At 46.2% G+C, this 72,089-nt stretch overlaps 1 long non-coding RNA gene across 11 annotated transcripts; it reads right to left on the reverse strand.

Moving 5' to 3' along the window:
• Positions 1 to 12,747: 12,747 nt before the first annotated feature.
• LOC141027646 (uncharacterized) lies at positions 12,748 to 47,068 on the reverse strand. 11 transcript variants are annotated; one of them, XR_012189312.1, is made up of 6 exons: positions 46,647 to 47,057; positions 44,166 to 44,333; positions 43,825 to 44,084; positions 42,630 to 43,755; positions 23,656 to 23,715; positions 22,322 to 22,668 (listed from the first exon to the last, which is right to left on the reverse strand). It is a non-coding gene; the product is annotated as an uncharacterized lncRNA (long non-coding RNA). The 11 variants fall into 11 exon arrangements; XR_012189311.1 differs by having other exon boundaries at positions 42,630 to 42,803; positions 43,691 to 43,755; positions 43,825 to 44,333; XR_012189305.1 differs by having other exon boundaries at positions 42,630 to 44,084; positions 46,647 to 47,068.
• Between the last annotated feature and the right edge of the window lie 25,021 nt (positions 47,069 to 72,089).

The following is a 72,089-nucleotide window of genomic DNA, read 5'->3' on the forward strand; positions in this document are numbered from 1 at the left end:
GTGGTTTTATTGTTTTAGTTAGTGTTTGTGCCAAGTAGAACCTTTGGGAAGACTTGGGTGAAGTCTTCGCGATCTTGCTGTAAAAAATAGAAACTTTGCGCTCACGAGATTAGCTGTCATTTTTTACAGAAGAGTGCTTTTAAGTTGATTCTTTTTGCATAAGATTAATAGACAAATTCCTCACGTCCACCAATTTATTTCAGAATTTTTGTAGCTACATAAGTATTAGAGAGTTACAGATTACTACAGACTGTTCTGTTTTTGACAGATTCTGTTTTCTATGTGTTGTTTGCTTATTTTGATGAATCTATGAGTAGTATCGGAGGATATGAACCATAAAGAAGTTGGAATACAGTAGATATTACACCAATATGAATTTATAATGAGTTCACAACAGTACCAAAAGTGGTGTTTTATTTTCTTATACTAACGGAGCTTACGAGTTTTCTGTTGAGTTTTGTGTTGTGAAGTTTTCAAGTTTTGGGCAAAGACTCGATGGACTATGGAATAAGGAGTGGCAAGAGCCTAAACTTGGGGATTTCCAAGGAACCCCAAGGTAATATTCAAGTACAAACAAGAGCCTAAGCTTGGGGATGCCCCGGATGGCATCCCCTCTTTCGTCTTCGTTCATCGGTAACTTTACTTGGAGCTATATTTTTATTCACCACATGATATGTGTTTTGCTTGGAGCGTCATTTTGTTTTATATTGGTTTGCTTGCTGTTTGAATAATATCCCAAGATCTGAAACTCTTAAATGTTAGAGAGTCTTCACATAGTTGCATAATTATTCGACTACTCATTGATCTTCACTTATATCTTTTGGAGTAGTTTGTCATTTGCTCTAGTGCTTCACTTATATCTTTTAGAGAACGGTAGTGGTTTTATTTTATAGAAATTATTGATCTCTCATGCTTCGCTTATATTATTTTGAGATTCTTTTAGAACAGCATGGTGATTTTCTTTTGTTATGAAACTAGTCCTAATATGATAGGCATCCAAGATGGGTATAATAAAAACTTTCATATAGAGTGCATTAAAAACTATGAGAAGTTTGATACTTGATAATTGTTTTGAGATACAAAGATGGTGATATTAGAGTCGTGCTAGTTGAGTAATTTTTAAATTGAGAAATACTTGTGTTGAGGTTTGCAAGTCCCGTAGCATGCACGTATGGTTACCGTTGTGTGACAAATTTGAAGCATGTGGTGTTCTTTGATTGCTTTCCTTATGAGTGGCGGTCGGGGACGAGCGATGGTCTTTTCCTACCAATCTATCCCCCTAGGAGCATGCGCGTAGTGCTTGGTTTTGATGACTTGTAGATTTTTTCAATAAGTATGTGAGTTCTTTATGACTAATGTTGAGTCCATGGATTATATGCACTCTCACCCTTCCATTATTGCTAGCCTCTTCGGTACCGTGCATTGCCCTTTCTCACCTCGAGAGTTGGTGCAAACTCCGCCGGTGCATCCAAACCCCGTGATATGATACGCTCTAACACACATATGCCTCCCTATATCTTCCTCAAAACAGCCACCATACCTACCTATTATGGCATTTACATAGCCATTCCGAGATATATTGCCATGCAACTTTCCACTGTTCCGTTTATTATGACGCGCTTCTTCATTGTCATATTGCCTTGCATGATCATGTAGTTGACATCGTATTTGTGGCAAAGCCACCTCCATAATTATTTCATACATGTCACTTTTGATTCATTGCACATCCCGGTACACCGCCGGAGGCATTCACATAGAGTCATATTTTTGTTCTAAGTATCGAGTTGTAATTCTTGAGTTCTAAGTAAATAAAAGTGTGATGATTTTCATTATTAGAGCATTGTCCCGTGTGAGGAAATAAAAAAAGAGAGAAGGGCCAAATAAAAAAAGGAAAGGCCAAAAAAAGAAAGGCCAAAAAAAGAGAAGGCCAAAAAGAATGAGAGAAAAAGAGAGAAGGGACAATGCTACTATCCTTTTTCAACACGTGTGCTTCAAAGTAGCACTATGATCTTCATGATAGAGAGTCTCTTATTTTACCACTTTCATATACTAGTAGGAATTTTCATTATAGAACTTGGGTTGTATATTCCAACAATGGGCTTCCTCAAATGCCCTAGGTCTTCATGAGCAAGCAAGTTGGATGCACACCCACTTTGTTTCTTTTGTTGAGCTTTCATACATTTATAGCTCTAGTGCATCTATTGCATGCAATCCCTACTCCTCGCATTGACATCAATTGATGGGCATCTCCATAGCTCGTTGATTAGCCGCGTCGATGTTAGACTTTCTCCCTTTTGTCTTCTCCACACAACCTCCATCATCATATTCTATTCCACTTATAGTGCTAAGTCCATCACTCGCGCTCATATATTGCGTGAAAGTTGAAAAAGTTTGAGAATACTAAAGTATGAAATAATTGCTTGGCTTGTCATCGGGGTTATGCATGATGGGAGCATTTTGTGTGACGAAAATGAAGCATGGCCAAACTATATGATTTTGTAGGGATGAGCTTTCTTTGGCTATGTTATTTTGAGAAGATATAGTTGCTTGGTTAGTATGTTTGAAGTATTATTATTTTTATGTCAATATTAAACTTTTGTCTTGAATCTTTCGGATCTGAACATTCATGCCACAATAAAGAGAATTACATTGAAAATTATGTTAGGTAGCATTTCACATCAAAAATTCTGTTTTTATCATTTACCTACTCGAGGACGAGCAGGAATTAAGCTTGGGGATGCTTGATACGTCTCCAACGTATCTATAATTTTTGATTGTTCCATGCTATTATATTATCCATCTAGGATGTTTTATATGCATTTATATGCTATTTTATATGATTTTTTGGGACTAATCTATTAACCTACAGCCCAGTGCAGTTTCTGTTTTTTCCTTGTTTTTGAGTATTGCAGAAAAGGAAAACCAAACGGAGTCCAATTGACCTGAAATTTCACGGAGATTATTTTTGGACTAGAAGAAGCCCATGGAGTATCAGAGAAGGGCCAGAAGAGTCCCGAGGCACCCACGAGGGTGGGGGCGCGCCCTACCCCCCTGGGCGCTTCCCCTACCTCGTGGCTGCCTTGGAGACCCCCCCTGACTTGTTCTCGAGGCCAACACCTCTTATATATACCCAAACTTCCAGAACATAACCTAGATCGGGGGTTCCGCCGCCGCAAGCCTCTGTAGCCACCAAAAACCAATCGGGGCCCTGTTCCGGCACCCTGCCGGAGGGGGGATCCCTCACGGTGGCCATTTTCATCATCCCGGCGCTCTCCATGACGAGGAGGGAGTAGTTCACCCTCGGGGCTGAGGGTATGTACCAGTAGCTATGTGTTTGATCTCTCTCTCTCGTGTTCTTGATTTGGCACGATTTTGATGTATCGCGAGCTTTGCTACTATAGTTGGATCTTATGATGTTTCTCCCCCTCTTCTCTCTTGTAATGGATTGAGTTTTCCCTTTGAAGTTATCTTATCAGATTGAGTCTTTAAGGATTTGAGAACACTTGATGTATGTCTTGCGTGAGATACCCGTGGTGACAATGGGGTATTCTATTGATCCACTTGATGTATATTTTGGTGATCAACTTGCGGGTTCCGTGACCTTGGGAATCTATGCATAGGGGTTGACACACGTTTTCGTCTTGACTCTCCGGTAGAAACTTTGGGGCACTCTTTGAAGTTCTTTGTGTTGGTTGAATAGATGAATCTGAGATTGTGTGATGCATATCGTATAATCATACCCACGGATACTTGAGGTGACATTGGAGTATCTAGGTGACATTAGGGTTTTGGTTGATTTGTGTCTTAAGGTGTTATTCTAGTACGAACTCTAGGATAGATCGAACGGAAAGAATAGCTTCGTGTTATTTTACTACGGACTCTTGAATAGATCGATCAGAAAGGATAACTTTGAGGTGGTTTCGTACCCAACAATAATCTCTTCGTTTGTTCTCCGCTATTAGTGACTTTGGAGTTACTCTTTGTTGCATGTTGAGGGATAGTTATATGATCCAATTATGTTATTATTGTTGAGAGAATTTGCTCTAGTGAAAGTATGAACCCTAGGCCTTGTTTCAACGCATTGCAATACGGTTTGTGCTCAATTTTATCATTAGTTACCTTGTTGTTTTTATATTTTCAGATTACAAAAACCTATATCTACCATCCATATTGCACTTGTATCACCATCTCTTCGCCGAACTAGTGCACCTATACAATTTACCATTGTATTGGGTGTGTTGGGGACAGAAGAGACTCTTTGTTATTTGGTTGCAGGGTTGTTTGAGAGAGACCATCTTCATCCTACGCCTTTGTAACGCCCACGATGCGGCTATATCTCCCACGTGTCGAGGCACGACTTAGAGGCATAACCGCATTATGGTTTTGTCGCAAGAAGGGTCATCTTCACACAATCCCATGTAATGAACAAGAAAGGGATAAAGAGTTGGCTTACAATCGCCACTTCACACAATACATAATTAAATCATACATCATTCAAGATACACACATAGGTCCGACTACGGAACCAAAAGAAAAGAAGACAACCCAATTGCCAGATCCCCGATCGTCCCAACTGGGCACCACTACTGATCAATATGAAAAGAAACAACACAACGAACAAGATCTTCATCGAGCTCCCACTTGAGCTTAGTTGCGACACCTGCACTGGTCTCATCGGCACCTGCAACTGTTTGGGAAGTATCTGTGAGTCACGAGGACTCAGCAATCTCACACCCGCGAGATCAAGACTATTTAAGCTTATAGGAAAGGATGGGGTAATGAGGTGGAGCTGCAGCAAGCACTAAGCATATAAGGTGGCTAACATACGCAAATGAGAGCGAGAAGAGAAGCAACGGAACGGTCGTCAACTAGTAATGATCAAGAAGTGATCCTGAACTCCTACTTACATCAGACATAACCCAAAAACCATGTTCACTTCCCGGACTCCGCCGAGAAGAGACCATCACGGCTACACACGCGGTTGATGCGTTTTAATTACGGTCAAGTGTCAAGTTCTCTACAACCGGATATTAACAAATTCCCATCTGCCACATAACCGCGGGCACGGCTTTCGAAAGATAAAACCCTGCAGGGGTGTCCCAACTTAGCCCATTATAAGCTTTCACGGTCAACGAAGAATATTCCTTCTCCCGGGAAGACCCGATCAGTCTCGGAATCCCGGTTACAAGACATTTCGACAATGGTAAAACAAGTCCAGCAAAGCCGCCCGATGTGTCGACAATCCCGATAGGAGTCGCACGTATCTCGTTCTCAGGACACACCGGATAAGCGAAGCGTACAGGTACCGACGTAACACAAGTTGCCAAGGGATGGTCCCGCACGGTGCTCTAGTTTGGACCAACACTCCGAGGAGCACTGGCCCGGGGGGTAAAATAAGATGACCCTCGAGAGCGCGACTCCCAAGGGAAAAAGGCTAGGTGAGGCAAATGTAAAACCAAGGTTGGGCCTTGCTGGAAGAGTTTTATTCAAAGCGAACTGTCAAGGGGGTCCCATAAATCACCCAACCGCGTTAGGAACGCAAAATCAAGGAACATAACACTGGTATGACGGAAACTAGGGCGGCAAGAGTGGAACAAAACACCAGGCATAAGGCCGAGCCTTCCACCCTTTACCAAATATATAGATGCATTAATAATATAAGAGATATTGTGATATCCCAACATAAACATAATCCAACATGGAGCAATCTTCCTCTTCACCTGCATCTAGCAACGCTATAAGAGGGGCTGAGCAAAAGCGGTAACATAGCCAAACAACGGTTTGCTAGGAAGGGTGCCAAAGGTTAGAGGTTCATGGGAATTTAGGAGGCTTGAAGAGCAAGTGAATAGGTAGCGCAGCATAGCAATAGAGCGAACAACTAGCAAGCAAAGATAGAAGTGATTTCGAGGGTATGGTCATCTTGCCTGAGATCCCGCAAGTAAGAAGAACGAGTCCATGAAGAAGACAAACGGGTGTAGTCGAACGAATCCTCACAACTCCGAAACGAAACCGAAGCTAACGAGAGAAGCAACCCGGAAAGAAACAAACAACATAGTAAACAACCACCACATACCCATGGCATGATGCACAGTCAAGTATGATGCATGTCTGGTTTAAATATGCATGGCATGGCAAAGTGCAACAAACAATACTACAAATTAAATGGAGCTCAATATGCAACGAGTTGCATATTGACGAAACACCAAATCAATTATTTAGTTCTCTCTCATTATGTACTCGACCATATTAAATGTTGATTACCATGGCAAGAGGTGAAGCATAAATAAACTAACTATCTAGGCAATTTTAAATGAGGCCGGAACAACGAACAACAATTCCGGAAAATCCCCATATGTCATTTCGCAATTTACGGCAAACAACAATTTTAAACATTTAAATGTTGTTATCATGATGCGAATGACATATGCAAGTTTTTAAGCAATTTTATGAAAACGTGGACATGAGCATGATACGAGGCATTTGTCGCCATGGCGGAAGGAAAAGGGTGCCACGGCAACGAATCCGAAAATGATGCCACGGCAACATATCGGTACTGATAGCTCACGGAGATACCGGTGCAAAAGAAGTGGGCGTGAGAGTGTCATGCAAGGATGGTGGGGTGCTCCCGGATTCCGGGTTCCCACGATACGCGGCATGGCAAACTAGGAGAAACGTGCAATGTCAACTAGGAAACGGTGCAAACACGAGCATCTCATACAACACATGCATTCGGTCCACGGACGTCGTCTCGGGGTTACACCTTCGAAGCGTGCATACGGGGCGGAACGCGTTCGAAGTGGAAGTAGTTGTTCACGTGTCGTAGGGGAAGTAGTCGTTCTCGCGACGGTAGTGGAAGTAGTGGTACATATTCCGTAGATGCTCGGGGTCACGACAAAGAACTTGACGTCCACGGGGTCTTCGCGGGTCGATGGTAGTGGTACACGTTTCGTAGTCGTTAGAGTCATCGGTAGAGGAACTTGGTGGTCCATGTAGTCGAAGTTGGCGCATCCGAGGGGTACTTGGTGAAATCACGTAGTCGTACACGGGTCGTAGAGGAACTTGATGCATCTGAGGTCTTCGAGTTCATAGTTGTACTTGGCGTTCGGTGCGGTAGTCGTTCGGGCGCCGTGTGTCGTGGTACTTGGCGGTCTCGACGGTGTCGTGGTACTTGTCAGTCCGCGAAGTCGATCTCGGGGTCTTGGCGTATTCATCGTGGTCAAAGTTGCGTCCAGCAACAACAGGATCTGGAGGTGCAGAGGCAAGGAGGAGGCCAACGGCGAGGCTCTCGGCAGCGAGGTCTAGCAGCAGAGCCACGGATGCGGAGTGAGTGAGAAAAGCGGTGGCAGCGAGAACTTGGCACGCAGGCGAGGGGCTTAGCGTACAGAGGAGGCCAGCGGGAGGAAGAACATCTCAGCCGCGCTCGGCGTCGAACTTGCTGAAACCGGTCGCGGGAGGTCGCCGGGGTCCCGTTCCTGCCAGTCCACAGCGGAGGCAGGCCGACGGACTTGGGGCTCGGGCAGCAGCAAGGAGGCGATGGAGCAGAGGCGTCCACGGGGTCTTCGAGGTCGAGGCCGCTGGCAGCAGAGGCTACGACGCGGCCGGGCTTCGGCCGTCAACAGCCCTGGTGGCCGGGACGGTCGATGGAGGAGGCGAACGGCGGGTTGGTGGCGACGAGGAGAAGCAGGAGGAGAGGCGGCGCTGAGGAAGCTTGGTCGTCGGCGGCGGCGGCGAGCTGGGCGGCCTAGACTCGCCGGCCGGAGGGCGACGGGGCATGGCTTCGGGCGCCATGGGAGGCAAGGCATGGGCGCAGGAGGAGGACGATGGGGAGAGGGGATCGGGCGAGGCGATGAGGGGCGCTGGGGCTCGCTCGCCAGGGCGGCGATGGCGAGGAGAGGAAGAGGCGCTCGGGCCATGTAGCGCAGGGAGCTCCTCTCTCTAGCGATGTGTGGCGGCGCGAGGGAAGGAGACAAGGGAGAGTGGGGGATCGAGCAGGGGGTCGGGCTAGGGTTAGAGCAGGTGTGGGAGGCTGGGCCTAGCAGATGGGCCTTAGGGAAAAATAGGATGGGCCGGCCTGGAGCAGCTCCATCTCTCTCTCTACCTCTTTTAAACATTCTAGCAGGAAAGAAATAGAGAGAAGAAAAGAAAGAGAGGGTTAGGGAAAAATGTTGGACCCGCGGATAATTTCTCCGGACTCACAAAAATGCGCTTGTTCCGAGAAAATAGAAAAGGCCAGATTGGACGATATAAATCCAAATGCATTTGAATTTAATTCAAATGATTTGAATAGGAAGTGAGGGTTGGGACGGTCCAAAAATGTTCGGATTTTTGGTGGAGCTCCGGAATATGATGAAAAATATATATGACGAGGTTGGAGACCAAGAATTAAAATAACAAAGGCATTGGGCTATTTGCAGGTGTGTTATGGTGAACTCCAATTAATGGAAAATTTTAATATAGCTCCCTAATAATATTGGGAGGATATATGTTATAAAGAGAAATCACCATGTGCAATTCCCTCGATTTAAATGGATCGAAGATCCATGCAATTTACTTAGTTGAGTTTAAAAAAATTAATGACATGATGGCATGATGACATGATGCAATGAAAGAATAAAAGAGCAAGCACAAAAGAAACACACGGTGATCACAAAAATATGGAAGTCTTCTGAAGCGTCAGTCTCAGGGCGTTACAACACTCCACCACTACAAGAGGATCTCGTCCCGAGATCTAGGATGGCACCGGAGAGAAACGGAAGAGGAAGAGGTAAAACAAATTGCTTCTTTGACAAACGAGTGAAACCAAAGAACCTTGAGAGGTCGCAAAGCTTGAAGAAATGACACGACGGAGGTGAACAAAATTTACAACACTCCGTTCAGCAAGAGGAACAAGGACCATTACAAGAACCTTGTAGGTTGAAAAACAAACAAAAATGGTTAAGATGGACAAGAAGTACATGCAAGCACTCCGGTTGAAACGAGATGTATAAGGAACGATAAAGATCAATTACGACAACACTCCGGTTAAAACAAGATAGAGAAGGAATAAGAGTGATATAATTTGGGCAGCACTCCGACTGTAAATGGAAGGAATTGAACATGATCTTGACAAGAAGAGAGGATACTCGATGAAATTAACAACACATTTCCTCCGGAACTAATGAAAGAATGGCACAAGGGGTAGGAAAGATTTCAGATAGCACTCCGTTTGAAAAGGAGACAAAACTTGACAGAATGGGAAGAACTTGAAAAGAGCGCACGACACTCCGGTTGGAAATGGATAAGCACGAAAAAAACACGGTCCTCACAAACCAAGAAGATGAGTGAAGAGAGCAACATCACAATGCCTCCGGAAGAAATAAATAATAAAAGATAGATCCTTGGAATAAAGAATGTAGAAGAAAATGACAACTTCTGCCACAAATGAGCTTGGAAAGCATCCTTCCAAGAAGGTAATAACGGAGTTGTTGGGAAATCAACAACGAAAAGAACAAGCTTGTAGTGGGCTTATGGAACACATCTCAAAATTATGAGGTGACAAACGGCCACTAAAGGAAACCATTGGTTTGAGTGAGAGCACCAAGGCGATGAAAAAAACTTCTTTCACCAAGAGGATAGGAGAAAACTTGGATCATTGATAAGCACCATAATAGCAACATTCCTTAGGGAAGGCTTTAGGTGAAACATGACACAAGATAAATCCAACGAAGAGATTGGTGGATTTAAAATATCTCATTCTTGACAACATGTGAATCATGAAACGCGAACTCAAATTGTCAAGAATGACATAACACCACCTCAAAAGATAAGAGAGAAAGAATTGCACTTCGGAATGCAAGATGAAGAATGCTTGAACTTCTCAAAACAAACATGTGTTGAGCACCATGTTTATTTTAGAGTATAGCTTGACGGATCTTGACTCCAAGAGAAATCTTGAAGAACAATTGAAGAATGAAAAGAATCCTTGACGAACCACCCTGTAGAGCCTCCATGAAGAACTCCGGTAATAAAAGAATGATCAGACGAAAGGGAAAGTTGAAAAGAACTCCGGGAGAAGCCTTGCAATGATTAGATGAAGCTTCGAGATGATATAATCTATAAAACTTGGAACTCCGGAAAGAAAAGATGAACAACTTGGAACCGAGAATTTGATATCATGAACGAACTCCGGAAGAAGGAATTACTCACTTGGAGGAGACAAGAATAAGAATTACATTACGTGTATCCTTCACCAATTTAGATTGATGACAAACAACGGATTTGGCATACTACTTATTCTCGTAGAAAGGATTAAGATAGATATATCGCAAACTTGGGAAGGTCTTCATCGAACCACCGGTAGGATTGAAACAACGAATAAATTGATATGATAACGAAGGAAGAGAAAAATCTTGAGCGAACCACCGCGAGAATTGAAAACAATTAAAGAAAAGAGGACGAAACACCGTAAGAATTAAAGAACGCGCGAAAATACTCGAGGGAATTTAGATACATGAGAACGAATAGATCACGAGCTGACTAGAGGATACTTGAACGATGCACCGGGAGAATATGGAGATGAACGAAGAGACAACAATTTAGAATAATTGGAGAACGAATCCGAAAACTTAGAACGAAGAAATCTTCTGAAATGATGGCCTTTGGATGATCAAGAAATGAAAACAACTCATGAAATGCTCCGGATGGGTAAGAAAAGAATTCTCACAATCGAAAAACAATTATGAGAGGATGGCATAAGCTAGAACTATGAATCTTCAAGAGAACGGACCAAGATTTAGGAGAAATTCTTCTTCGGTCTTCAGATGTTGAGAATGACGATGAGAAACACCATCATGAATTGTTGAGATACCTCGGGATGAAAATTGGAAAGGTTGAACCAACGATGAAAAGAATTTGAAAGATCTTGGAGAAAGACATTTGACTGATGATAATTCATTCTTACGTCAAACTTTGCAATGAATTTGAGAGTAACTCCGGAAAAATTAGAAGAGTCAGGTAAGATCCTGGAAAAAGACCCGTGGGTTAGGGCCCACTTAAAAGAAACACCGTTGAAATGATTACTTGAAAAGGAGATTGCACCGGTTGAATTAAATGGCCCAAAAGAGATAACAACCTCGAGATAGCTTGAACGGATTGAGAATGGAAATGCGAGTCTCCTGAGATATCTTCAACACTCCGGAACACATGGAAAGCGAGAGGTGAATGATTAAGAGATACACCGGCATGAGAAAACATTTGAAACACGGAAAGGAATGTGACCAACATTGAAGGCTTGAATTTAGTCCACCGCAGAAGAAAAGAACGAAGAATGAAAAACTTGAAGAACATCTTCCTGATAACCACCGGGTAAGAACATTGATTGAAAAGAATGAAGGGACTTCACATGAATAAAATGGATACTTGGTTAAGACATCTGCTTCCTTGAAGGAAAAGGGTGGGAGGGCGGGAAAACAAAGACAATTTGGGACGGATGAAACAAACAACGTTGGGAAAAACTGAGAGGTGATCTTGTGAATGTTGAAAATGATCGGATCCACTTGAAGAGAAACACGCCGGTTGGAAAAGAATTAACATGATGACCTCGATGATCAAGAAGGATTAGTATTCACCTAGCAATATGAGAACACCGTTTAGGGAAGGTATGGATTCGACACTTGACATTGAAGCAACTCGAATACCACAACTTAAAACAAAACAAAGGATTGGCTTAGGAACTAAGCCGGAACAAACATATGATAGAGATTTCGTCCGAAGTTTTCGTGGTGGGGCCCACATGGGCTCGATCGTACAGCACCATCATGTACAAGGCAGTGCACATGACATACGAAGCGTCCCCGGGTCGGCATAGCCAAGGACTCTTTAAGACACTACGAGACCACTGTAAAACCAACCGTGGAAAGGCGGACCACTAGACGTCGAACCCCAATCTCATATCATGCATCTGTCGGAAAGATATCCTAAGAGATACTTGAATTCCCACTTATAAACTCCCGAGACTTTCTGGTTATGCAATCAGGTGTTGGGGATACAGGGGACACAAAATATATCACCCAAACTAACAATACCTAGATCCAGTTGTATCCATCCGTCAACACATAACCAAGAAATCTTCGGAAATCGTTTACCTCAACCTTCGAAAAGCATCCGTTATACGAGTTATGGCAATACTCCCGAACTCCCGCCCCAGTACTGGGTGGCGTCGAGGTGATCTCACCAACAACTGCATAAAAGAGATTTCGATGTCGGCGAAACTCAGGTATTCCAGAACTGCAACGATAAAATTGTGACGACAACACCTCGGAGCTCAACTCCCCGGGACACTGCCACAACCCCTAAATGTCAGGAGGCACCAAGAACAATGTTCTCGTCACAAAACCATCGGAACGATTCCAAGATACCCGCGTGATCCTAAAATTTTTTTAGTGAAATTTGAGGAGAGAAAAGTCAAAACTTCTACGTCAGGAGGCCTCGCCAGAGCGGCGAAGGGACTGAGGAGTAAAAAGAATCCTACTCTCCGATATATATAATCCTAAGACTCAAAACATTTTCGTTCTAGACTCAACAACGTCAACGATTCAATCAAGCAGGGGGCTCCTAAGTCGGGGATGGCTCTGATTACCAACTTGTAACGCCCACGATGCGGCTATATCTCCCACGTGTCGAGGCACGACTTAGAGGCATAACCGCATTGTGGTTTTGTCGCAAGAAGGATCATCTTCACACAATCCCATGTAATGAACAAGAAAGGGATAAAGAGTTGGCTTACAATCGCCACTTCACACAATACATAATTAAATCATACATCATTCAAGATACACACATAGGTCCGACTACGGAACCAAAAGAAAAGAAGACAACCCAACTGCCAGATCCCCGATCGTCCCAACTGGGCACCACTACTGATCAATATGAAAAGAAACAACACAACGAACAAGATCTTCATCGAGCTCCCACTTGAGCTCAGTTGCGACACCTGCACTGGTCTCATCGGCACCTGCAACTGTTTGGGAAGTATCTGTGAGTCACGAGGACTCAGCAATCTCACACCCGCGAGATCAAGACTATTTAAGCTTATAGGAAAGGATGGGGTAATGAGGTGGAGCTGCAGCAAGCACTAAGCATATAAGGTGGCTAACATACGCAAATGAGAGCGAGAAGAGAAGCAACGGAACGGTTGTCAACTAGTAATGATCAAGAAGTGATCCTGAACTCCTACTTACATCAGACATAACCCAAAAACCGTGTTCACTTCCCGGACTCCGCCGAGAAGAGACCATCACGGCTACACACGCGGTTGATGCGTTTTAATTACGGTCAAGTGTCAAGTTCTCTACAACCGGATATTAACAAATTCCCATCTGCCACATAACCGCGGGCACGGCTTTCGAAAGATAAAACCCTGCAGGGGTGTCCCAACTTAGCCAATTATAAGCTCTCACGGTCAACGAAGAAAATTCCTTCTCCCGGGAAGACCCGATCAGTCTCGGAATCCCGGTTACAAGACATTTCGACAATGGTAAAACAAGTCCAGCAAAGCCGCCCGATGTGTCGACAATCCCGATAGGAGTCGCACGTATCTCGTTCTCAGGACACACCGGATAAGCGAAGCGTACAGGTACCGACGTAACCCAAGTTGCCAAGGGATGGTCCCGCACGGTGCTCTAGTTTGGACCAACACTCCGAGGAGCACTGGCCCGGGGGGGTAAAATAAGATGACCCTCGAGAGCGCGACTCCCAAGGGAAAAAGGCTAGGTGAGGCAAATGTAAAACCAAGGTTGGGCCTTGCTGGAAGAGTTTTATTCAAAGCGAACTGTCAAGGGGGTCCCATAAATCACCCAACCGCGTTAGGAATGCAAAATCAAAGAACATAACACCGGTATGACAGAAACTAGGGCGGCAAGAGTGGAACAAAACACCAGGCATAAGGCCGAGCCTTCCACCCTTTACCAAATATATAGATGCATTAATAATATAAGAGATATTGTGATATCCCAACATAAACATAATCCAACATGGAGCAATCTTCATCTTCACCTGCATCTAGCAACGCTATAAGAGGGGCTGAGCAAAAGCGGTAACATAGCCAAACAACGGTTTGCTAGGAAGGGTGCCAAAGGTTAGAGGTTCATGGCAATTTAGGAGGCTTGAAGAGCAAGTGAATAGGTAGCGCAGCATAGCAATAGAGCGAACAACTAGCACGCAATGATAGAAGTGATTTCGAGGGTATGGTCATCTTGCCTGAGATCCCGCAAGGAAGAAGAACGAGTCCATGAAGAAGACAAACGGGTGTAGTCGAACGAATCCTCACAACTCCGGAACGAAACCGAAGCTAACGAGAGAAGCAACCCGGAAAGAAACAAACAACATAGTAAACAACCACCACATACCCATGGCATGATGCACAGTCAAGTATGATGCATGCCCGGTTTAAATATGCATGGCATGGCAAAGTGCAACAAACAATACTACAAATTAAATGGAGCTCAATATGCAACGAGTTGCATATTGACGAAACACCACATCAATTATTTAGTTCTCTCTCATTATGTACTCGACCATATTAAATGTTGATTACCATGGCAAGAGGTGAAGCATAAATAAACTAACTATCTAGGCAATTTTAAATGAGGCCGGAACAACGAACAACAATTCCGGAAAATCCCCATATGTCATTTCGCAATTTACGGCAAACAACAATTTTAAACATTTAAATGTTGTTATCATGATGCGAATGACATATGCAAGTTTTTAAGCAATTTTATGAAAACGTGGACATGAGCATGATACGAGGCATTTGTCGCCATGGACGAAGGAAAAGGGTGCCACGGCAACGAATCCGAAAATGATGCCACGGCAACATATCGGTATTGATAGCTCACGGAGATACCGGTGCAAAAGAAGTGGGCGTGAGCGTGTCATGCAAGGATGGTGGGGTGCTCCCGGATTCCGGGTTCCCACGGTACGCGGCATGGCAAACTAGGAGAAATGTGCAATGACAACTAGGAAACGGTGCAAACACGAGCATCTCATACAACACATGCATTCGGTCCACGGACGTCGTCTCGGGGTTATACCTTCGAAGCGTGCATACGGGGCGGAACGCGTTCGAAGTGGAAGTAGTTGTTCACGTGTCGTAGGGGAAGTAGTCGTTCTCGCGAAGGTAGTGGAAGTAGTGGTACATATTCCGTAGATGCTCGGGGTCACGACAAAGAACTTGACGTCCACGGGGTCTTCGCGGGTCAACGGTAGTGGTACACGTTTCGTAGTCGTTAGAGTCATCGGTAGAGGAACTTGGTGGTCCATGTAGTCAAACTTGGCGCATCCGAGGGGTACTTGGTGAAATCACGTAGTCGTACACGGGTCGTAGAGGAACTTGATGCATCTGAGGTCTTCGAGTTCATAGTTGTACTTGGCGTTCGGTGCGGTAGTCGTTCGGGCGCCGTGTCTCGTGGTACTTGGCGGTCTCGACGGTCGTCGTGGTACTTGTCAGTCCGCGAAGTCGATCTCGAGGTCTTGGCGTATTCATCGTGGTCAAAGTTGCGTCCAGCAACAACAGGATCCGGAGGTGCAGAGGCAAGGAGGAGGCCAACGACGAGGCTCTCGACAGCGAGGTCCAGCAGCAGAGCCACGGATGCGGAGTGAGTGAGAAAAGCGGTGGCAGCGAGAACTTGGCACGCAGGCGAGGGGCTTGGCGCACAGAGAAGGCCAGCGGGAGGAAGAACATCTCAGGCGCGCTCGGCGTCGAACTTGCTGAAACCGGTCGCGGGAGGTCGCCGGGGTCCCGTTCCTGCCCGTCCTCAGTGGAGGCAGGCCGACGGACTTGGGGCTCGGGCAGCAGCAAGGAGGCGATGGAGCAGAGGCGTCCATGGGGTCTTCGAGGTCGAGGCCGCCGGTAGCAGAGGCTACGACGCGGCCGGGCTTCGGCCGTCAACAGCCCTGGTGGCCGGGACGGTCGATGGAGGAGGCGAACGGCGGGTTGGTGGCAACGAGGAGAAGCAGGAGGAGAGGCGGCGCTGAGGAAGCTTGGTCATCGGCGGCGGCGGCGAGCTGGGCGGCCTAGACTCGCCGGTCGGAGGGCGACGGGGCATGGCTTCGGGCGCCATGGGAGGCAAGGCGTGGGCGCAGGAGGAGGACGATGGGGAGAGGGGATCGGGCGAGGCGATGAGGGGCGCTGGGGCTCGCTCGCCAGGGTGGCGATGGCGAGGAGAGGAAGAGGCGCTCGGACCTTGTAGCGCAGGGAGCTCCTCTCTCTGGCGATGTGTGGCGGCACGAGGGAAGGAGACGAGGGAGAGTGGGGGATCGAGCAGGGGGGTCGGGCTAGGGTTAGAGCAGGTGTGGGAGGCTGGGCCTAGCAGATGGGCCTTAGGGAAAAATAGGATGGGCCGGCCTAGAGCAGCTCCATCTCTCTCTCTACCTCTTTTAAACATTCTAGCAGGAAAGAAATAGAGAGAAGAAAAGAAAGAGAGGGTTAGGGAAAAATGTTGGACCCGCGGATAATTTCTCCGGACTCACAAAAATGCGCTTGTTCCGAGAAAATAGAAAAGGCCAGATTGGACGATATAAATCCAAATGCATTTGAATTTAATTCAAATGATTTGAATAGGAAGTGAGGGTTGGGACGGCCCAAAAATGTTCGCATTTTTGGTGGAGCCCCGGAATATGATGAAAAAAATATATGACGAGGTTGGAGACCAAGAATTAAAATAACAAAGGCATTGGGCTATTTGCAAGTGTGTTATGGTAAACTCCAATTAATGGAAAATTTTAATATAGCTCCCTAATAATATTGGGAGGATATATGTTATAAAGAGAAATCACCATGTGCAATTCCCTCGATTTAAATGGATCGAAGATCCATGCAATTTACTTAGTTGAGTTTAAAAAAATTAATGACATGATGGCATGATGGCATGATGACATGATGCAATGAAAAAATAAAAGAGCAAGCACAAAAGAAACACACGGTGATCATGCAAAATATGGAAGTCTTCTGAAGCGTCGGTCTCGGGGCGTTACAGCCTCCCACGGCTTGATAAACCTTAGGTCATCCACTTGAGGGAAATTTGCTACTGTCCTACAAACCTCTGCACTTGGAGGCCCAACAACGTCTATAAGAAGGTTGTGTGGTAGACATCAGTGGACACACTCTCCCCCTCTCGTTGCTATGCGTCTCCTAAATACATCTTGCGTGAGCGTGGGAAATTTTTGAAATTGCATGCTACGTTTCCCAACAGTGGCATCCGAGCCAGGTCTATGCGTAGATGATATGCACGACTAGAACACAAAGAGTTGTGGGTGGTGATCGTCATACTGCTTACCACCAAGGTCTTATTTTGATTAGGTGGTATTGTTGGATGAAGCGGCCTGGACCAACCTTACATGACCACGTTCATGAGACCGGTTCCACCGACAGACATGCAACTAGTTTTGCATAAAGGTGGCTGGTGGGTGTCTGTTTCTCCAACTTTAGTTGAATCGAATTTGACTGCGGCCGGTCCTTGTTGAAGGTTAAAACAGCAAACTTGATAAATCACCGTTGTGGCGTTGATGCATAGGTAAGAACGGTTCTTGCTAGAAGCCCGTAGCAGCCACGTAAAACTTGCAACAACAAAGTAGAGGACGTCTAACTTGTTTTTGCAGGGCATGTTGTGATGTGATATGGTCAAGACATGATGTGATATACGTTATTGTATGAGATGATCTTGTTTTGTAAAAGTTATCGGCAACTGGCAGGCGCCTTATGGTTGTCGCTTTATTGTATGAAATGCAAACGCCATGTAATTGCTTTACTTTATCACTATGCGTTAGCGATAGTTATAGAAGCAATAGTTGGTGAGACGACCACGACGCTACGATGGAGATCAAGGTGTCAAGCCAGTGACGGTGGAGATCATGACGGTGCTTTGGAGATGGAGATCAAAGGCACAAGATAATGATGTTCATATCATGTCACATATTTTGATCGCATGTGATGTTTACCTTTTATGCATCTTATTTTGCTTAGTACGGCAGTAGCATTACAAGATGATCCCTCACTAAAATTTCAAGGTATAAGTGTTCTCCCTGAGTATGCACCGTTGCGAAAGTTCTTCGTGCTGAGACACCTCGTGATGATCGGGTGTGATAGGCTCTAGGTTCACATACAATGGGTGCAAGATAGTTTTGCACATGCGGAATACTCAGGTTAAACTAGACGAGCCTAGCATGTATAGACATGGCCCCGGAACACTGGAGACCGAAAGGTCGAGCGTGAATCATATAGTAGATATGATCAACATAGAGACGTTCACCATTGAAGACTACTCCATCTCACGTGATGATCGGACATGGTTTAGTTGATTTGGATTACGTGATCATTTAGATGACTCGAGGGATGTCTATCTAAGTGGGAGTTCTTAAGTAATATGATTCATTGAACTTAATTTGTCATGAGCTTAGTCCTGATAGTATTTGCATATCTATGTTGTAGATCAATAGCTCGCGTATAGCTTCCCTGTTTTATTTTTGATATGTTCCTAGAGAAAACTAAGTTGAAAGATAATATTAGCAACGATGCGGACTGGGTCCGTGATCTGAGGATTATCCTTATTTCTGCACAGAAGAATTATGTCATTGATGCACCGCTAGGTGACAGACCTATTGCAGGAGCAGATGCAGACGTTATGACCGTTTGACAAGCTCGGTATGATGACTACTTGATAGTTTAGTGCGCCATGCTTTACGGCTTAGAACCGGGACTTCAAAAACGTTTTGAACGCCACAGAGCATATGAGATGTTCCAGGAGTTGAAATTAGTATTTCAGACTCATGCCCATGTCAAGAGGTATGAGACCTCTGACTAGTACTTTGCCTACAAGATGGAGGAGAATAGCTCAGCCAGTGAGCATGTGCTCAGAATGTCTCGGTACTACAATCGCTTGAATCAAGTGGGAGTTAATCTTTCAGATAAGATAGTGATAGACAGAGTTCTCTAGTCACTATCACCAAGTTACTAGAACTTCGTGATGAACTATAATATGCAAGGGATGACGAAAATGATTCCCAAGCTCTTCACGATACTGAAATCGACGAAGGTAGAAATCAAGAAATAGCATCAAGTGTTGATGGTTAACAGGACCACTTGTTTCAAGAAAAATGGCAAAGGGAAAGAAAGGGAACTTGAAGAAAGATGGCAACCAAGTTGCCGCTCCCGTGAAGATGCCCAAAGCTGGACCCAAGCCTGAAACTGAGTGCTTCTACTGCAAAGGGAATGGTAACTGGAAGCAGAACTGTCCCAGATACTTGGCGGATAAGAAGGATGTCAAAGTAAACAAAGGTATATTTGATATACATGTTATTGATGTGTACTTTACTAGTGTTCGTAGCAACCACTGGGTATTTGATACCAGTTCAGTTGCAGAATGAACAGAGACTAGTTAGGGACGAGGTGACGATGTGTGTTGGAAGTGATTCCAAGGTTGATACGATCACCATCGCACACTCCCTCTACATTCGGGATTAGTGTTGAACCTAAATAAATGTTATTTGGTGTTTGGGTTGAGCATGAATATGATTGAATCATGTTTATTTCAACGGTTATTCATTTAAGTTAGAGAATAATTGTTGTTCTGTTTAAATGAATAAAACCTTCTATGGTCATGCACTCAATGTGAATGGTTTGTTGAATCTCGATCGTAGTGATACACATATTCATAATATTAATGCCAAAAGATGCAAAGTTGATAATGATAGTGCAACATATTTGTGGCACTGCCGTTTAGGTCATATCGGTTTAAAGCGCATGAAGAAACTCCATGCAGATGGGATTATGGAATCACTTGATTATGAATCATTTGATACTTGCGAACCATGCCTCATGGGCAAGATGACTAAAACTCCGTTCTCCGGAACAATGGAGCGAGCCAATGACTTATTGAAAATAATACATACCGATGTATGCGGTCCAATGACTGTTGAGGCACGCGACGGGTATCGTTATTTCTTATCGTCACAGATGATTTGAGCAGATATGGGTATATCTACTTAATGAAACACAAGTCTGAAACATTTAAAAAGTTCAAAGAATTTCAGAGTGAAGTAAATAATCATCGTAACAAGAAAATAAAGTTCCTACGATCTGATCGCGAAGGCGAATATTTGAGTTACGCGTTTGACTTTCATTTAAAACAATGTGGAATAGTTTCACAACTGACGCCACCTGGAACACCACAGCGTAATGGTGTGTCCGAACGTCGTGACCGTACTTTATTAGATATGGTGCGATCTATGATGTCTCTTACCGATTTACCACTATCGTTTTGGGGTTATGCATTAGAGACAGCTGCATTCACGTTAAATAGGGCATTGTCTAAATCCGTTGAGACGACACCGTATGAACTATGGTTTGGCTAGAAACCTAAGCTGTCGTTTCTTAAAGTTTGGGGTTGTGACACTTATATAAAAAGGCTTCAGCCTGATAAGCTCGAACCCAAATAGGAGAAGTGCATCTTCATAGGATACCCTAAAGAAAACATTGGGTACACCTTGTACCACAGATCCGCAGGCAAGATCTTTGTTGCTAAGAATGGAACCTTTCTAGAGAAGGAGTTTCTCTCGAAAGAAGTGAGTGGGAGGAAAGTAGAACATGATGAGGTAATTGTACCTTCTCTCAAATTGGAAAGTAGCACATCAGTGAAATCCGTTCCCGTGATGCCTACACCAACTAGAGAGGAAGCTAATGATGATGATCATGAAACTTCAGATCAAGTTACTACCGAACTTCGTAGGTCAACAAGAGCACGTTCTGCACCAGAGTGGTACGGTAATCCTGTCCTGGAAGTCATGTTACTAGACCATGACGAACCTACAAACTATGAGGAAGCGATGATGAGCCCAGATTCCGATAAATGGCTTGAGGCCATGAAATCTGAGATATGATACATATATAAGAACAAAGTGTGGACTTTGGTGGACTTGCCCGATGATCAGAAAGCCATTGGGAATAAATGGATCTTCAAGAGGAAGACGAACGCTGATGGTAGTGTTACTATCTTCAAAGCTCGAATTGTCACAAAAGGCTTTCGACAAGTTCAAGGTGTTGACTACGATGAGATTTTCTCACTCGTATAGATGCTTAAGTCTGTCTGAATCATGTTAGTGATTTCTGCATTTTATGAAATCTGGCAGATGGATATAAAAACTGCATTCCTTAATGGATTTATTAAAGAAGATTTGTATATGATGCAACCAGAAGGTTTTGTCAATCCTAAAGGTGCTCACAAAGTGTGCAAGCTCCAGCGATCCATCTATGGACTGATGCAAGCATCTCGGAGTTGGAACATATGCTTTGATGAGGCGATCAAAGCATATGGTTTTATACAGACTAACGGTGAAGCCTCTATTTACAAGAAAGTGAGTGGGAGCACTGTAGCATTTCTAATATTATATGTCGATGACATATTGCTGATTGGAAATGATATAGAATTTCTGGATAGCATAAAAGGATACTTGAATAAGAATTTTTCAATAAAAGACATAGGTAAAGCTACTTATGTATTGGGCATCAAGATCTATGGAGATAGATCGAGATGCTTAATAAAACTTTCACAAAGCACACACCTTGACAAGATTTTGAAGGAGTTCAAAATGGATCAGTCAAAGAAGGAATTCTAGCCTGTATTGTACGGTGTGAAGATGAGTAAGACTCAAAACCCGACCACGGCAGAAGATAGAGAGAGAATGAAAGTCATTCCCTATGCCTCAGCCACAGGTTCTATAAAGTATGCCATGCTGCGTGCCAGACCTATTGTATATCTTGCCATAAGTTTGTCAAGGGGGTACAATAGTGATCTAGGAGTAGATCACTGGACATCGGTCAAAATTATCCTTAGGTACCTAAAGAGGACTAAGGAAATGTTTCTCGGTCATGGAGGTGACAAAGAGTTCGTCGTAAAGGGTTACGTCGATACAAGCTTTTACACCGATCCAAATGACTCTGAGTCTCAATCTGGATACGTATTGAAAGTGGGAGCAATTATCTAGAGTAGCTCCATGCAGAGCATTCTAGACATAGAAATTTGCAAAATACATATGGATCTGAATGTGACAGACCCGTTGACTAAACTTCTCTGACAAGCAAAACATGATCACACCTTAGTACTCTTTGGGTGTTAATCACATAGCGATGTGAACTAGATTATTTACTCTAGTAAACCCTTTGGGTGTGGTCACATGGTGATGTGAACTATGGGTGTTAATCACATAAAGATGTGAAATATTGGTGTTAAATCACATGGCGATGTGAACTAGATTATTGACTGTAGTCCAAGTGGGAGACTGAAGGAAATATGCCCTAGAGACAATAATAAAGTTGTTATTTTATATTTCCTTATATCATGATAAATGTTTTGTAGCGACCAGACCTCAAACAGTCCAGTCTCTATGCATCAGTGTCATCCATGGATCGGTAATGCTGACACGCACAGTACTTGAAGGATTTATAACAGAGTAGCAATCACACACTTATTACATCGAATAGTCTCAAGAGAGAACTTATTACAATAAATATGGCTTAACGCCATCTAATTACGATAACAGTGGAAGGCTTGGAAGATAAAGTGAGTCCATCAACTCCAACGGCAACACTGAGTATAAGACCACGACCTAAGGCTTCTTACTCGTCGTCTGAAAAGTCTGCAACATGATACGTTGCAGCCCGAAAATGGGTCAGCACATGGAATATGCTGGCAAAGTAACACATAGAGAGTAATGAACAGAATAATGCTATCACTACATGCATATTTGGCTGGTGGAAAGCTCTATGGTTACAGTTTTGCGAAAAGCCAATTTTTCCCTACTGCAAAGGAATATATTTTTATTTAACTACAAAGTTGGTTGAAAAATATTGAGAAGGTAAACCCCCCTCTCAATCCCAATTAAAAGTAATCATTAACAACCCAACAAAATTAGTTAAGTATAAGATGATGATATTCACATGATAATCCAAGAACTAGATACTCAAGATGTCCATAACCGGGGACACGGCTAACCATGATTAGATTGTACACTCTGCAGAGGTTTGTGCACTTTTCCCACAAGACTCGATCTCCTCCGTTGGATTTCTCGCACTACATGGTGTTTGAGAAACGGATGACCGAGACACAGTCTTTCAAAAGCGTTAGCACCTTACGATGGGTAGACAGTTACACCTACTTTCCCCTACATCTGCTAGTCTACCACTGTAAGAGTTCACACGACTTAATCAACTATGCTAGAGCCCATAATAGCATGTGGCTGCACACGGAAGTTTCTAGCATGAATAATCTCATGATCCCTTTGAGCCTGGGTGGCGGTCCATAAAAAAACAGGCAATCACTGAAATACCCAGGTGCCTCAATCCACCCAGATGTGTGTTTAAGTTGCCACCTTAAATAAACCATTAATTAACAATCTCACATCTGTCATGGATACTCACCCAATCCACGTCTACTAGCATAGCATAGCATTAAGCAAACGTAGAAGTAACTCCCAAAGGTTGATAATAAAACAGGTAATAGGTACTACCTCATCTACTTCCCGACACCCACAATTTAATTAGATCCTAATCATGCAATTGTTTGAGGATTGATCTAATGCAATAAAACTGGGTATGAAAAGAGGTATGATCAAAGTGTTACTTGCCTTGCTGATGATCCGTGAAACCTAGAGATTCGAAGTAGCACGCTGCGCACTCCGGGTACTCTATCGCAAACAAACAAGCATACAATAAGCACTCATCTAATGCATAGGTAAAACTCAAATAAAAGATCTAACCAGAAAGTTCAACTTAAGAACTCCGGTTTGCAAAAAGAATCAAATCAAACGAAGCAACGAAAGTCAAACGGCGAAAGAAACAATCTTCGTTACTAATCTGGACCTAAGTCAAATTTTACAGTAGCAAAAACTTGTTTGAGTTGGTTAAACGGAAAGAGGGTTTCGAGACGAAACTCTAGGCGCTTGAATCGCCTGATTCCGATAAACGAGCGAAAAGTTATACTAGAACGATTAGAAATAATCACGAAAAATCCGAGAAAAAGAAAACGGACGAACAGGCTAACGAACGAACGTTCGCTGTCTGCGAAAAAAACGAAAACTGTTCGTTAAAACGAACGAACGAATGAGTGTTCGCTAAATAAACTAAACCAGAAAAAACAGATCTAGGTTTTTTTTTAAAACCGAACGAAAAACCGGACGGAAAACCGAACGGTTTTCTCGAGGAAAACCGCCGGCGGCGGGGCGGTGGATAACCTCGGCAGGGCGACGGGCGGCTCCGGCGGGGTCGGCGGTGGGACGGCGGGCGGCGGCGGCGGCAGATCAGGCTAGGGTTAGGGTTTTCGGCGGCGGCGGCGGCGACTTGGGACGACGGGGCCTCGGGGGCGCGCCTTATAAAGGCCTGGCCGGGCGGAGTCCTGGCCGAATACGGCCCAAGGTTGGTTCGCGTTTTTGTTAAATAATTCGCGCAGAAAAACAAATAAAAGAAATACTAAACGGACTCCAAAAATCCCGAAATAAATTTTCCCCGTCCTCTAAAAATAAGCCAGACAAGATGAACATTTATTTGGGGCCTAAATGCAATTTTGAAAACCGCGTATTTTTCCTAATTCAAATAATAATCAAATAAAATCAAATATTTGTTTTTAATATTTTTCCTCCAATATTTCATTATTTGTGGAGAAGTCATTTTATCCCCTCTCATATATTTTGATATGAAATATTTTTCGGAGAGAAAAATAATTAAAACAAATGATCGTATTTTCAAAATTTGAGAAAACCCAAAATATGAAAATAACGAAATCCCCGACTCTCTCCGTGGGTCCTCGAGTTGCGTAGAATTTCTAGGATCGCAAAACAAAATGCAATAAAATATGTTATGCATGATGATCTAATGTATAACATTCCAAATTAAAAATTTGGGATGTTACATGTTTATTATTCATGCTAGAATTGTATTAACTGGAAACTTGATACATGTGTGAGTACATAGACAGAACACCGTGTCCCTAGTAAGCCTCTACTAGACTAGCTCGTTAATCAAAGATGGTTAAGTTTCCTAACCTTAGACATGTGATGTCATTTCATGAACAGACCCATCCGTTAGCTTAGCATATTGATCGTTCAGTTTTATTGCTATTGCTTTCTTCATGTCATATACATATTCCTTTGACTATGAGATTATGCAACTTCCAGGTATTCATATATAGGACGATGATATTCGGACACCAGAAGTGTTCTGGGGGTACCGGGTACATATCGGGTCACCGGAAGGGGTTCCGGGCATCCTGCCGGCAACTACACGGGCCTAATGGGCCATGAAAAAAATCACCATTGCTCTCTCTCTCTCTTCATGTGAATAATATAATCACCGCCCATTTACTATGCCTCTAGAAATGTTTTGTGGTATTTGTAAAATTCCATTTTGGGGTTCGCTAGACGAGCTACCAAGAGCTGAATATGAGACATTCTTGACTAGTCTTTGTTACGGTGAGGATAGAGGAGTGACACAGGGTAGAATAAAAAGTATTCGTTTCCCATCAATTCAATACTTTGCACTCTTTAATGGAAAATGCATTGTAGGCAAGCAGGATTGCATCACACTATGTGCCCCTGACTTGAGCCTCATACACACTTCTCTTACCGGAATTAAATGTTATAATCTTGGGGCGATTGTTGAACGCAGATTGCAACACAACGCTGGTAGTGGTTATTTCTATGGTGGGATTTATACTTCTAGTTTAGCTAAGGAGGTTGGTGTTACACCTCTACCTTATGACTGAGGGAGTCCTGGATTAGGGGGGCCCCGGGCGTCCGGGCTATGTGACATGGGCCAGACTGGTGGGCCGTAAATATACAAGATGGAAGGCTTCCCCCCGTGTCCGGATGGGACTCTCCTTTGCGTGGATAGAAAGCTTGGCGCCCGGATATGAAGATTCCTTTCTCTGTAAACAGACTCTGTATAACCCTAGGCCTCTCCGGTGTCTATATAAACTTGAGGGTTTAGTCCGTAGAGGCAATCACAATCATACAGGCTAGACATCTAGGATTTAGCCATTATGATCTCGAGGTAGATCAACTCTTGTAACCCCTGTACTCATCAAAGTCAATCAAGCAGGAAGTAGGGTATTACCTCCATCAAGAGGGCCGGAACCTGGGTAAACATCGTGTCCCCTGCCTCCTGTTACCTTCGATCCTCAGACGCACAGTTCGGGACCCCATACCCGAGATCGGCCGGTTTTGACACCGACATTGCTGCTTTCATTGAGAGTTCCTCTGTGTTGTCGACAAAAGGTTCGAAGGCTCGTTCGATCATCCACAATGATGCTACTTCGGAGGAGACTTTCCTTCCCGGCAAAATCTTCGTATTCGGCGGCTTCGCACTGCGTGCCAACTCGATTGGCCACCTCGAGCAGATTGACAGCTACGCCCCTGGTCATCAGATCAGTTTCGGGAACCTAAACTATGTCGCCGATATCCGAGGAGACTTGACCTTCGGAGGATTCGCGGCCCCGACCGCCGCTCTGACCTTAGATCCAGAGCGGACCACCGGGTCCGAAGACGGGAATTTAGAGCCCGCGGGACTCCCTGCAATCATGGAACTCGCTACCGGAGATCCGGAGGGGATGGCGTCATCAGCAAACCCAAAGACGAACCGAACTCCCCTTATCGCCAAAGCGCCGGACTCCCCCTCGGACTCTAACTCCGAACTCTCAAGGTCCGTGACAAGCGGGCGCGGCCAGGAGGCCCTCACCTCGGTCGGCCCAGCGGACTCTCGCCTCTATGTCCAAACCTCGCTCCTAAACGAGGCTCTGGACTTATTGCGATCCCTCGCCATATCAGAGGAATCGCTTCCGAATTACACCCAGCCCGGACTAGGATCTGAGAGCGGGGAATTTTATGTCCCACCCACCACCCACTTCGTAGCCACTGTCGAAGATCTAACCGACATGCTGGACTACGCCTCCAAAGACATCGACGGTATGGACGACAATGCCGGAGACAATCAAGGCCAAAACCCCCCGTTTACCGGACGTTGAACGGCCACCTCCAGATACGACGTATACATGGTGGATACGCCCAAAGAAGATGACGGCGGCGACAAGAAGGATCCGGTTGAGGACAAGCCTGCTGAAGCACCTCCAAAGCGTCGACGACAGCGGCGTCGCTCAAAATTGCGTCTCGAAAAAGACAGCAATACCGGCACAAAAGATAATAACACTCCGGAGAACGCCGAAGACCCTGAAGCCCCTATCGAGCCAACATCCGAATAGGATGATTTGGAGGACGGGCAAGTTAACCCCGATGATGCAATCGGGAATGAGGACTCGGAGGATAGCAACTACCTACCGATCTCCGAAGAGGATGTGAGCCTCGGCGACGAAGACTTTATCATGCCGGAGGAGCCCCTCGAGCAAGAGCGCTTTAAGCGCAGGCTAATCGCCACTGCTAGAAGCCTGAAAAAGAAGCAGCAGCAGCTTCAAGCTGAACAGGATATACTCAATGACAGATGAACTAATGTCCTGGCAGCCGAGGAATACGTCCTCGAACGCCGAACCAAGAGTTACCCGAAGCGTAAGCTACTACCTCAATTTGACGACGAGGCCCTTGAGCCAATACCGCCAAAGCACAAAACGGCCGACGAACCCGACCACCACGTGGACGGGACAGACCGGCTACGCACGCCGAACACCAGCCCACGCCACCCCGCCATCGAGGCAGGGAGGCAGCGCCCCCGGGCTATATCTATGACCTACGCAATGACCTGGACAGTAGAGCCGGTTAGACAAGATCAATCTATGGGTCAAGGGGGCGTGCTCCGACACGAGAGGACGGCCATCAGGCCTGGCATGACAGGCACAACCTCAGTCAAGCCGAGAACCGCATTCGGCCTTCATCCGAACTGCTTTGCGACATCGCTCGATACAGAGGCGCCGCACACCCCTTATGCTTCACCGATGAGGTTATGGAGCACCAATTCCCCGAAGGATTTAAACCCGTGAACATCGAATCATATGATGGTACGACGGATCCCGTGGTATGGATCGAAGACTTTCTTCTCCACATTCACATGGCCCGCGGTGACGACCTCCATGCCATCAAGTACCTGCCCCTAAAACTCAAGGGGCCAGCACGGCACTGGCTAAACAACCTCCCAGAAAACTCTATTGGAAGCTGGGAAGACTTGGAGGACGCCTTTAGAGACAACTTCCAAGGTACCTATGTTCGGCCTCCAGACGCCGATGACCTTAGTCACATAGTCCAGCAGCCCGGAGAATCAGCCCGGAAACTTTGGACCAGGTTCTTGATTAAAAAGAACCAAATTGTGGATTGTCCGGACGCCGAAGCCCTCGCGGCCTTTAAACACAGCGTCTGAGATGAGTGGCTCGCCCGACACCTCGGCCAGGAAAAGCCGGAGTCCATGGCAGCCCTTACCGCACTCATGACCCGCTTTTGCGCGGGAGAAGATAGCTGGCTGGCTCGTAGAAGCAATAGCACCAGCGACCCCGGCACTTCCGAAGCCAGGGATGGCAATGGCAAGCCAGGACGCAACAAGCACAAGCGTCGAAGCAACAACCAAGATACCGAGGACACGGCGGTAAACGCCGGATTCAGCGGCTCTAAACCCAGTCAGCGGAAGAAGCCATTCAAAGGAAACAGAGATGGTCCATCCAGTCTGGACAGAATACTCGAGCGGCCATGCTAGATTCATGGCACCTCCGATAAACTTGCCAATCATACCAACCGAACTTGTTGGGTCTTCAAATAGGCCGACAAGCTCAATGCTGAACACAAGGGGAAAGGGCCGCCCGGCGAGGACGACGATGAAGAGCCTCGCCCACCGAACACGGGGGGAGAGAAGAAATTTCCCCCCGAGGTCAAGATGGTGAACATGATCTACATTACTCATATCCCCAAGCGGGAACGCAAACACGCGTTAAGGGACATCTACGCCATAGAGCCAGTCGCCCTGAAATTTAATCTGTGGTCAGCTTGTCCGATCACCTTTGATCGAAAAGACCATCCGACCAGTATCCGTCATGGGGGTTCGGTTGCATTGGTCCTCGATCCAATTATTGATGGATTCCACCTCACGCGAGTCCTTATGGACGGCGGCAGCAGTCTCAAGCTGCTCTATCAGGACACCGTTCGTAAAATGGGCATTGATCCATCAAGAATCAAGCCCACCAAAACCACCTTCAAAGGGGTAATACCCGGTGTACTGGCATGTTGCACCGAACCCATAATGCTGGAGGTCGTCTTCGGCTCACCGGATAACTTCCGGAGCGAAGACCTGATCTTTGACATTGTCCCGTTCCGAAGTGGCTATCACGCACTGCTCGGACGTATAGCTTTCGCCCGTTTCAATGCAGTCCCGCACTATGCTTATCTTAAGCTCAAGATGCCTGGACCACGTGGCGTTATAACAGTCAATGGAAACATGGAGCGCTCCCTCCGTACAGAGGAGCATACCGCGGCCCTCGCAGCCGAGGTGCAGGGTGGCCTCTCTAGGCTGAATACCACAATGGCAGTCAAGCCCCCGAACACAGTTAAACGAGTCCGATCTACCCTACAGAATGAAAGTCCGGCTAATTCAGAGCTAGATTAGCAACTTAGCCTCTGTCAATGCCCCAGCCTGATAGCGGCATATGTACCACGCGTACATATGATACCATGGGCAAGGACGGAGGCACGCTAAACATATGGTCTACGGTACGACTCGACCCCATCCGGACCTCCACATTGTTCCACCTTGTTCTTCTTGTTTTTATTTTTCAGGTTGTCTACAACCCACATCAATTTCCGGTGGTAACGTGGGCCTCCTTCTAGGCCCCTTGGGCATTCTTGATTGTTGATCATCTCAAGGGATCATATACCAAGGCGAAAAGCTGCGCAGACGTGCGACAGGGTGTCCAGAGGATCTTCAAGATCGTCCTTTTGCTTTTAGGACCTATATATAGCTTTCCCTTGTCTTCGGCATGTAAAGTAGCCGTAATGCTTATCGCATCTTCTGTACAAATACGTCTCGACGTACTAATCAGATTATAATGGAAATAGTTTTTCGCCCAACCCTGTTCGGTGTTGGTTTCTTTTGCAATCTGTTTTCCCCACTTCACGTCTAAATTGGTACATACACCTCGATACGACCTAAATCGCTAGGGGCTCTATTAAAGCCATATGTATCTTCAACCATAGAAAGTCTGAACACTCTCAGAGCACACTTCGGCGTCCCGAATACTGCATTATATGCATCGGCTCCGAATCACGTCTTTGATCAATAGTTGGGTTGCCCGGCTCCTGTGCTTGCCACCTTACGTTCCGTTTTTTTGGCTAAGGTAGTAAAGGGAGAACTACTGCGATTGTGTTTCCGGCTAGCCCGGTCAAGCACCTCAGTAGAGAAAGCCAAAAATTGACTGTCGTGATGCGGCGAGAGCTGGTCAGCAATTCGGTGACTTATTAAATCTCTAGCGATTTCTTCCGTATTACACGAAGGACTGGCCTTGTTCAGTCACGCGTCTAAGGGCATCTAAGTTCAATAGCCGAATGCGCACCAGGGGCTCCTTTACAACCCCATTGTCAAACTCCTATGGCTAAGTGAGAGTGGTAAAGCCACATAGTCCGATTGCCTCGTTCGCCGCACTAACACCTCCTTTACATACCAAGACGTTGGGTCAAATGTGATTATGTGCTATCCCGGACACCCCCGTACTACCTACGCGGGGGCTGAAGCCGACAACTGGCAAACTCTCAAAGATATAAACGGCCGCACAGGAGGAGAAGTAATTCAAAGATAACAGGCATAAATATATTTCAAAGGCCTCGGTTTATAATACAATGTCTGGGTAGCTCGGATACAGTTGCTCGGACACAGTTACTCGAACATAATATGCTTTGAACATTGGCCCTCTATCAAACAGGCACCCTCAAGGACATATTCGAAGTAGCGCTCCGGCTTACGGTGAGCCTTGTCACCGGGCGGACCTTCAACGGTCACACTGGCAGCCTTCATCTTGGTCCAGTGGATTTTGACACGGGCAAAGGCCATCCACGCACCCTCAATGCATGTCGAGCGCTTCACCGCCTCTATTCGGGGCAAGGCGTCGCCTAGTCGCTTGTCCAGGCCGAAGTAGTTGCTCGGAATGGGTCCGGCGGGCCATAACCGGACTATAATGTCCTTCATGGCCGCACCGGACATCCGATGCAGCTCCGCTAGCTGCATCATCTGATTGTTCAGTAGCGCTGGTCGCTCCGGCGCCAAATACTGCGACCAGGATAGCTTCTCCGTCGCGTTCCCGTCTTGGGCCCGGAAATATTGGGCAGCATCGGCAACACTCCTCGGGAGATCCGCGACAGCATCTGGAGCACTCCACAGTCGATTTAGCAAAGCATATCTTTGACCGCCGAATATACTCTGTAAAAGAAAAGGCTTACCAGCCGCTATCTATCCGTCTTGCTTGATTTCCTTGCGAGCATCCCGGGACTCAGACCGCGCCTCCTTCGCAGCCTGAAGAGCCTTGGTGAGATCGGTCGCTTGGGCCTTGTTACTCTCCTCCAAGGACTCACACTTGGTGGCGGCCTCCTGGGGCACTTGCTCTACTTAGGTCACCCTCGCCTCATACTTAAGGCGGGAGGCCTTTTCGGCCTCCACATCTGCAGCCGCCTTCTCTGCGGCTGCTTTGTTTACCCTCGCCTCCTCCTTGGCTTCGGCAAGGGCACTCTTGAGGGCCTCGACCTCGGTCGCGTTGCCTAAAATTATTAATAGTTGTCCATGAGCTTAAAACTCTGAGTTTGCATTATAATTCAGGCTTGTAAGGGGTCTTTAAAAAAAAGCATACCTTGGGCCTCATCGAACAGCTTATTAATATGGTCGATCTCATCATCAGCCAGCTTCAGTTTCAGCTGGAGTTCGGAAACTTTCGCGTTCCTGGCCGAAACTGCTAGCAGCGAAGCTTGTTCGCCAAAATAGACAAGTGTGTTACCTCTGGAATATTCAACCCTCTGTCCGGCCCTTTCTTCAAAAAAACCGAACAGAGTCTCAGGGGCTACTATCTATACATAGGTGTATGATTATACAGGCAAAAGCGAGCATCGATATTACATCACATACCTCAAAACCTGTTAGCAGGCTAGTGAACGCTTCGTTTAGTCCACTTTTGGCGGACTGAACCTTTTCCACCACCGTACCCATCAGGGCACGGTGTTCATCCACGATGGAAGCACGATGAAGTGTTTCCCTCAATGTATCTGGCTCCTCCAGATTGATGGAGGTCATCAGTGGAGTCGGCACTCCCCCCCTCTTTCGAAGAGGGTTGCTCGCTCGGGTCCGAAGCCGTGTGGGACTCCGGAGCAGTATTCGGCTGGGGGCTGGACTGGTCAAGGCCCCCGCCATCAGTCTCCATGGGGATCATGCCCCCCATGTTTTCGGCCGCCAAGGCATTGCCCTCTGGCGCCGTTTCAGCGGCCCTCCGCACCTCTCCCTGGCCTGGAGAGGTCCTTTGGGATAACACTTCGGTGTCATCCGTGGCACGTGGCGGGGAGGCTAGTGGAGGCGACTCGCTCTCCATCATGTCCGGCGATAAAGAATTCCCCGAAGACAATGATTGTTGGGGGAGATCACGGGCCGGACTGGAAAACAAGATGATATATCACCCTATAATTTATAAAAAGCCGGATATGTGCGTTATCTTTGAATACTTACGATTCAGCCGGGGGCTTCGGCCTGGGGTTCCATTCGGGGACGGCTTCGACGTCCGATTCCGATTCATCCGAAAGGGAGAGTTTCCCCTTCTTGGACGCCTCCACCTCTAGGTCCGCGGAAGCCCCCCTCTTCTTCTTTCCTCCCTTAAGGGGAGAATTGCTCTCCTCCTCTTCCTCCTCGTCTTCGTCTCCGTCGTGGGAGGAGGGAGCTTCGGTATCTTCGGACATTATGTATGAAGTATCTTTACGGCGAAGGCCACTTTTGGCCTCTTTGCCCTTCTTCTTGGCCTTCTTCTCCGACGCCTGGTACGGTGCCAGAACCAGCATCTTCGTCAGAAGAGGAATAGCTGGGACTTCGGGGAGTGGAGCCGGACATCGGATCCGCTCCGCCTTCTTGGTCCAGCCCTGAAGAATAAGGGGAAGGCTTAGTATGCTCCTTGGATCTACAAGTTGAGGATATGTTTGGAAATCTGAAAAACTCACTAGAGTAGCCAGATGAGCGCGGTCGAGGCCGAGGTCTTCGGTTGTTTTCGTCCACGACTTCTGGGCCTTGAAAAGCAACTTCCATATATCTTCATGCGTTGTGCTGAAGAACCGCTGCAAGGTCCGAGGAGTGGCCGGATCGAACTCCCACATATGGAGAGTCCGGCATTGGCAGGGGAGAATCCGGCGAAAAAGCATCACCTGGATCACGTTGGCGAGGTTGGTGTTCTTCTCTATCATGCTTTGGACCCGCTTCTGCAGCGTCATCACCTCGTCGGACGACGCCCAGTACAGGCCCTTTTTGATCCATGATGTAAGCCGCATTGGAGGACCGGATTTGAATTCAGGAGTGGCGGCCCATGTGGTGTCACGAGGTTCCATGATGTAGAACCGCTCATGTTGCCATCCCTTCACGGTTTCTACGAAGGTCCCCTTGGGCCAGGTGACGTTAGGGAGCTTGCTCACCATGGCGCCGCCACACTCCGCGTGTTGACCCTCGACCACTTTTGGCTTCACGTTGAAGACCTTGAGCCAAAGGCTGAAGTGAGGGGAATGCGGAGAAACGCCTCGCACACGACGATGAACGCTGAGACGTTGAGGAATGAATTCGGGGGTAGATCGTGGAAATCTAGCCCGTAGTAGAACATGAGCCCGCAGACGAAAGGGTGGAGTGGAAACCCTAGCCCGCGAAGAATGTGGGGGTGAATACTACCCTCTCATTCGGCTCTAGGGTGGGGATTACCTGCTTCTTGGTAGGGAGCCGATGGGCGATTTCCTTGGCTGGGTACCCCACTTCCCGGAGTTCCTTGATGTTCTCCTCCGTGACGGAGGAGGCCATCCACTTGCCCTGCGCTCCAGATCCGGACATGGCAATAGTGTTAACTGGGGGCGGAAGGGGTTGAAGCTAGGGCGCTAGAGCTCGAGGATAGATGGGTTGAGGAGGAAGAAGGCATGGGGTAAAAAGGTGGATCCCAATCTTCTTATAAAGGCAGTGAATATCGAGCGTCCCCCCATGAGCCTTAAAACTCGCCTATTCCCCAGGGGTCGTGCAAACAGCACAGTTGGATTACCCAAACCCGTATTGATGAGAATCCCGTAATAAGGGGACACGATCTCTGCTTTGACAAGACGTATCGATGAAACCCGCGCCTCGAAACGCGAAGCGGGAGGCTGAAAAACGGTTCAAAATAATAATAAGGCTGGAACACAACGCCTTGCCAAAAGAGCTGTCAGAAGACATGACTTATTTTTGTTCAAGTATTTTGCCCTTGTGGTTCAAGGTTGTAACTATTTTACAGAGCCGGATATAGTTCTTTTGATCAACTACTTTGGAGTATTCGGAGGAGGAACCCGCCTTGCAATGTCGAAGACAATCTGCGTGTCGGACACATCTCATTGAAGCCTGGTTCAGGGGCTACTGAGGAAGTCCTGTATTAGGGGGTCCCCGGGCGTCCGGGCTATGTGACATGGGCCAGACTGGTGGGCCGTAAATATACAAGATGGAAGGCTCCCCCCCCCCCCCGTGTCCGGATGGGACTCTCCTTTGCGTGGATAGAAAGCTTGGCGTCCGGATATGAAGATTCCTTTCTCTGTAAACCGACCCTGTATAACCCTAGGCCTCTCCGGTGTCCATATAAACCGAAGGGTTTAGTCCGTATAGGCAATCACAATCATACAGGCTAAACATCTAGGGTTTAGCCATTACGATCTCAAGGTAGATCAACTCTTGTAACCCCTATACTTATCAAAGTAAATCAAGTAGGAAGTAGGGTATCACCTCCATCAAGAGGGCCCGAACATGGGTAAACATCGTGTCCCCTGCCTCTTGTTACCTTCGATCCTCAGATGCACAGTTCGGGACCCCCTACCCGAGATCGGCCAGTTTTAACACCGACAATGACCCCATCGTACCTACTCAGTACTTAGACTTTGAGGCCATGAAATGCCATAAGTTCTTTAAGGGAAAAATCACTGATTATACTTATAACTTGAGGTTTAATAAAAAAAGACATTGTGCATATTGCTTTGCCTGCGCCTACTCTCTTTGATTATCACATCAAAGGAAGGTATTATGTTCTTGAGAGCGCGACTCACGCACACAACACAGAGGTCGCAGCTCCTCGGCGGGCTGAGGAGGCTGCACCAAGAGCCCCCGTGAGCTACCACTCTGACTATTATCTAGGTCGCGGATGGTGATTACCAAGCTAGGCCAAAAGCCTAAGCTTGGGGGAGTACGTATTTCCACCGACATTACATTCATGTTCACATTTCATTCTAATTGTCGGTGTTCACACTTTTTCATTGTATTATTCATGCTAGATTTATTTTCTCTCTTTCTTCTTGTGTGTTTGAAAAACTTTGAGAAAATCACAAAAAAATGTTTCTTGCTTCTTTTCGGTTTTTCTTTCTAAGTTTAGTTAGTTGTAGTCTCAAAAATAAAACCCAAAAAAATTTCCTTGTTCTTCTTTTGCTTGTTGGGAGCTCTCCCGTGTAAATAGTTTTTCTCGGTTTTGTTTTTCTCTTTTCTTTAAATTGCTTTCTTCAAGAAAACTAAATACTCCACAAATATTTCAGTGTGTTTCTCTGAATTTTTTTTATTTAGTCATACCAAGGAGAAGACCACGATAAAAATGTTGAGTGGCTCTCCTATGCATTATTGTTGATCTAACAAAGAGCCCATATTACCTTGTCTTCTCCTTCTGAATAATATGTTTACAGATTCCAGCTTAGTCCATGACAATCTTGCACTATTATTATTTCCATATCATTCGGTCGTGCAAGTGAAATGCAATAATAACGATATTTGATGAACTGGCTGTGGCAGAGATAAACGGGTATAAACTCAACTTGTTCTGTTTTTGTAAATATGTTTAACCTGGTATCCATGATTCAGCATATTATGATCAAACATGTTTGCAATGACAATTAGATATTATAGTTTCTCATGCCATGCCTAAGTAGCTAGGAGTGGATAATGATTTATTTTGGATGTTAACATGCATTAAAATGATTGTGATGTAGTATGATGATATGGTATCCTCCTCTGAATGTTTCAAGTGGCTTGACTTGGCACATGTTTATGCATGTAGTTGAATCATAACCGACATAGCCTCTACTATATTTATGTTATGGTGTCCATATCCTACTCATGCTAGTGTTCAATTTAATTATGCATAATGCATGTTCATGACAGTTTTCGCTGTCTAGCTAGCCGCTTCCCAATCTATTTGCTAGCCTCCACCTGTACTAAACGGGAATACTGCTTGTGCGTCAAAATCCTAAAACCCAAGTTATCCCAGATGAGTCCCTCATATCTACTTATATGCGGTATTACGCTGCCGTTCCAAGTAAATTTGCATCTGCCACCTCTAAAAACTTCAAATAAACATACGTATTTGTGTGTCTGGATTGTTCATAGAGCGACATGGGGTAGTCGGTATCTTCCATGCTAAGCGGGTTATTCTCATGATGAGCGTTTATTCACTCGTCCTTGCAGGAGAAGGGCGGTAATAGGGATTCCCAGTCCCGAAATAAAGAATTGCAAATAATTAAACAAAACTCCCCCAGGACTGATGTTGGTATGGACGGTACCCGTGGATTCGGCTAGTCGTGGAGTGTGTTTGTTGGTGGAAGGGGGAGTAAACCTTTAATTTCTATCGCTTGGGAACCGCCACTAATGTGTTTAGCATGGAAGATATTGATAACTTTTGGTCGTGAAGTAAACAGGAAGGGTGCATTTCCCAAAATTTCATTTATCTCTGTTTTAAAAATCTGAGCTCTAGCACCGCTGCAAATCCATGCTTCCCTCTGCGAAGGGACTATCTATTTACTTTTATGTTGAGTCATCACTTTCTCAAATAAGCGCCAGATCTGAGAGCACTATTGTCATCCTCATGCATTGTGCATAGTTAATGTTGGATGCATCATGACTGGATCTTTTCTACCATGAATTACAATGTTTAGTCGCTGCTTGAACTTTGGAGGTGCTCTGCATTTATGTTTTGTGGTCTCAGAAAGGCCTAGCGAGATACCACTGTTGTCATATCATCATGGTTGTTTTGACAAAGTGTTGTCATTTGAGATATTTTATTATTATTCGCTAGTTGCTTATGCCATTTATATGAGTTAATATAACTTTAAGAGTTATTGTTGACATGGTTAGTCATAGTCTTTGCTGAAAACATGGGTGCTACTTAAGCTTATTTATGTAAATAAGAACAAAAGAGTTCATAAAAGTTTTTGCTTTTCACTTTCAGTTTGTCAACTGAATTGCTTGAGGACAAGCAAGGGTTTAAGCTTGGGGAGTTGATACGTCTCCGTCGTATCTACTTTTCCTAACTCTTTTGATCTTGTTTTGGACTCTAATTTGCATAATTTGAATGAAACTAACACGAACTGACGCTATTTTCAGCAGAACTACCATGGTGTTGTTTTGTGCAAAAATAAAAGTTCTCGGAATGGAACGAAACTTTTTGGAGAATTATTTCAGAATATATAAAAAATACTAGAGCCAAGAACCACCGGAGGGCCCCCTTGGGTGAGCACAACCCACCAGGGAGCCCCCCTCCAGGCGTGCCCAGGTGGGTTGTGCCCACCTGGTGGCCCTGCAGACCCTGATACTGACGCTATAAAATCCTATTTTTGGAGAAAAAATCAGGGAGAAAGATTCATCGGGTTTCACGATACGGAGCCGTCGCCACCTCCTGTTCTTCATCGGGAGGCCAGATCTGGAGCCCGTTTGGGGCTCCTGAGAGGGGGATTTCGGTCTTCGTCATCAGCAATCCTCCTCCATCACCAATTCCATGATGCTCCCCACCGAGAGTGAGTAATTCCTTCGTAGGCTCGCTGGTCGGTGAGGAGTTGAATGAGATCCATCATGTAATCGAGTTAGTTTTGTTAGGGCTTGATCCCTATTATCCATTATTTTTTGAGATTGATGTTGTTATGACTTTGCCATGCCTAATGCTTGTCACTTTGGGCCCTAGTGCCATGATTTCAACTATGAACCGTTTATGCTTCACCATTATATCTATGTTCTAGATACGATCTTGCAAGTCATATTCACCTATTACGTGTTATGATCCGTAAACCCCCCGTGTGACTGTAATTGGGATACTTTCCAGTGATCACCGTAGTTCAAGGAGTTCATATATTCACTATGTGTTAATGCTTTTTTCCGGTTCTTTATTAAAAGGAGGTCTTAACATCACTTAGTTTCCATATGGACCCCGCTGCCACGAGAGGGTAGGACAAAAGATGCCATGCAAGTTCTTTCCATAAGCACATATGACTATTTACGGAATACATGCCTACCTTATATTTATGAACTGGAGCTAGTTTTATATCGCCTTAGGTTATGACTGTTATATGATGAATATCATCCAACGAATTCACCGATCCAATGCCTACGAATTTTCCACATATTGTTCTTGCTAAGTTACTACTGTTGTTGCTACTGTTATACCTTCTACAAAATCATTGATATCACTTTTACCGTTACTGCTACTATTATCACTGCTATCAAAACTATCATATTACTATGCTACTGATCACTTTGCTGCAGATATTTAATCTCCAGGTGTGGTTAAATTGACAACTCAGCTGCTAATACTTACAAATATTCTTTGGCTCCCCTTGTGTCGAATCTATACATTTAGGTTGAATACTCTACCCTCGAAAACTGTTGCGATCCCCTATACTTGTTGGTTATCAGTCGACATCGACTCTTCCCCGAACAGCAGGGCCAACGCCACCTTGAAGAGGGGCATGGAGAGAACATCCACGTCTACTCGGGCAATGCTCATAGCTACTACGCCGCACCACCTCGGCGTACTCGCCACGACCAGCGAGGTGCTACTTGAGCGCCACCGTCTACACCACGAGATGGGCTTGTGATACGTCCATTTTGCATCATGTTTTACTACTGTTGTTTATGATGTTTTTATGCATAATAATGCTTTTTGGAGTAATTATAATGCATTTTCTCTCATAATATGCAAGGTTCACACAAAGAGGGAGAGTACCGGCATCTGGAATTCTGGACCTAAAAAAGCTACGTCAGGCCACCTATTCTGCACAACTCCAAATGAGCTGAAACTTCACAGAGAATTTTTATGGAATATATAAGAATTATTGAAGCAAATAACTACCAGAGGGGGCCCACCAGGTGGGTACAACCCACCTGGGAGCGCTAGGGAGCCCAGGCACGCCCTGGTGGGTTGTGCCCTCCTCGGCCCACCTCGGGTGCCCCTCTTCTGGTATATAAATCATTTTGACCTAGAAAAAAAAGAAGAGGACTTTTGGGACGAAGCGCCGCCGTCTCAAGGCGGAACTTGGGCAGGAGCACTGTTGCCCTCCGGCGGAGCGATTTCGCCAGGGGAACTTCCCTCCCTGTCAGGGATATACCCCCGCGGTATGACCCGACTGGAGTTATAACCCGGCTGGGACTTGATAACCCGGCAGGTGTTAAGTTAGATGATAACCCGGCAGGTGTTAAGTCAGATGATAACCCGACAGGTGTTAAGTCAGATGATAACCCGACAGATGTTAAGTTAGATGATAACCCGGCAGGTGTTAAGTCAGATGATAACCCGGCAGGTGTTAAGTCAGATCATAACCCGGCAGACAGTCATAACCCGACAGACAATCATAACCCGGCAGACAGAGTCGCCTAGGGTTAACAAGCCCGAGATGTTAAGAAGCCCATGAAGAGAAGTCAAAATAGTTTAAGTCTTAATCCAAGTTGGACTCTACATGTAACCCGCCCCTTCAACTTATATAAGGAGGGGCAGGGCACCCCAAGAGGGGGGAGGAGAAAATAATCTTAAGGCTAGACATAACTGGGAGAGCCGGTTTACGGCGACTCCCTCATAATGATAATGAGACCTAGCCACAAACAACATGTAGGGTTGTTACCGGGTGATGTTTCCCGGGGCCCGAAGTTGTCTAATCTTTGTCTTGCGTATTGCGTCTCTCGATTCCGATCAACCCCTTCAAGCTACCGCGTAGATGCGTTGGCCTCACGACTAAGTCCTCACATTAGGACATCTGCCGTGACAATTCCACGACAGTTGGCGCCAACCGTCGGGCCCACGCACGATGGTGTTGAGTTCTTGGAGGGATCTCTCTGAAGGATCGAGAAAGTTCGCAATTTTCGGATGAAGAAGAGTTATCAAGGAAGGATTTGTATTTTTGAAGGCACACAATCAGAGCGAAGACCCGTACAAGTTTGAGTTCAAAGGAAATTAGGGTTTGGCGGTTTGTGCGCTATCAGCCGGATAAGGCAGCGTGAGATAGCCTTGGACCGAGCCGGCACGTTCATCAGTTTATGTTCACAATCATGGTTGATTTTGAAGCTGGCAGATACGAGTTTGAAGTTGCCGGGATGAATTAGTATGCACTGGTGGAAGCTTGTCTTTTGAGGATTAATTAAGTTTTGAGCTGCTCCTTCACGGGATAAAGCCAACACCATCAATTGAGACTTTCCTAATTACTAGCAGTATACCACGATCCGGACTCCTTGCTCTGAGCTAGCTGTAGACCCGCCCATCTCTGTCTCGAGCACCCTCCGCCTGCCGGGTTACACTCCCGCGTCCTTTACCCCGGGTCACCGTTTTGTCAACCTGCCACGCGAGCTCGCGCCTGGTCTCCCGTACCGCCCTGTGCGATTATGATCCGCCACCGGTTGCTGCGTCTACTACTGAGCCGCCCGCTCACTGGTTTCGCTCCGCTGCGCCGTGCTGCTCCTCCCCTGGCTGTTGAGCCGCTCTGTGCGCGACCCTGCCTCCGGGTCACATCCGGTTCGAGCTACCGCGCTTCTGAGCCACTCTCTCTGTAGCCTGCTGCCGCCCCGCTGAACCGGCCAAGTCGCTACCATGGCCCGCCGATTTCTGACTTCAAGCCAACCGCCGCCTCGTCACAGTTGCTGTCACGGCCAGACCAAATCGCCAACAGCCATCGGCCGCATCTGCAGCTATAGCAAGTCGCCACCGCCATGGTCGCATTGCTGCCTCTGCGCCTCGCGGCCGGAGCGTGTCCCCGAGTTGTTGCTGTCGCACTCCGAGCCGGATTCTGCCTCACCTTTGAGCTATCGCTCTGAACCGGTTTTTGAGCGCTCCTACTACAGCGTTTTGCCACCGGAGCGCCTCTGCCGTCGTGTCCACAAACCGGCCTCAGTTGCTGCCATCAAAACCGCCCCCACAGGAATCGCCGCAAATTGACTCGCCTTGCACCCGCGGCCGAAGCTGAGCCGCCGCGGTCAAGCCGCGTCGCTTCCGCATCACCTCGCCACCTCATCCATCGCGGCCTTGAACCGGCCTCGCGCCTTGACTGCGCGCGTCGAGCCGGCCTCCACATCGCTGGCCATGCCGCCTTTGTTGCTGAGCCACCGTCACCTCTGCTTGAGCCGCCATGCGCCGAGTCGCCGCCACCTCGATTGAAACCTGCTGCGCTGAGCCGCTGCCGCTGCCTCTGAACTTGAGCCGTCGTGGCCCTCCACTCCAGGACGGCCTTGATGTCGGCACGAACCGGCCGGCCTTGAATCGCCGCCTAAACCGCCGTCTCCGGTCGGTCTCGGATTGAGTCACCACCACGGCCCTGAGTCGCCATCATCGCTACAATCCGCCGCAGCCTTGTCTCCTCCAAGTCGCCTGCGGGCCGCCCTGCGCTAAGTCGCCGGTCCCCTAGCACGCCTCGCTTTACTGCAGAGAGCCGCCCGTCGCCGCCGAGCACGCCTCGCTTTTCCTCCAGAACCACCGTTGCTTATCACCTTCGCAAGAACCGCCTTGGCTCCTGCGGCCGCTACTGAGCCGTCTCGGTCTCCCCTCCCCTCGCTAGTACGCCTCGCCGCCGGCGCATTGTCAAACTGCCGCATCCTCATCTTCGCTGTTGCGGCCCCTTCATCTCTTTTTGCTCCAACTTCTGCCACCACACAAGATGTTGCAGGATGTTCAGAATCACCAAAAGTTTCAGGAACGACAAGGGGATTTCTACTGCTAGCTAAATACAACATTGATGAAAGGTGCCAGTTCTCCAGCGTCCCAGCGCGCGATATTTGCTTGTCATCGCTTCTGCAGGGCCTCTGCGGCCGTCGTCAAAGTCGCCCACAGTGTCAGCTGTCTCCGCCGCCGCTGCCCTGCGTCTTGAGCTGGCCCCGAAATGCCTCCGTCGCCGGCCTTGCCTGGAGCCGCCGGTCGCCGTCGTCGTCTCCAACAGGGCCGGCCCTGTGTTTCAGGAGGCCCTAGGCGAACTCGACGACATGGGCCCCTATGTCCTAAGAGGCTAAGACCATATATATGTATGCGCGTGTGTGATACATAAACTTCATTAAACTTTCAACCATGCATCTTTAGTTTAAGATTTGACTACAATAATTGTTGGACAATGCCATTTTACGACAGAAATACTAAAAAGATAGCAAAATGAAACTAACATGACATGATTACCTCAAATAAGAACCAAATTTGACTGATTCCATCGACAACAATAATCCTTTAGTGCTTCAGAAAAAGTTTCTTCTGGCATTTCTTGATGCAAAGTCATTAAGGGCACAATCAAGATCAACATTGTCCAAGATATCCTTCTCAATGCAAAAATTTATACATGGGATGATTGGAACCCTAGACATTTATAGACCGACAAAAAGTTAGCATGAGTGAGTACATACTGTGAACGATTGAATTAGAAAATTATACATTAAAATTTTAAAATTTCGTGTACACTGAAATTTAAGGATGAATCTTGGATGAATAATTGAATACATACATACTAAGTAAAGAATAAAATAAATTACTGAAACTAGCACAAATGCCCGTGCGATGCAACGGGAAAAAATGACTTGAATGGAACTATTGTACAATACTTGAACAACATCATCGCAAGTGTACTACTATTATCATACATACACATTGCAGATGGTAATATTCGGAAATTCATTCATAGATGGAAGCTTTATAAATGAGCATTGAGACATCTCCATGGGTGTATTAAAAAAATCAGATAACATTCCCCTAAAAAAATCTGATAACAAATACTCCCTCCCTGCCATAATATAAGACGGTTTTGCAGTTTAAATTGAAATGCAAAAGTGTCTTTTATCATATGACAGAGGTAGTAGTTGTATCATATCAGTGATTCCCTACAAAAAAAAGGTATCACTGAACGTATTGGATCCCATCTTCACCAAGTGGTAGCTCAGACTGCCTTGTACTCCCTCTGTAAAGAAATTCTAAACGCTCTTATATTTCTTTACGGAGGGAGCACAAAGTTTGCAGCCAGTAATCAGAAGTCCTATAGAAATAAAATGTATAAGAAATTGAATACCGGCACCCGAGTCCAATAGCAGTGGACTCTGCCTTGTATGCTGAACCTTATTGTTTGTGAGTGACTGAAAGTAATACCATCAGCATTGGAGTGTATCCAGATTCAGGCATGTGTATCTATTACACCTCAAATATGGATTAGCTTCCATGCAAAACATAGCTTAACAAATTGTACTCTACAATACCTAACATTGTACTATTTTGAAGATCTCAGGAGCAGGTTTTTCATTCCTTGGTCGTGTGTCTAAATCTGCACATTAATTAGGTCATAGCACTCAATAATCATCAAACAAATTAGTGTGGGGGAAGTACCACTCACCGAAGCATAGGAATGGCTTGGGTAATGACGTCCTTGACAACTACAAATCACAATGTCAAGGCACATCCAGGATCGCCGCATCTACCTCCTCACTAATTGAAATGTGCCCTTCGCTGCAGCATATAGTGGCCACCAGGACGTGGAGGGCTATCTCCCCTATATATATATTGTCATAACATTTAGATATCAAAATCCTTGAATGGCATAGAGACATGACCTCCAAGAGAATCATGGGAAAAGTCTTACTATCCTCCTTATTTCTGCATGTAAGCCAACACAAACATGAACACCACGTCTAGTGATCCCTATATCGGCTCAAAAGGCCATAACCTGTTTCTGACCTCTATTAGAAACCTGCCTCAGCTAGTCGATGCGTCATCTGAGACTGAGCTGCTCGTTAGTGCTTGCTGATGGCGGCTCCATCTTTTTCGTGAATAGAAATCTTCGTCTCGCTTCCTCCAAAAAGCTCACTGTCTACCACCTATGCTTCTGCGACGATGGACATTGTGCTGCAAAAGGGAAAAGTAAAATAGTTTGATAAACTTTTAGGTACCAGCAGAAGCTGATTGAACTGAATATCTTAAACTTGTGATATGAAAAACATAGTAAATATTCATCTTCTATGAAAGATAAATGCAATATGGCTAATCTAGTAAAGGAATTTCGAATGTCAGCTTAACTAACTCTGTACCATCAACTAAATTGTGAAGAACCCATTTTTTCACCATAAATAGAAACCAAAAAACTTCCAATATATCAGATAAAGTAAACTGATAAATAACTCTTTTCCATCCGAAATTCCATAAGATCCAGATCCATTCATGTGAATAATGAGCCTATCACAAATTTGTCATCTATTATATGAATCAATGGGTGCAAGGTAGCAAATGTGCTAGAGAGAGGGCTGCTTCAGGGCAATCTTATTGGGTGTCAGCAGTCAGCACCAACCTTAAGAAATAATATCTATTGTAGAGCAGTTAACAAAATGAACCACAAACTTCATGTATTTACGTGAATAGAATTATAATCAACAGGGAACAGGGTTACAGTAGACAGAAGCCTTGGAGCCGATTGAAATCACAGACAATTGAATTTTCTAAATTTGATCTTCACAACTACGAAAAAAGGAGAATAAATGTAGGACGTCATTTACACATGCAATCCACATGCCATCAATCTGGCTTACAAAATTGGTTCACAGGAGACCGAGATGCTGGGTTAGAATGTTTTTAGATTGATTGTAGGGTGGATGCAGCAGTAGGGATCTCTTGAATCTGGATGATGTGCCGTTCAGGAGTGGCGGCGAAGGACATCCGTGAGTTCTTGCTAATCATTAAAAATAGGAAGCTTCAGTTCACAAGAAACCAAATCTCTTTTAATCTATCAGTACTGCTTGGGCAACCTGAACGATGTACTTTGGCTGGAGCACGAGCAGACTTATTTCATATAAGTCTCTCTCTTTCTTACTTTTTTTGTGTGTGTGGTAGGACAGTACTTGTAATATAACATACTAATACTCCAATTTTGGAGTTTGCATACTGATAGTCCAAAATAAAAAAGGTACATCATACATTTTTCTGGAGTTTTGATCAAAAATTCCAAAAAACGGCAGCCCATTGATATTTGGAAAAGAGGTTTGAGGTGAACCAGATCTTGAAGCAAGTTAATTCTCAATCATGTGTCAGGCGTATAACACTTCCTCGGGGTAACTGAATTTAACAGTACGAATAGCATATATAGGTGGTTTCTGATGGTCATCACGATACATCAAACCAAACAAATAGAACATTTTTGTGATGACAAAATTACAGGAAGTCAGTATGATTCTACCTACATCAATCTACCAGAAGGTACATGTTACAGTAAGCAACTGAAGGATATATAAAATCCTGTCAAACTCATGCTCTTTTCAGATTTCAGTTTCAAAAAGATTCTGAAACATAACAGACATGTCACAAAAAGCCATCAAAAGAAACCGATCAATCAATCAGATCAAATTCTACTGACACGTCCATCTCCCTTGTTCATCCAGAAGGAAGCAGAAATAGGTGTCCTAACAGCCAGCGAGACCAAGACAACCACAGGCGGCACGGCCGTCGGCCACACACCAAGATTCCGGCTCCCACGGTCAGTCAACGTGGCTCTGCTAGAGGACAACCACATGGGCGTCACACTGACTCGAAGACCACATGCATGTGGAGCATGATCATGGTGGCAGACTCCGACGACCACGAGTGCAGCAACTCCGGCGGCCAACAAACTTGTGTATGTGCTAGGTACTGTTGTGAATAGAAGGAACATGCAAGCTTGCTATGAATGTGACGAAAAATGGCATTGTAGACCTGTGATGTCCTGACTTGATTGAACTGGAAACATAAAAGAAAAAATGGGAGGGAGATGAACAATTGTCGAGCCGAATGTGGTGTGTACTTGTATTAGTTAAAACTGATTCATTTTCTGTACGATTTTATCTTTGAAAGATGTTTGGAAGAGAAATCTTATTTACATGTAGATTAATTCTGCAGATGACTGGTCGTGTTTTTGCTTGTTTGCAAGCTGCAACAACTGAATTTCTTTACTTTGCACATGGAATATGTAGACCGGTGGAATTTGACAGCATAATAGCATCTGTATATTACAAAATTTGATAGGCCCCTGCAATTTGACAGCATATTAGCAATATATCAGAAAACTTGGCTGACCCATGGTTTCTGCGACTCAAGAACATGAAGAATGAGTGATTTCTGTTGCTCGAGAACATGGCGATTGAGGACCAGATCGAGGGGAAGTAGGAAAAGAGGGGAGATGAATCGATTAATTACCTGATGGTCAAGTCTACGCCACCTGTGGCCTGGTTGGTGTCGCTCGACCGGCCGGCTCCAAATCCCTCCATCTCCTGCGCCCGTCCACCGTCGCCCCGCTCTGGCGAGCTCCTGCCTAGGACGCCACACCTCCCCTCCTTTCTCCCTTCTTCTCTCCCTCACCTCCATTCTTCTTTCCGCCCAGGAGCCGCAGATGTCATGGATCCGCCCGGGAGGCCACGCCCCAGCCTTCCTCATCGTCACTGGCGACCCCGGCGTCGCCGCCCGCCTCCGAATCAGCCTCCCCAGCCCCTGCCGTGCACGGATCTGGCCCGTGCAAGCAGCCACCGCCGTCGTTCCGCCGCCCACAGGCCACAGCTGCTCGTTCTGCACGGGTCTTTTTTGCAGCGTGTCTCAGAGCCATCTGAAAGAGAATCGCGGCCGGAATACACCAAAATGCAGGGTTCTTTTTGTAAGAACGAAACGTTTTCTCTGCTAGTCACTTAAAATAGAACCGCGGGTTGAATTCCCAAAACCAAGGGGACTTTTCAGCAAAAAGGCTAATGACGGACGACCAGAAGCAATCAGTGCTTTATTAGTAGGGAAAGATTGGCGTTTGAGGGGATGGATCAGGAACATGGATGGATACGTACCCTGTACGTTATTGGCAGTACGTACTGTGGTGCGCTCACGGCTCACATACGTATAATGTATTGCCGCCTTGACCGATGCCGGATGGCCGGGCTACGGACTGCTGCGCGGCGCACGCAGAGGCGGCCGAGAAACAGGCAGGCCGACTGTGACCGACGAGAGGACGCACGTTCGAAGACGAACCGACGAGAGGACGAAGCCGAGCGAAAGGCTTGAGATCTTTGATTGATTTGTTTCACAAGAGAAACAAGCGGCCGTGCGTCGCATCAGGCGTGAGTAACGCCGCCGGACGCTTCGCTAATCGCTAGATTCGTTTCTTTTCTCTGGAATTTTTTTCTTACCTACTCCCTCCGTACCGAAATAAGTGTTTCAACTTTGTACTAGCTGTAGTACAAATTTGTACTAAACTCAAGACACTTATTTTAAGACGGAGGGAGTATTTTTTAGGGATTTCTTACCTATTTTTGCTGGACTATAGTTATACTGCATCATGGGCCCCCTCCCCGGCCTGGGCCCTGGGCCGTCGCCCTTCGGCCATACCCCAGGGCCGGCCCGGGTCTCCAAGCGCCTCGCCATGAGCCGCCCTGCGGCCACTGCCGCCGTGCCTCGAGCAGGCTGGGCCACCCGCCCCCGTTGACTCGAGCTGCCCTCATCGGTGTGTCGGCTTCGCGCTGCCTCTGCTTCAAGTCGCCACTGCCTCCGCCGAGTCACTGCCCCTTTTCACCGAGAGCCTCCTCAATCACCTTTAGAACTGCGTCAGGACTCGGTTGCTACCTCCGCTAACCCGTCGGCCGCTGACTCGCCAGGCGCTTTGAAACCACCCTGCTGACCCGCCGGATGGGGCAGTCGCCAAGCGCCTCCGCTGAGCGCCTGAGTTGCCGTCGAGCGGTCTCGCCTTCGTCACCGGCCTCGTGCCAATCTGTCTGTCATAGCTCGTCTGTGACTTTGCTGCTGAGCAGCCTTGCCTTTGAGCGCCTGATTGAAAGCAGTACAACCCGCTTCAAAGCAGCACAACGAATCAGCAAAGCCAGCGGACATCCATTACTACTCCTACAAAAAGTCATCTACAGTCCACGTGAAGGCCGAAGCCAACCCAATAATCAAAAACTTCCAATTAGCACTCCTACTCATCACGTGAAGGTTACAGGGCTAGACAAAAAATCCCATACAGAGTAAAAGGTTAAAAAAGCTATCTCTGCCACTTACGTAAAGTGACTTGGGCACATATTGATGAAGAAAGCTAACGGAAGTAGGAATATTGCACAATACCAGTACTTTTGCTCTTGTTCACGGCAAGGATGATTGTTGTATCATGGATAGATACCGTGCCTGGGATTGACTCTCCCGTCCGAGCGGCTTATTGTGTCGATGATTGACTCATCCGTCTGCGCGGTTTATTGCGCCTGCGATTGACTCGTCCGTCCGTACAGGCTTACAACACCGCGGCCGGCTCATCTGTCCGCTCCCGCGGTCGACTCGGCCGTGATTAATTTCAGCTTCACCGTGATGATCATCAACTCTGCGGTGGATATTTACTGGCCTGACATTTCAGGTGAAATCCATCCAGTATATTTTTATATTATATATGGCTTTCTTTAAAAGAGCAATTACTCCGGCTTGCAAAGTTATCTAATGCAGGACCCTAAACCGCCATATTGGTGCAAATTTAAAGGCCGTCAGAAAATTTCCGGCTTAAAAAGAAGGATTCCGGTTTAAAATCCGGCTCAAGGGAAGGTTGTCTCCCACAAAGATTTGAAGCTCTCAGTATCCGGTTTAAGAATTTCTGGTTCAAAAGAATAATCTCTCGCAAGTTCGAGTTCTCAGGAAAAATTAAAGGGACCAAAGAGAGTCTGCTGCAAAAGCACAGCTCAAACATAGGTGCCCCTTGAGCACAGCTCACAATATCACTTGGGGGGCTTGGTCGTATTCGAACCATAGCTACACCTCTTGATCGGCGTAAGGCCACCAGGAAAATCACTTGGGGACTTGGTCGTATTCGAACCATAGCTACACCTCTTGATCGGCGTAAGGCCACCAGGAAAATCACTTGGGGGCTTGGTCGTATTCGAACCATAGCTACACCTCTTGATCGGCGTACGGCCACCAGGGAAATCACTTGGGGGCTTGGTCGTATTCGAACCATAGCTACACCTCTTGATCAGCGTAAGGCCACCAGGGAAATCACTTGGGGGCTTGGTCGTATTCGAACCATAGCTACGCCTCTTGATTGGCGTAAGGCCACCAGGGAAATCACTTGGGGGCTTGGTCGTATTCGAACCATAGCTACACCTCTTGATCGGCGTAAGGCCACCAGGAAAATCACTTGGGGGCTTGGTCGTATTCGAACCATAGCTACACCTCTTGATCGGCGTACGGCCACCAGGGAAATCACTTGGGGGCTTGGTCGTATTCGAACCATAGCTACACCTCTTGATCAGCGTAAGGCCACCAGGGAAATCACTTGGGGGCTTGGTCGTATTCGAACCATAGCTACGCCTCTTGATTGGCGTAAGGCCACCAGGGAAATCACTTGGGGGCTTGGTCGTATTCGAACCATAGCTAACACCTCTTGATTGGCGTAAGGCCACCAGGGAAATCACTTGGGGGCTTTGGTCGTATCCGAACCATAGCTTAAACCCTCTTGATCGGTGCAACACCACAATTATGATTATTTAAATCCTTCTTGATTTTTAGTTTTATAATGTTTTATGAGTATAATTTATCCTGTGTTTATTAACCCGGCCTGGCTTTCGACTATAAGTCACCAGTATATATTTGGATTGCGCCATTGGAATCATGCGCTTATAAATCATTGGATTATATTATTCAAATCTTTAATAGCCAACATGGCTGGATTTTTATTATGGTTATCAATAACCAGTATTATGATTGAGGTTTTGAAAGTCGCTTTAGCGCAATGGATATTATTTTATCGATGGATATGATTTCATCTACAATAGAAGGAATAGTCCCGAGTCGCTGCAGGCTTACAACTCGGCACTTGGGGGCTACATTATTCAAATTGAGATTACATCAAATATGCAAGTCCCATATCACTGCCAGCATGCACCATGGCACTGGGGGCTAATGCAAAGTCATTTTTTGATCACCTTATTGTAGACCCGACTCATCACATTGTAATGAGCCGGCCCTTGGGGGCTACCAATTGCTACTGTCAACAATTCAAGGTACACAAGTCTTAATCCATTATATTGAAGGGTCACTCCTCAGTTGGTAAAGCACAAAGCTCTTAACCTTGTGGACGTGGGTTCAAGCCCCATGATGGGAGTTACATCATATGATGTTATTTTCAATGAAGTATATATATATATAAAGTCCCAGCTCAGTATTATCTTATTGAGCCGGCCCTTGGAGGCTACACGTTGCTGTTAAAATCTACATGATCATATTTTCAAAGTCCCTGCTCATTATTTGCATAATGACCCGGCCCTTGGGGGCTACACTGGTTGAAGTTTTTATGAGCATCAGGTAATTACAAGTCCCAAGTTGTTGCAAGCATGACAACTCGACACTTGGGGGCTACATATGTGGAATGCTCAGTTCTGACTAGTGATTGAGATGAACAAACTGGATTTCTTCAAGCTTGTGACATTCATATTGAAGCAATTCTTAAGCTGTTACTACGTTACCTTCTTAAGACTTGGGGGCTACAAGTGATAGGCATATAAGAGGTATATTTTCAAAGCTGACGTTAACAAACATTTTGACCCGATGCCATCAATATTTATAAACCGACTATTTTGGCAATGATAAACCGGCAAGTTCTACATTCTTAAACCGGTTGAAGATCAGATGAGTATTTCAAAGACCAATATTTTTGTTAAGCATTATGTCAGGGATATACCCTGCGGTATGACCCGGCCGGAAGGATGACCCGGCCGGACTTGGCGACTGACTAGTAACCCGCCCAGAGTTGGCGGTTCATTGGTGACCCGGTAGGTGTGTCAGATGGATGACGAGGCCCAAGGCCCAGAAGGCCGGCTCATGCTATGGTGGGCCGGTTTAGGAGAATGCATAAAGGAATATTCTCCTACAAAGAATCAAGACCCGGACTTGTATCCGGATTGTAATAGAGAATAAGCTAGTTCTAATCCTACTAGGACTCTACATGTAAAACGCCCCTTCAACTTATATAAGGAGGGGCAGGGCTCCCCAAAAAGGGACAAGCAAGAAGAAACAATCTCTAGGGCTAGACATAAAAAGCCGGCTTACCGGCGACTCCCTCATGATCATAATGAGATTTAGCCACAAACAGCATGTAGGGTTATTACCGGATGATGTTTCCCGGGGCCCGAAGCTGTCTAAATCCTTGTCTTATGTTGCGTCTCTCGATTCCGCCCAACCCCTCTCAAGCTACCACACAGATGCGTTGGCCTCGCGACTAAGTCCTCACACTAAGGACATCTGTCGTGACAATTCCACGACAGTTGGTGCCCACCGTGGGGCTTGCGCACGGTGGTGTTGAGTTCTTGGAGGGATCTCTTCTAGGGTTCGAGAAGCTCGCAATCATCGGGATGATGAAGAACCGGCGCTAAAAGCTCCGCGTCAACAACAGATTTCACGTGTTCACCATGAAGTTTGATGCTGCTAGCATGGAAGGATTTCCACCGTCAATGAGCAGACGAAACGGAATATACAAGGTTAAGTTTAAGAAAAATTAGGGTTGCATTGGATGCGCCGCCGCTGCTGCAAGTCGAAGACTTGTTCGAGATCGATTAGCATGAGGATCAAATCACCGAGACTAACAAGAATACAAGGAAAAAATTGCGTACAGTGCCCCTGACGAGGGAGCAAGCGGTACACGGAGGTACGAGCCGTACAGCAGGCAATCAGAAAAGATGGAGTACTACTCCCTGGCGTAAAGACCGAATCATGCAAGGGCATCGCTAGGCGCCGGCGCACCGGCCGAAACTTTCGGCCGGTCCAGCCATAGCCGCTCGATGCGAGCTGCGCGGCGGTTGGATCTAGAGCAAAAAAATAAAAAATCGCCCCAGCTTCTTCTTCCTCGGGCCCCGTGGCGCATCTCCGGCGAGATCCCCTGCGGCTCGCAGCACGGCGCATCTCCGGCGAGATCCCCCGCGGCTCGCAGCACCGCGCAGCTCCAGCAAGGCCCCCGCGGCGCATCTCCGGCGAGGCCCAGCTCCAGCAATGCCCCCGCGGCGCATCTCCGGCGAGGCCCAGCTCCAGCAATGCCCCCGCGGCGCATCTCCGGCGAGGCCCGGCTCCAGCAAGGCCCCCGCAGCGCATCTCCGGCGAGGCCCCCAGCGGCTCGCAGAGTTGCACGTCGCCGGCCGCAGCACCCGTCGTAGAGCTCGTGTTGTTCCTCGTCCTTAATTTGCCGGTCGCAGCAAAAAATTCTACTGGTCGTAGCAAAAAATCTTGATGGTTCCAGCAAAAACCAATAAAACGTTGGTAGCAAAATTAGAAAAAATCGACGCCGTTCCAACAAATCAAAAACCTGATGGTAGCAAAAATTGAAGCTTTTTCCAGCAAATCGAAATGCTAGTGGTAGAAAAAATAAAAAATCAAGCGCTGGTTCCAGAAAAATCAAAGAAGCCGGTGGTAGCAAAAATTGACACTGGTTGCAGCAAACCACAAAACGGTTGTAGCAAAAACAACTTGTGGTCCAGCTAGGGGCTTCTCTAGTAGTAGCAAAAAATGCACAAGGTTGTAGCAAAAACTGTACAAGGTTGTAGCAAAAACACATAGTCGTAGGGTCTCGACAATCTCATGAAAAAGGATGTAACAAACGACAGTGCCGGTAGTAGCAAAAAACCAAAACTGTTGTAGCAAAAAAGTGGTACAAAATGATTCCAGCAAAAAGACATGGCAGCAAAATTTGGTTAGTTCCAGCAAAAAACGAAGACGGTGGCAACAAATTAGTACACTGGTTCCAGCAAAACAAACATGGAAGCAAATCTGGAGTTGTAAGTAACATGCCTTGAGCTCGTAAGCCATGGCCGCCCTGGCCTGTGAGCTCGCAGGCCATGGCCCCCTGTTGTAGTAGCGCCGGTGCTCGGCCCCGTCGCGTTCGGCCATGGCGAAGGGCACGGCCATGGCGATGGCATCTCGTGCAGCAGCAACAACTCCCCGTGACGCCGCGATTCGTGGGGGAGGGCACCCCGTGCAGCAACTCTACAGCAATGGCGTCTGAGAAAAAGTAGATAGGCAGAAGCAGCGGCGTGGGTAGGGCGGGGAAGAAAGGAAGGAGATGTGGTGTGTGTGGACAGCAGCCGCGCTGGAAAGGATAAGGAAAGCAGAGCGGTGTGCGGGCCCTCGCGGGATGACATGTCCCTCCTGCTTTAGCGCTACGCGCGGGGGTGAGCGAGTCGACCGGCCGAAGTTTCGGCCGGTGCCCCGGCTCTAAACTTTTCCCATCATGCAAAGTCAAGTTGCACTTTTTTAGTATCCGTTTGCTACAAGGAAAAGCAAACCTACAAAGGTACAAATTCCCAGGCCAATTATTGCCTGAAAGTTCATCTCACGTGAAGGACTAGGCTGATTCACTATTCCTCAATTGCCAAAGCTATGGTGGTGTTTGGTTCTCTAGTTCTAGAAATTTTTCTAGTCCCTAAGACTTTTTGAAAAAGACTCTTAAGGAGGTGCTTCTAAGGACTTTTAACAAAAAGTCTCACCCAGTTTGGTTTGCTAGGGGCTTTTTCTAGTCCCAACACAAAAAAGTCCCTGGAACCAAACACCCCCTATGTTCGGTCTGCTAAAAAAAGGAGGACTCGTACGTGAGTCAATCGACCATGACCTGGACTCTGTCATCGTTCCCAATCGCTGCTTGTGCAGCCCTGATTCCGAGCTGCCTCCGGTTTTAGCGATTTCGCTTTCGCTCCGAATCGCCGTCGAGCCTTGCCTGCTCCTGAACCACTTCTGAGGCCGCCGCCGCCGCCTCGTCTCGAACCGATGATCCTGAGCCGCTGAGTCGCCGACCTCTCCTTCGGCCGCTGGTCGCTGCCGCCGCGCTTTGAGCCGTTTCTGCCGCCACAAGTCGCCGCCACTAAGTTGCCTCGCTGAAGTGTCGAGTCGCCCCGGGGTCTCGCCGTCTCCGCTGTGGCCGGGCTCGAGCAGCCACCTCTGTTGCCGCGCCCCGGTCCCCGCAGCCGGGCGATAAAGCCGCCGGCGTCCGTCGTTGCTGCCAAGGCCACGGCCGTCCTGCCTCCGCCGGGGATGAGCCACCCACACGGCCTCGCGGGCGTCCGCCTTTGCCGTCGCCTTGGCCTTCACTTCCGCACAGCGCCGTGAGCCGCCCGGTCGCCCTCTGAACCGTCCTGCGTCAAGCTGCCGCTGGAGAGTCGTCGTCGAGCCTCAGTGCTCCTGAGTCGCCTTCATGCCTCGCCTGCTCCGGCCCTGGTTGCCTCCCGTGCCATCGAGTCGGTCGCCAAGTTCTACTCCGGGCTGCCACCGCGCGAACTCGTGTCCGCAGTGATGAGCCGTCTGACGCATCCAAGGTGTTTGCCTCAACCCACCGGTTCGCCGGCGCCTCTCCACTGCCGCGGCAATGACGCCTTGAGCCGCTATCATGGCCTTGAGTCGGTGCTTCTGAGCCGTTCTGTGCCGTTGCTCGTTTTCACTTCTGAGTCGCCGGTGCCGTGCGTGCTTCTGCCGTAGCTTGTTGGACTACACTGTCAAAACTACAGTCTCAAAACTGCTGTTGGAAACGAACAAAGATCAAAGAAAAATGCTATGCTACTGTGGTGGTCAAGTCAGCCACAAGAACCAGAATAAAGAAGGCAATACTGCCACTTCCACTTTCTCACAAGAAGACAGAAGCAAAAGCAACTAGTATTACAGTACTAGTACAACATGGCGCTAGAAGGATCACACAGTCAAGGAATCAATTAGGTGTACTGGTAGTACTCTATGAAGACTAAAATACTGGCACATCTACACTGATATTTGGTCCGATCAAATTCTAGCCTGCGCACAGATCATTTGTCGTCCGGACAAATCAGGTGATATTCATCTGAGTCTATTTTTAACACGTATCTTTTTTATCAAAGAACAATTTATCTTTGCCGTGGTCTGCAATGTTTTTATACAGGATAATTATTTATGACAAAGGTATTGTTATACCGCAGACATGGAGCGCGTGCCAGCATAATTTTGCACTGACGTTCCTCCGGGCCATGCTGCTCGACGGATACACGTGCAAATCGCCGCCCCCGCTATTCGGTTTACATCCGTCCGCGCATGCGGCCGACTCATTGTTCGTGCCGGCTTACAAATGTCACGGCCGACTCACCTGTCCGCACCGGCTTACCACACTGCGGCCGGTTCACCCGTGATTGATTTCAGCTTCATCCGGTGATCATCAAGTCCGTGACGGATAATTTCCGGCCTAACATATCAGGTGAAATCCATCTACATCTAGTTTGGACACATATTTTTTTATCAAAGAACAATTACGTTGGTTTGTATCTTTTTTATATGCATGACAATTATTTCAAAATGGCGTTATATCGCGGATGATTATTCTTGCCGTGCCGCTCAATAGAAGCGCCTAAATTGCCGCTCTTGCGGACCAATCTATATTAGCATATCAGGGTCACACCCGTTCATGCTAGCTGTCCAATGGACGTATACAAACCACCGCCATGTGGTCCGGTCTATATTATCAGCCGCCGTCCACAACTGTCTGCATGAGTTGTTTATTGAGTATAAAGCCAGTCACTGCTCGGGTAGCCCGGTTTTCTTTCAAATTGGAGGCAAATTATCATCAACCGCCGTCTGCAATGGATGGCTCAATGGGCAGGCACGCAAGTCGCTGCCACTACAGTTTTGGTTAACTTCAAATAGCCAGTTGGAAGGAACCATTGGCCGAGTTACTGACACGGCTCATACGGATCATTTACAACCCGCCGCAGTCACCTCAACCTTCTGTGGATTCACATTGCGCTATCAACACCAATGATATACACCCTATGCTATGGTCAAATATGGAGAATCTCAAGCCAACTCCTCGAGTCGCCTTAGGACTCAGGGGCTACAATGACATAACTCAGCAAATCTTGCCAGTTTCAGCAAAATTGAAAAACCCCATGACATTGAAGGGAAAGATAACCCGGTCCCGGAGGCTGCCGCCATATTGGTGAAAATTTAAAAGCCGCCAGAAAACATCCGGCTCAAAATGAAGATTCCGGTTCAAAATCCGGTTCAAGAGAAATTTGTTTTTCACAAAGCATTGAAGCTCTCAGTAGCTGGTTATAAAATCCGGCTCAAGGGAAATTAGTCTCACTGAAGCTCCCAAAATATCAGATTCAAGATCCGGCTCAAGGGAAAATCTGTCTCCCACAAAGCTCTGAAGCTCTTAAATATCCGGGTTAAAGATCCGGTTCAAAAAGAATCATCTCTCGCAAAGTTCGAGTTTTCGGGAAAAATTAAAGGTTGCCAAAGAGAATTTGCTACCATAAAGCGCGGTTCAAACATGGGTTATCCTGCCTTATTGGCTTATCATATTATTGATCACTTGGGGGCTTCCTGCTCATCGAGCATAGCTGTGAATATCCCTCTTGATCCGGCTTATACGCCATGCTTACAATAAACTTGGGGGCTTACTACCCAGGTTAAAGGGACCAAAGAGAGTCTGTTACACAACACAACTCAAACATAGGTACCCAGCGAGCACAGCTCACAAATAGGTCATTTGGGGGCTTCTTGTTCAAACATAGGTCGTATTCGAACCAAAGAGAACATAGCTGTCGGTACCCTCATGATCGGCACAATGCCAAACTCGCTAGGGGGCTTCTTGATCGTATTCAAATCATAGCTTAACCCCTTTTGGGTCCGACTTTGATCGTATTCGAATCAGAGTCGTTAAAAAACTCTCAAGGTCATTTGGGGGCTTCCTGTTCAAACATAGGTCGTATTCAAACCAAAGAGAGCATAGCTGTCGGTACCCTCTTGATCGGCGCAACGCCAAAGCCACTGGGGGCTACATGATCGTATTCGAATCCTAGCTTAACCCCTTTGGTCCGGTTTACTGATCGTATTCGAATCAGAAGCCTCAAATATTTTCTTTCTATTTTGCTTAAGTTTTTTGCAAACAATATTTGTTTTTGTCTTGAGGCTTTTGTCCGGATCTAAATATAAGTGTGGTTTAAATTTAACACGGCTTGACTTTGGATGATAAGTCGCCATCATATGACAATCATCAAACATTTGGAAGTCTTGGCTTCTAAAGTTTGGGTTATCACCCTTACTATGCAGGTCACATAAACCGGCAGTGCAAATTCAATATCACAGGTATGATATTATAATTATGTTTCAAAATTATGATTCATAACAGGCTTATTTGTGACTCCTTTTTTACACATCAGTGGTCATATGTAAGATATTATGACCCGTCCTGCGGTAAACCGCCAAGGGTTCTTGTGATCTACTTGTGTGCAGGATAAAGACTACATTTGGGTGGTTACCCACCCTGGCTTTTGACGTTAAGTCGCCAGGGCATATGTTGTTTAAACTCTGTGTAGGATTTGCAGAACTATGACTTATATCAATGCTTAAGTCCAAGCTCATCATTAAAATTGATGCTTCAAAATGATTATCCGTTCTAGATTTTCTCAAAGGCTATAAGCCGCCGGGTCATAAAAATTATGGCTTACAATGGAGGCGTATTAAATCACCATCGGCCAAGAGCTGCCGGGTATTTAAACTCCGGATTTACTTGTCAACAGATAAGGTATTCAAAGTCGCTTTGGCCCAATGGCTATTATTTTATCAACATATACGATTTATTCTACAATGGAAGGAATAGTCCCGAGTCGCTGCAAGCTTACGACCTGGCACTTGGGGGCTACATTATTCAGATTGAGATTATATCAAATATGTAAGTCCCATGTCACTGCCAGCATGCACCATGGCACTTTGGGGCTAATGCAAAGTCATTTTTTGGCTCACTTTATTGAAGATCCGACTCATCACATTGTAATGAGCCGGCCCTTGGGGGCTACCAATTGCTCCTATTAAAAATTCAAGGTACACGATTTAAATCCATTATATTGAAAAGGTCTACTACTCGGTTGATAGAGTACAAAGCTCTTAAACTTGCGGACGTGGGTTCAAGCCCCATGGTGGAGATTACATCATATGATGTTATTATCAATGAATTATATGCAAAAGTCCCTGCTCATTATTGCATAATGACCTGGCCCTTGGGGGCTACACTGGTTGAATTTTTTATGAGCATAAGGCAATTACAAGTCCCAGGTTGCTGCAAGCATGACAACCCGGCACTTGGGGGCTACAGGTGATATACATATAAGGGAGAAAAATCTTCAAATTCTCAGTTTTGAGCAGACCAGATTGACCCGGTGTCTGCAACAATCATGACCCGGTGTCACCAATAATTATGACCCGGCGTCGGCAACAATTATGACTCGACATCATCTATTTATAACCCGGCAATTTTGGTAATCATAAATTGGCAAGTTTCTACATCTTCAAGCTGACTGAAAATCAGATGAGTGTTTCAAGACCAATATTTATTAAGCCGACGCTTTGGAAACCGATTCAAATGGATTATTCTTTATAATATTTTTTCTACAAGAAAACAATGTCAGCAAATTGATTATGAAGTTGGTCTGTTGACCCGGATTTTTCAGAAGAAGTGCCCGGATTTTTTGCATTGGCAAAGTTTGAATGTATCTACTAAAGGAGATTTGCGATGAGTTCATGGGCATGTATCAAGAAGGAAATGACAAGGACTTAAAGATGATCAGGTGCCGGCGTATAAGAATATTTAACCCGGAGCACAACCTATCAAGTTTGTTCTTGCGTTTACTTTACAGGATCAGTTTAACATGGATAAATCCAAACTAAACTGGGGGCTAATGTCGCGGATATACCCCGCGGTATGACCCGGCCGGACTTGGCGACTGACTAGTAACCCGCCCAGAGTTGGCGGTTCATTGGTGACCCGGTAGGTGTGTCAGATGGATGACGAGGCCCAAGGCCCAGAAGGCCGGCTCATGCTATGGTGGGCCGGTTTAGGAGAAAGCATAAAGGAATATTCTCCTACAAAGAATCAAGACCCGGACTTGTATCCGGATTGTAATAGAGAATAAGCTAGTTCTAATCCTACTAGGACTCTACATGTAAACCGCCCCTTCAACTTATATAAGGAGGGGCAGGGCTCCCCAAAGAGGGACAAACAAGAAGAAACAATCTCTAGGGCTAGACATAAAGAGCCGGCTTACGTGCGACTCCCTCATGATCATAATGAGATCTAGCCACAAACAGCATGTAGGGTTATTATCGGATGATGTTTCCCGGGGCCCGAAGCTGTCTAAATCCTTGTCTTATGTTGCGTCTCTCGATTCCGCCCAACCCCTCTCAAGCTACCACACAAATGCGTTGGCCTCGCGACTAAGTCCTCACACTAAGGACATCTGTCGTGACAATTCCACGACACATTGGTTGCTAAGTCAAATGAATTATTCTTCATAATATTTCCCTGTGAAAAACCAATGTCAGCAAATTGATTATGAAGCTGGCATATTGACCCGGATTTTCTAGAAGAATGAAATGACAAGGATTTAAGGTTGATCAGGATCAGTTTAACATGGATAAATCCAAATTAAACTGGGGGCTAATGTCGGGGATATACCCCGTGGTATGACCCGATTGGGACTTGATAACCCGGCAGGTGTTAAGTTAGATGATAACCCGACAGGTGTTAAGTCAGATGATAACCCGGCAGGTGTCAAGTCAGATGATAACCCGGCGGTGTTAAGTCAGATCATAACCTGGCAGACAGTCATAACCCGGCAAAGAGTCATAACCCAACAGACAGTCATAACCCGGCAGACAATCATAACCCGGCAGACAGAGTCGCCTCGGGTTAACAAGCCCGAGACGTTAAGAAGCCCAAGATGTTAAGAAGCCCATGAAGAGAAGTCAAAATAGTTGAAGTCTTAATCTGAGTTGGACTCTACATGTAACCCGCCCCTTCAACTTATATAAGGAGGGGCAGGGCACCCCAAGAGGGGGGAGGAGAAAATAATCTTAGGGCTAGACATAACTTGGAGAGCCGGTTTACGACGACTCCTTCATGATGATAATGAGACCTAGCCACAAACAGCATGTAGGGTTGTTACCGAATGATGTTTCCCGGGGCCCGAAGCTGTCTAAATCTTTGTCTTGCGTGTTGCGTCTCTCGATTCCGATCAACCCCTTCAAGCTACCGCGTAGATGCGTTGGCCTCACGACTAAGTCCTCACACTAGGACATCTGCCGTGACAATTGTTGGGGAACGTAGCAGAAATTCGAAATTTTCTACACATCACCAAGATCAATCTATGGAGTTTACTAGCAACGAGAGGGAAGGAGTGCATCTACATACCCTTGTAGATCGCGAGCGGAAGCGTTCAAGAGAACGGGGTTGATGGAGTCGTACTCGTCGTGATCCAAATCACCGATGATCCTAGCACCGAACGGACGGCACCTCCGCGTTCAACACACGTACGGTTGCAGCGACGTCTCCTCCTTCTTGATCCAGCAAGGGGGGAGGAGAGGTTGATGGAGATCCAGCAGCACGACGGCGTGGTGGTGGAAGTAGCGGGATTCCAACAGGGCTTCGCCAAGCGCTGCGGGAGGAGGGAGATGTGTCACGGGAGGGAGAGGGAGGCGCCAGGGCTTGGGGTGCGGCTGCCCTCCCTCCCCCCTCTTTATATAGGGCCCCTGGGGGGCGCCGGCCCTAGGAGATTCAATCTCCAAGGGGGGCGGCGGCCAAGGGGGTGGCTTGCCCCCCAAGCCAAGTGGGGCGCCCCCCACCCCTAGGGTTTCCAACCCTAGGCGCAGGGGGAGGCCCAAGGGGGGCGCACCAGCCCACCAGGGGCTGGTTCCCCTCCCACTTCAGCCCATGGGGCCCTCCGGGATAGGTGGCCCCACCCGGTGGACCCCCGGGACCCTTCCGGTGGTCCCAGTACAATACCGGTGACCCCCGAAACTTTCCAGGTGGCCGAAACTGGACTTCCTATATACAAATCTTTACCTCCGGACCATTCCAGAACTCCTCGTGATGTCCGAGATCTCATCCGGGACTCCGAACAACTTTCGGGTTACCGCATACTAATATCTCTACAACCCTAGCGTCACCGAACCTTAAGTGTGTAGACCCTACGGGTTCGGGAGACATGCAGACATGACCGAGACGACTCTCCGGTCAATAACCAACAGCGGGATCTGGATACCCATGTTGGCTCCCACATGTTCCACGATGATCTCATCGGATGAACCACGATGTCGAGGATTCAATCAATCCTGTATACAATTCCCTTTGTCAATCGGTACGTTACTTGCCCGAGATTCGATCGTCGGTATCCCAATACCTTGTTCAATCTCGTTACCGGCAAGTCACTTTACTCGTACCGTAATGCATGATCCCGTGACCAAACACTTGGTCACATTGAGCTCATTATGATGATGCATTACCGAGTGGGCCCAGAGATACCTCTCCGTCATACGGAGTGACAAATCCCAGTCTCGATTCGTGCCAACCCAACAGACACTTTCGGAGATACCCGTAGTGCACCTTTATAGCCACCCAGTTACGTTGTGACGTTTGGTACACCCAAAGCATTCCTACGGTATCCGGGAGTTGCACAATCTCATGGTCTAAGGAAACGATACTTGACATTAGAAAAGCTCTTAGCAAACGAACTACACGATCTTGTGCTATGCTTAGGATTGGGTCTTGTCCATCACATCATTCTCCTAATGATGTGATCCCATTATCAATGACATCCAATGTCCATGGTCAGGAAACCATAACCATCTATTGATCAACGAGCTAGTCAACTAGAGGCTTACTAGGGACATGTTGTGGTCTATGTATTCACACATGTATTACAGTTTCCAGTTAATACAATTATAGCATGAACAACAGACAATTATCATGAACAAGGAAATACAATAATAACCATTTTATTAGTGCCTCTAGGGCATATTTCCAACAATCTCCCACTTGCACTAGAGTCAATAATCTAGTTCACATCACCATGTGATTAACACTCAAAGTTCACATCACCATGTGACTAATACCCAAGAGTTTACTAGAGTCAATAATCTAGTCCACATCACCATGTGATTAATACTCAATGAGTTCTAGGGTTTGATCATGTTATGCTTACGAGAGAGGTTTTAGTCAACGGGTCTGCAACATTCAGATCCGTGTGTGCTTTACAAATCTCTATGTCATCTTGTAGATGTAGCTACCACGCGCTACTTGGAACTATTCCAAATAACTGCTCTACTATACGAATCCGGTTTACTACTCAGAGTCATCCGGATTAGTGTCAAAGTTTGCATCGACGTAACCCTTTACGACGAACTCTTTTACCACCTCCATAATCGAGAAAATTCCTTAGTCCACTAGATACTAAGGACAAGTTCGACCGCTATCATGTGATCCATTCCCGGATCACTATTGTACCCCTTGACTAACTCATGGCAAGGCACACTTCAGGTGCGGTACACAGCATAGCATACTGTAGAGCCTACGTCTAAAGCGTAGGGGACGACCTTCGTCCTTTCTCTCTCTTCTGCCGTGGTCAGGTCTTGAGTCTTACTCAATACTCACACCTTGTAACACATCCAAGAACTTCTTTGCTGATCTATTTTGAACTCCTTCAAAATCTTGTCACGGTATGTATTCATTTGAAAGTACTATTAAGCGTTTTTTATCTATCCTTATAGATCTTGATGCTCAATGTTCAAGTAGCTTAATCCAGGTTTTCCATTGAAAAACACTTTTCAAATAACCCTGTATGCTTTCCAGAAATTCTACATCATTTCTGATCAACAATATGTTAACAACATATACTCATCAAAAATTCTATAGTGCTCCCACTCACTTCTTTGGAAATACAAGTTTCTCATAAACTTTGTAAAAACCCAAAATCTTTGATCATCTCATCAAAGCGTACATTCCAACTCCGAGATGCTTACTCCAGTCCTTAGAAGGATTGCTGGAGCTTTGCATACTTGTTAGCATCTTTCAGGATTGACAAAACCTTCTGGTTGTATCACATACAACCTTTCCTCAAGAAAATCGTCGAGGAAACAATGTTTTGACATCCTATCTGCAAGATTTCATAAATAATGCAGTAACTGCTAACATAATTCTAACAGACTCTTAGCATCGCTACGAGTGAGAAAGTCTCATCGCAGTCAACTCCTTGAACTTGCCGGAAAACATCTTAACGACAAGTCGAGCTTTCTTAATGGTGACACTTACCATCATTGTCTGTCTTCCTTTTAAAATCCATCTGCACCCAACAGCCTTACGACCATCAAGTAGTTCTTCCAAAGTCTACACTTTGTTTTTATACATGGATCCTTTCTCGGATTTTATGGCCTCGAGCCATTCGTCGGAATCCGGGCCCATCGTCGCTTCTCCATAGCTCGTAGGTTCATTTTTGTCTAGCAACATGACTTCCAAGACAGGATGACGTACCACTCTGAAGTAGCATGCATCCTTGTCGTCCTACGAGGTTTGGTAGTGACTTGATCCGAAGTTTCATGATCACTATCATAAGATTCCACTTCAATTGGTGTAGGTGCCACAGGAACAACTTCCTGTGCCCTGCTACACACTAGTTGAAGTCATGGTTCAATAACCTCATCAAGTCTCCACCATCCTCCCACTCAATTCTTTTGAGAGAAACTTTTCCTCGAGAAAGGACCCGTTTCTAAAAACAATCACTTTGCTTCCGGATCTGAAATAGGAGATATACCCAACTGTTTTGGGTATTCTATGAAGATGCATTTATCCGCTTTGGGTTCGAGCTTATCAGCCTGAAACTTTTCCACATAAGCGTCGCAGCCCCAAACTTTTAAGAAACGACAGCTTAGGTTTCTCTAAACCATAGTTCATACGGTGTCGTCTCAACGGAATTGCATGGTGCCCTATTTAAAGTGAATGCGGTTGTCTCTAATGCCTAACCCATAAATGATAGTGTAATTCGATAAGAGACATCATGGTATGCACCATATCCAATAGGGTGCAGTTATGATGTTCGGACACACCATCACACTATGGTGTTCCAGGCGGTATTACTTGTGAAACAATTTCCACAATATCTTAATTGTGTGCCAAACTCGTAACTCAGATATCTCTATGATCATATCATAGACATTTTATCCTCTTGTCACGACGATCTTCAACTTCACTCTAAAATTACTTGAACCTTTCATTAATTCAGACTTGTGTTTCATCAAGTAAATATTCTTAGCATCTACTCAAATCATCTGTGAAGTAAGAACATAACGATATCCACTGCGTGCCTCAGCACTCATTGGACTGCACACATCAAATGTATTACTTCCAACAAGTTGCTCTCTTGTTTCATCTCACTGAAAACGAGGCCTTTCAGTCATCTTGCCAATGTGTTATGATTTGCATGTCTCAAGTGATTCAAAATCAAGTGAGTCCAAACGATCCATCTGTATGGAGTTTCTTCATGCATATCTACCAATAGACATGGTTCGCATGTCTCAATCTTTTCAAAAACGAGTGAGTCCAAAGATCCATCAACATGGAGCTTCTTCATGCGTTTTATTCCAATATGACTCAAGTGGCAGTGCCACATGTATGTGGTACCATCATTACTATCTTATATCTTTTTGGCATGAACATGTGTATCATTACGATCGAGATTCAATAAACCATTCATTTTAGGTGCAAGACCATTGAAGGTATTATTCAAATAAAAAGAGTAACCATTATTCTCCTTAAATGAATAACCATATTGCGATAAACATAATCCAATCATGTCTATGCTCAACGCAAAAACCAAATAACAATTATTTAGGTTTAACACCAATCTCGATGGTAGAGGGAGCATGCAATGCTTGATCACATCAACCTTGGAAACACTTCCAACACATATCGTCATCTCACCTTTAGCTAGTCTCCGTTTATTCCGCAGCTTTTATTTCGAGTTACTAACACTTAGCAACCGAACCAGTATCTAATACCCTGGTGCTACTAGGAGTACTACTAAAGTACACATTAATATAATGTATATCCAATATACTTCTGTCGACCTTACCAGCCTTCTCATCTACGAAGTATCTAGGGTAGTTCTGCTTCAGTGACCGTTCCCCTCATTACAGAAGCACTTAGTCTCGGGTTTGGGTTCAACCTTGGGTTTCTTCACTAGAGCAGCAACTGATTTGCCGTTTCATGAAGTATCCCTTGTTGCCCGTGCCCTTCTTGAAACTAGTGGTTTTACTGACCATCAACAATTGATGCTCCTACTTGATTTCTACTTTCGCGGTGTCAAACATCGCGAGTTGCTCAAGGATCATCATGTCTATCCCTGATATGTTATAGTTCATCACGAAGCTCTAATAGCTTGGTGGCAGTGACTATGGAGAACCATCACTATCTCATCTGGAAGATTAACTCCCACTCGATTCAAGCGATTGTAGTACTCAGACAATCTGAGCACATGCTCAATGGTTGAGCTTTTCTCCCTTAGTTTGCAGGCTTAAGAAACTTGTCACAGGTCTCATACCTCTTGACGTGGGCACGAGCCTAAAATCCCAATTTCAGCTCTTGGAACATCTCATATGTTCTGTGACGTTTCAAAATGTCTTCGGTGCCTCAATTCTAAACCGTTCAACATTACGCACTGAACTATCACGTAGTCATCAAAACGTGTATGTCAGATGTTCGCAACATCCACAAACGACGCTCGAGGTTCAGCACACCGAGCGGTGCATTAAGGACATAAGCCTTCTGTGCAGCAATGAGGACAATCCTCAGTTTACGGACCCAGTCCGCATAATTGCTACTATCAACTTTCAACTAAATTTTCTCTAGGAACATATCTTAGTAGAACTAAAGCGTAAGCTACGACATAATTTGCAAAGACCTTTTGACTATGTTCATGATAATTAAGTTCATCTAATCAAATTATTTAATGAACTCCCACTCAGATAGACATCCCTCTAGTCATCTAAGTGATACATGATCCGAGTCAACTAGGCCGTGTCCGATCATCACGTGAGACGGACTAGTCATCATCGATGAACATCTCCATGTTGATCGTATCTACTATACGACTCATGTTCGACCTTTCGGTCTCTTGTGTTCCGAGGCCATGTCTGTACATGCTAGGCTCGTCAAGTCAACCTAAGTGTTTTGCATGTGTAAATCTGGCTTACACCCGTTGTATGCGAACGTTAGAATCTATCACACCCAATCATCACGTGGTGCTTCGAAACAACGAACCTTCGCAACGGTGCACAGTTAGGGGGAACACATCTCTTGAAATTTTAGTGAGGGATCATCTTATTTATGCTACCGTCGTTCTAAGCAAATAAGATGTAAACATGACAAACATCACATGCAAATCATAAAGTGACATGATATGGCCAATATCATCTTGCGCCTTTTGATCTCCATCTTCGAGGCGCGGCATGATCACCTTCGTCACCGGCATGACACCATGATCTCCATCATCATGTCTTCATGAAGTTGTCTCGCCAACTATTACTTCTACTACTATGGCTAACGGTTAGCAATAAAGTAAAGTAATTACATGGCGTTTTCATTGACACGGAGGTCATACAATAAATTAAGACAACTCCTATGGCTCCTGCCGGTTGTCATACTCATCGACATGCAAGTCGTGATTCCTATTACAAGAACATGATCAATCTCATACATCACATATATAATTCATCACATCCTTTTGGCCATATCACATCACATAGCATACCCTGCAAAAACAAGTTAGACGTCCTCTAATTGTTGTTGCATGTTTTACGTGGCTGCTATGGGTTTCTAGCAACAACGTTTCTTACCTACGCAAAAGCCACAACGGTGATATGCCAATTGCTATTTACCCTTCATAAGGACCCTCTTCATCGAATCCGATCCGACTAAAGTGGGAGAGACAGACACCCGCTAGCCACCTTATGCATCAAGTGCATGTCAGTCGGTGGAACCTGTCTCACGTAAGTGTACGTGTAAGGTCGGTCCAGGCCGCTTCATCGCATAATGCCGCCGAATCAAGATAAGACTAGTAACGGTAAGCAAATTGAACAAATCATCGCCCACAACTACTTTGTGTTCTACTCGTGCATAGAATCTACGCATAAACCTGGCTTATGATGCCACTGTTGGGGAACGTAGCAGAAATTCGAAATTTTCTATGCATCACCAAGATCAATCTATGGAGTTTACTAGCAACGAGAGGGAAGGAGTGCATCTACATACCCTTGTAGATCGCGAGCGGAAGCGTTCAAGAAAACGGGGTTGATGGAGTCGTACTCGTCGTGATCCAAATCACCGATGATCCTAGCGCCGAACGGACGGCACCTCCGCGTTCAACACACGTACGGTTGCAACGACGTCTCCTCCTTCTTGATCCAGCAAGGGGGGAGGAGAGGTTGATGGAGATCCAGCAGCACGACGGCGTGGTGGTGGAAGTAGCGGGATTCCAACAGGGCTTCGCCAAGCGCTGCGGGAGGAGGGAGATGTATCACGGGAGGGAGAGGGAGGCGCCAGGGCTTGGGGTGCGGCTGCCCTCCCTCCCCCCTCTTTATATAGGGCCCCTGGGGGGGGCCGCCGGCCCTAGGAGATCCAATCTCCAAGGGGGGCGGCGGCCAAGGGGGTGGCTTGCCCCCCAAGCCAAGTGGGGCGCCCCCACCCCTAGGGTTTCCAACCCTAGGCGCAGGGGGGCCCAAAGGGGGCGCACCAGCCCACCAGGGGCTGGTTCCCCTCCCAATTCAGCCCATGGGGCCCTCCGGGATAGGTGGCCCCACCCGATGGACCCCCGGGACCCTTCCGGTGGTCCCGGTACAATACCGGTGACCCCCGAAACTTTCCCGATGGCCGAAACTGGACTTCCTATATACAAATCTTTACCTCCGGACCATTCTGGAACTCCTCGTGATGTCCGGGATCTCATCCGGGACTCCGAACAACTTTCGGGTTACCGCATACTAATATCTCTACAACCCTAGCGTCACCGAACCTTAAGTGTGTAGACCCTACGGGTTCGGGAGACATGCAGACATGACCGAGACGACTCTCCGGTCAATAACCAACAGCGGGATCTGGATACCCATGTTGGCTCCCACATGTTCCACGATGATCTCATCGGATGAACCACGATGTCGAGGATTCAATCAATCCCGTTTACAATTCCCTTTGTCAATCGGTACGTTACTTGCCCGAGATTCGATCGTCGGTATCCCAATACCTTGTTCAATCTCGTTACCGGCAAGTCACTTTACTCGTACCGTAATGCATGATCCCGTGACCAAACACTTGGTCACATTGAGCTCATTATGATGATGCATTACCGAGTGGGCCCAGAGATACCTCTCCGTCATACGGAGTGACAAATCCCAGTCTCGATTCGTGCCAACCCAACAGACACTTTCGGAGATACCCGTAGTGCACCTTTATAGCCTCCCAGTTACGTTGTGACGTTTGGTACACCCAAAGCATTCCTACGGTACCCGGGAGTTGCACAATCTCATGGTCTAAGGAAACGATACTTGACATTAGAAAAGCTCTTACCAAACGAACTACACAATCTTGTGCTATGCCTAGGATTGGGTCTTGTCCATCACATCATTCTCCTAATGATGTGATCCCGTTATCAATGACATCCAATGTCCATGTTCAGGAAACCATAACCATCTATTGATCAACGAGCTAGTCAACTAGAGGCTTACTAGGGACATGTTGTGGTCTATGTATTCACACATGTATTACGGTTTCCAGTTAATACAATTATAGCATGAACAACAGACAATTACCATGAACAAGGAAATACAGTAATAACCATTTTATTATTGCCTCTAGGGCATATTTCCAACAACAATTCCACGACACTCCAGGTGGGGGGAATCATCATCATCATCATCACCAACAACTCTCCCTTTTGGGAGGGCAATCTCCATCGACATCTTCAACAGCACCATCTCCTCTCAAACCCTAGTTCATCTCTTATGTTCAATCTTTATACCGGAACTTTAGATTGGTGCTTGTGGGTGACTAGTAGTGTTGATTACATCTTGTAGGTTATTACTATATGGTTTATTTGGTGGAAGATTATATGTTCAGATCCATTATGCTATTTAATACCCCACTGATCTTGAGCATGATTATCATTTGTGAGTAGTTACTTCTGTTCTTGAGGTCACGGGAGAAATCTTGTTGCAAGTAATCATGTGAACTTGATATGTGTTCGATATTTTGATGGTATGTGTGTTGTGATTCCCTTAGTGGTGTCATGTGAACATCGACTACATGACACTTCATCATATTTGGGCCTAAGGGAATGCATTGTGGAGTGGTTATTTGATGATGGGTTGCGACAGTGACAGAAGCTTAAACCCTAGTTTATGCGCTACTTCGTAAGGGACTGATTTGGATCCAAAATTTTAATGCTATGGTTAGATTTTATCTTAATACTTTTCTCGTAGTTGCGGATGCTTGTGATGGGATTAATCATAAGTAGGAGGTTTTTTCAAGTAAGAACAACACCTAAGCACCGGTCCACCCACATATCAAATTATCAAAGTAGCGAACACGAATCAAACCAACATGATGAAAGTGACTAGATGAAATTCCTGTGTACGCTCAAGAATGCTTTGCTTATCATAAGAGACCATATTGGCCTGTCCTTTGCCACAAAAGGATTGGGCTACCTTGCTGCATACTATTTGCCGTTACCGTTACTTGCTCATTATAAATTACCTTGCTATCAAACTACTTGCTACTTACAATTTCAGTGTTGGCAGAGAATACCTTGCTGAAAACCGCTTGTCATTTTCTTCTGCTCCTTGTTGGGTTCGACACTCTTACTTATTGAAAGGACTATGATTGACCCCCTATACTTGTGGGTCATCAGCTTGCTACATGGGGTCGACATCGGAAACTCCCCATACAATAGGACTACCATGGAGAGCATTGGAGCGACCACTCCGGTGATGCTCAAAACTACTACGAGCCTCGACCACAACGTGCTCATCATGATCGTCGCAGAGAAGGCCAAGAAGGCTTTGTCATGGGAGGAAGAGGTCATGGGCGTGATCATCATGACCATGAAAATTATGGGATTTGTAAATTCAAACTTAGCATACCATCGTTCAATGGGAAAACCAAGCCCGATGATTATTTGGAGTGGGAGATGCGCGTGGATCAGATCTTTGATAGCCATCACTATATAGAGGAGAAGAAGGTACAATATGCATCCATTGAGTTATCGGATATGCTTTGATTTGGTGGAACCAATTGTGTCGTACGCTGGAGGTCGTCCGGGGACATGGGTGCAAATGAAAATCTGTTACGGGAGCGTTTTGTTCCTGAACATTTCACAAGAACCTTGTACAATCGACTCCAACGGTTGTGCCAAGGTAACTCTAGTGTTGATGAGTACTATAAAGGGATGGAGATTTTGATGATTAGGGCAATGGTGAATAAGCCAGAGGAGGACACAATGTCAAGATTCTTTCATGGGCGAATGAACATGTGCAAGAATGGATAGAGATGGTTACATATCAAGATTTGCAGGAACTTGTGCATCAAGCTATTCATGTAGAGCAGCAGCTGAAGCATCATCAAAATTGTAGCCGAACATATACATCAAGCACTTGGAGAGGTTCAGTTCAGTGAGAAGTAGATGGAAGCGTTGCTGCAAATTTTCGCTCACACAACAAGATGACTGCAAAAGAAGCTAATGCATCAATGGCTGAATCTTCCAATACTCCTGTCACTCGCATTAGTAATATTTAGTGCCACACATGCAAGGGTAGAGGTCACTTCAAGAAGGATTGTCCTAATTTGAAGAAGGTGCCGCTCACAAATGATGGACATGTCACCGATGACTCAAGTGACAAATTTGAATCTGAGAAGAAAGATGCAGAGTATTATACTTTTGAGACCGGAGCACCTCTGAGTTCAGATGGAGGAGATGGTGTTAATCTCATGGTTCGCAAAGTGGCTCATGATGATGCTCCTATTGTTGAGAATGTCCAGCAAAAATATGTGTTCCAATCCATTTGCAAGATCAAGGACAAAAACTGAAAGGTAGTCATCGATGGAGGTAGCTGTTGGGGAACGTAGCATGCAATTTCAAAAAATTTACTACGATCACGCAAGATCTATCTAGGAGATGCATAGCAATGAGAGGGGGAGAGTGTGTCCATGTACCCTCATAGACTGAAAGCAAAAGTGTTAGTTTAACGCGGTTGATGTAGTCGAACGTCTTCACGATCCAACCTATCAAGTATCGAACGTACGGTACCTCTGAGTTTAGCACACGTTCAGATCGATGACGTCCCACTAACTCTTGATCCAGCAGAGGGTCGAGGGAGAGTTTCGTCAGCACAATGACGTGGTGACGGCGATGGTGATGTGATCCGCGCAGGGCTTCGCCTAAGCACTACGATGCTATGACCGGAGGAGTAAACTGTGGACGGGGGCACCGCACACGGCTAAGAACAATTGATGTTCTTTGGGGTGCCCCCTGCCCCCGTATATAAAGGAGGAGGGGAGGAGGCCGACGGCCTAGAGGGGGCGCGCCATGGGGAAAACAGAATAGGACTCCAAGTCCTATTCGCCCCCCTTCCTTTCCTACGAAGGGGGAAAGGGGAAGGGAGAGGGAAGAGGAGAAGGAAAGGGGGGGGCGCCCCCTCCCCTAGTCCAATTCGGACTCCCCATGGGAGGGGGGCGCGGCCACCCCTTGTGGGCTGCCTTCCCTCTCCCCTATGGCCCATGTAGGCCCAATACTTCCCCGGGGGGTTCCGGTAACC

Source organism: Aegilops tauschii, chromosome 7 (genome assembly GCF_002575655.3).
Source record: "Aegilops tauschii subsp. strangulata cultivar AL8/78 chromosome 7, Aet v6.0, whole genome shotgun sequence".
NCBI classification, from domain to species: Eukaryota; Viridiplantae; Streptophyta; class Magnoliopsida; order Poales; family Poaceae; genus Aegilops; species Aegilops tauschii.